The following is a 60,948-nucleotide window of genomic DNA, read 5'->3' as shown; positions in this document are numbered from 1 at the left end:
AAGAGTCTAAAGAGAGCCACGGTGCCTTTTGCTCTGTTTTCCTCCTCCTCATCAGAGGGTGATCTCTAGTGATGAGCAGTGTCCAGTAAATAAAAGCCAGGGTTCAGCACTCTGCAATAAGTTTCTCCTCTCTGGAGTTGCCACAGCATTCTCCTTGCAAATATTCTGTCACTTTAACAGGATCCTGTACTTCTTTAGGAGTGAACTTCCACTGTAGCAGAGAATTTCCACAAAACCTGGCCCGTTTTCTCCCATGCTATGCATGTCTATTCACCCTTGGGGCAGATCTCTGAATGACCTCCCTAGAAATCTCTGTCCTGACTCTCAGCATGGTGGGGAGCCCACTGAGTAGACCTGGCAGACTTAGAACAGGCTTTCCTTAACATACAAAGGGAATTCAAAACTCTCAGAAGCTGTTGTAACAGGCCTGAGGGAGGAAAAAAGGGTGAAAACCTGGGGAAAATCATCCTTCCCTATTCTCCCTGGATAGCAACACTGAATACTCATTTAGTGACCCTCATTGCCCTTGATGTTATGTCGTAAACTGGCATCCCACAATACAGCAACAAAGCAATCCTGATTGCTCTCTCTGCTGTGAAAAAACTCCCCAGGAGGAGCATCTATGGCAATACACGTAGTTAGGCACCACACCCACATGGACAGACCAAGCAACATTGTGACAGAATACAGAAAATGCTTGGATCAAACCTGTTTCCAACCTGCTCTGGGTAGATCTGTTGTTATCTCACCCCTTTGTGCTCCATATTGGGGCTGAATTAAAGCTCTCCTTGTTTAGGGATGGTATTCCTCAGTTTAGTGTTCCCACTCAAGCTCCAAACCAGGCTGCCAATCATTTGCTCTCTCTTCCTCTCTCCCTCTTTTCTGGGATGGAGAGGAGAACTGGAAATAAGAACAATTTACTGGAAATAGCAATGAGACAAGAAAAGGAACTGTAATAGCAACCATATAAAATATCAAAAAGGATACAAGAAACGGCTTCAGATGCAAAAATGTTTACCATGGAGCACAACCCCCCCCCCACTGCCACCCCAACCCTGCCTTTCCTGGATGCTACAAAAATTCACCCTGTCCTGGCTGTAACAGGACAATACTTCAAATATATCACCACAAATTGAGTGTAATAAAGAATCACAATAAACACAAAATAGCTTTTTAGCAATTTTTATTACACTTTTGGCTAATTGTAGTACATAGATTATAGCAGGTTTTTGTACCAAGAACAAGTAATTTTTTTCTATCAACTATAAAGTCCTGCAAATTCAAAAGTATTTTTAATCCTAAAATAAAAACCGTCACAATAGAGTAACAGAAAAAGAACTGTGGCCAGTTCAGCAAGCCACCAAACAGAATCTACCTTTTGTCCCCAAGCCTTTCTGCTACTCATATCTTCCTTTTACCAGCAGCTTTTCTGAGAAAAGTAGTCTTGCTTTTCATGCCTTAGCATAAAACCATCCATTTCAAGACCATCCCAAGAAAAGTGAGGGGGAAATAGACCCTCAGAGACATCAGGCACACTATGAACAATTGTCCCAGAGGCTTGGGAAGAAGCAGCAATTAATTACCTGTCTTGAGTATTGCAGCTAAAATGGCCAGTGCCATAAACTTGGTTTTTCCCATTAAATACCAAAATAACATATAAAAATATTTCTCCTGCAGAATTTTTTGATCAATGATTTTTTCTTAAGAATCACATGAAATGCTTTATCCTGATCAAATATTTTAATAGATATGTAAATATTCCAAAGAATCACACATTGCCTGAAATAATTTCACAGATGGTGACCAAACAGCACTAAACAAATGGACAATCTGCTCTTTTTCCCATGCTAAAAATACAGGAAAAAAAAAAAACCTATCAGCCCAATATACACAGTGTGTATAGAGTAACAAGAACAAACAGGCCCCTGTGCAGACATTTTACATTTCACAGTTTTTCTTCAAGTACAGGCTCATGGTATTAGAAATAAATAAGGTGTTGTGGAGTGCTGTCTGACAGTGCTGCTTCATCACTTTGGTCCTACACTTTCTTTTGAAAAAGCAACTCAAGAATTTAGAAACACACATTTTTCCATTCAAGCTTTATATGTAGAGATGGGATTTAACTCTTCTGTGCATACAAAAAGGTTCCCATATTCACTTTTGTCAAGGTTAGGGAAGGTCAAATGAGTCGTGTCAAACTTTGGTAGTAAATACTTCTGAGAAGAGAGCTCGAGCTCCTCAGCAAAGGCTACAATGCAGGGTTTTACTTCACATTTTTAGAAAGATTCAAACATAAAACAGTAGTTTCAGGCAGGTAAAAATTTCAGTTGATTAACAGGTTTATATTTAATCTAGCCACTGAAGTACCACTGGAATGATACATTAGCTGTAGAAATTCTATTATTTTTTTCAAAGAAACATTAACAAAATAATAAAAGTCACAGCTGCACCTGAGCTCAAAGAGCCAAAAGAAGCTGCAATTCTGTTTATTAGCTGCTCAGATAAGGATGTTTTGTGATAGCTCAGATAAAGAAATCTGATTGCTGACTTGATGAGGAGCAGCAGACAACCCAGGGTGTGGCACTGCTTGGCCTGTCAGCCACCAGTTGTGTGCTCTATTGATTATTTGCTGCAAACAGCACACGAGGCATGATCTGCAGCACAAGTCCAGCCAAGTTCAAAACAATCTCTTTTGCTACCAGGATTAAGAAAGTTTTTTATTAGTGGCCTAATAAAAAAACCAGAGTCACTCCTGAAGTAATACTGCTGACTCCATCCTGGAGCAAGAACTTCAAAGACAGTTTGTATTGCTCCTGTCAGGAACAGGTCACTTTTAAAAAGAGAAGTGTGCTAATATATATTTTTACTACATGTAAGAGTTTGCAATGCCCTAAAACCAGTATGAAAATACTTATTAAGGATTTCTTATCCTTTGGATATAGGAAATACCTATGCATAGAAAACTACTCTTTAGAGTTTACCTCATTCAGCAAAATCAGCCTTATTCAAGTTTATTTGGCTACAATAATGCCAGAAAATAGCAGGAGTAATTTGTGATGGCCTACAAGAAACCATTCAAAATTAGCTGCAATAGAGTAAGAGATTTTAGGATAATAATAACCCTCAAGGTTAAATCTAAAAGAAATAATGCTTGTCATATAACATACAGTGTGCCTCTCACAGAGGCATTTCCTCTTCTTTCTTTTGCTATGACACAAGGCATGCTTGAATTTTCATTTGATATTTTGCAGAGGCCAAGGAAATCCTCTGGCCTGAGCAGAGACAGAGAAAGGGCTGCTGGTGTCTCACACACATGTAAACACTGCAATATTTATAAAATTAACCTTGCAGGCATGCAACCTTAGTGAGGTGACTGTTACCTGGCACTGAACAAGGTACCACTGACAGCTGTTTATTTCTAAAAGGAATACAAAGTTAAAAGCAGGGAGCTAACAAGGTATATAAAAAAAAATTATTGTCTAACACTTATCAGGCTAGAAAACTTTCAATGACTATTTTGTATCTCTAATAGGAAATTTAAAATTACCTCAAGATAAGAAGGACTAAAGAAAACAAAAGTCAAATGTGTATAATATACAAAAAAACCAGCTGATTACATGTTATGAAATACATCTCACAAGATGTTACCACAAAACAGTCTCACATTAAACTCTACAGCAAGCTCCAGATCACATGGAAGCAAGAGGCATCCTTTCTGCCTCCACCACTGCAATCCAGCTCCAGAAGTCTCCTGTGAGTCAGGGGATAAAATTATCTGAAAACAAGGCAGGAAAATACCATTTCAGATATGAAAGAACTGCACACATTTTATAAGTCACAAGGAAACAATGAGTTCATCATGAGATTAAGAAACCTGTTTAAACTATTTCAAAGACTTCTTCTATAATCCTTACCAGTATATATTGCATTGATTTTCTGGAAAATTTTCATACACACACACACACACTGTTTAGTTTGACTCCAAGCCATTTAACTTTGCAAGCAGCAGTTAATCTTTATAAATTAAAGACTGAAACCTATGGGAACCCATCTTGTTGACATTTTTCCAAAACTCCTTAATACCAAGCAAATTAGAGCACAGCTGAAGGAGAAGCCCTTTAAGTGGTTATTTGAGCATCTTACCCAAGACTTTACACGTGGTGCCCATGAACTGCACTGCTGTCAGCTTCTCCACTTTGCATCTGCATCTGCATCTGTGCCTGCATCCTTGCAATCATCTCCTGCATGCGACGGAGCTGGAAAAGCAGCACAGGAGAATTCTGTAGCCCAATGGCACCTCAGAATAGAATTCTTCACTGTCACCATTCTAATACTTGTTTTTATTAAAGAGGGATCACATGTCTGCATTTTCTTTATCTGACAGGTAATGATCTCAGGTTATGGCATCTTCTTTTATTGCTTTTCATCACTGAAGAGGCTGGCATTTACTGACTGAAATAAATAGGCTTTATTATTGTACTGTGGGATGGGATTTTTAAGCATCCCTAAATGGAAGTCTCTGACACTAAATGTATAAAAATTATGGTTCTGAAGTACTGAACAAGCATTTACACTTACTGAAGTTTATCAGAAAAAAAAAAAACCAAACCTGGTTATGTCCCTCCAAACTACTCCTGTCTCTGTCATCAAAAAATAAAATTGTCAGGATTATTCCCCAACTCCCTTGCTAGGGATGACTAGGTAGAAGCAAGTACTAAAGGCAAATCATCCAGTGAGAGACAAGCATAATTAAACTTGGTCAATGCTCAGTTTCAGAGTATTGCATTTAAACATATTAAACATTTGAGCACAAGAAAAGTATGTCAATCACCTAAGAAGATTAACTGAACCATACTGCACATACATTACTTAAATCCTTTTATTGCACCCAACTCTCACAGGTGCCAAATCAGCTTCACTATGGAAATAATTTTGGGTGCCTTTGTGCACTTATACTGTAAGCCCAAAATAAACTGTTAAGATTAACAATAAAGTTCAACCTGTAGAATGTTGACACTACACTTGTTTTTCATATTACTTGTAACAACAACCCTTTTCCTTTTCCCTTGGTTACATTTTGGGACTTGGGTCCTCACTAAGATGACCAGTAAAAATCTGAGCATCTGCTTGTGCTGGGGCAGGCTAAGGAGTTCATCTAACTCAGCCCCCTCCCCAGTACAAGCTCTTAGGGAGTGCATGGAAGAGCCTCACAGCTAGGTGTCCACTCCCAGTACTTATCCACAGTGCTCAAAATCTAGAATCTGTCCCTTTGGAGCCTGCCAAACCAAACAATTATACCTTTGCATTTAGCAAGCACGTTCATGGAGAAAGTAAACTCTCCCATCTCAGCATTTTTGAGCTCACCTGCTCAAAAATACCTTGCTATGTACAAATTTCATGCTAATGAACACCACAATTTACAGACTATGTTAGAAGTGTATTTTTAAATTGAAACCAGCCATGCTTGTGTAGTAGATTCTCATTCATCCTGCCATCTGTGATCATGTTAGTCCCTTTCCCTTCTGCCATCTACTTCTCAACAAGGCTATTTAACCTCATCTACCCTAGCACAGGACCTGCTTCAGGTCCCCACTTCAGCCTTTCTGCCCACATTTTGCTTTCCATTGCACTTTTTCTACTCTTGCCTATCTATAACCTTTATAGGTTAGAGGAACAAGAAAAGCAGCATTAGAGCTATGCATTATGAATTTGTCATAGTGGCAGAATGAGAATTTCTGTTTCATTTCTTATTTCATTCCCTCTTTTGCTGCAGAGCTGAACTGACTTTGTCCCAACCTGCAGTTGTTAACTGTAGAACCTTTACTCCCATGAGGATGGTTCTCCTTGCCCACATGGTGTGTGTTACATCCATTGCTGATCACTACAGTGGAATCATGTTTTACCAGATCCCACTTGTTCTATAAAAACCCCTGAGTCTCCTCTCACCTCTTCTCATTCTGTTTTCTTAATGAACCTTAAATAATTTTAGATTGGCATATAACTGTTTTTCCTTTACGAATTACCAAGATCATATAAATGTTTGCTCTAAAGTGGAAACAAAAGAACAAAAATTCTCCCATTACAAGAATATAAAGTTCTGTCATCTTACTTCTGCTTCCTTCTCAAGCAGAATCTGGTCTTTATTAACTTCTTCATCTTCTATTTTCCTAAAACAATATTAATATTATGTTAGAAACATAAAATCATGAAGGTTGGGAAAACGTTCTAAGATTGCTGAGCCCAAGCATTAACCCAGCATTTTGTTCACCACTAAACCATGTCCCCCAGTGCCACATCCACAAGCAGTTTCAACACTTCCAAGGATGGCAGCTCCACCACTGCCCTTGGGCAGCCTGTGCCAGGGCCCAAACACCCTTTCTGTGAAGAAATTTCTCCTAATATTGAATCTAAACCTCCCTGGTGCAGCTTGAGGCCATTTCCTGTTATCAGGTCACTTGTTATGTGGGAGAAGTGACTGCCTCCCACCTGGCTTTATTCAAGATTTCCTACCACTTTGCTAATAGCTTTCTCCTACTCCATGTCACAACAGGGAAGATCTACTAATGGATCTAATCAAGCAAGTGCCATCAAATATGTAAAGCAAACAAACTGGTGTTTGTTAAAAAGTTAACAGAGAAATACATTGTAAAAAAATCCACTGTGCCCCAAAACCTCTGAGATCATTAATGAGTACAGTCAAAAAGTACCCATTGTCAAGCACTCCTGGTAGCAGAAGTGCAAGCCTGAAACAAATTCACATGAAATCTAACCTTATAGTAACCATAACTACATTTTAGTACCCTTTCAGAAATGTGAAAGAAAAGGTATATGGGCCACTTAACTAGAAAAGATACAAAAACATGTCTTAGTTCCACATACTCAAAAGCAACTTGAAATACTCTAAAGATTGGATGGCCTTAAGTCACGTTACTTCTAAGGCCGTTGTACAACAACATTTTGTTGGATAAGAGGTGCCAGAACTTGGGAACTTTGGAGACTTTTACCTTGAATTTCAGAAAGCAGGATTTAAAGTCAGAGGAGAAGAGCATTTTATCTTGCCTGTAGGCCAATGCTACAGGCAGGAAACTGTAAAAGGAAAACTCCTTTTACTGAAAACTGACCGGACATGTGACAAAATCTCTGTCAACAGCAGGATGGGGAAACTTTTGTAAAATGCCCCAAAGCCCCCAGAATGTGCAATTCGGAACCCTCTAGTGGCTACAAGAAGAGACGCAGGTGAAACACCTAAACCAGGAAACACGCAGTTCCCCCGAAGAACTCACCAACTCATCTTCACAGCCCCTGCTGCTGTACTTAAACATGGGGTGTTTTCCCCTGTTCTCTTTCCAGGAAAGCTGTGCCCTACCCAATTCAGCTGCAAGCAGGGCTAACAGCCATTACCCTGTGACTGCTACTGTTTATGTATGTCATATTTAATAAAGCATTGCAAAAAAATTCGATCATCTCTTTTTAAAGGCCCAATCCAAATATCCCGGTTGTTAATTCTGAAAAAAAATCCCCACACTCTTTTTAAGTTATCAGCTCTGATCTAATCTGCAGATTTTTTATGACAACATTTGTCATAGACATCTGTCCTACTTAGTACCTTCAGCATTCCAATCCAACTGTGTTTAAGCCTCAGACCAAAGGCACAGATCTATTCCCACAATTCCATAACTCCACAAGTGTCACTTCAGATTTACTAAATATTTTTAATACACTCTTTGTAAGCTGGTCAATAGAACCTGATGCTGACTGGAGTTACAGAGCTGCCCTTGGTCTACCAAATCCTAGCAATGCAATGGTAGGTGAGACACAGAGAGAGCAAAATAGAAATTCAGAGGATGAATGAGCAGCATGTAACCATGAGATGACAACCTGCTGCCTCGTTTGAGCCTCTCAGAGCGGAAATTCTCATAGTGAAGATCCTGGGTCACCTCCTGAAGGTCTTGCATGTGGGTGCTGGAGGAAGAAAAGTAATTAAAAGATAAAACATCCTTGTGTGACATCAGTTTGTTTAAGCAACTCTCACATTCAGCACTGTCTTGGATCAATGTGCTCAGTATGCACGCCCACTTAGCATGCTAATTTAAAAGCTAATTTCAGTTAAATTGGTGCAATAAAGGACACAGAGATCACCTCAGCCCTGGACTGCCCTGACAGAGCTGTACTCCTGGGTGAGGCCTTTGATGAACCTGAGCAGGTGAAACAGAGTAGCAAAGATCAGAAAAAAAAACAAAAACAAACCAACAAAAACCAAACCGACTAGTGGGCTTTTAAAGTCTGCTCCCTTGCAAGTGTATCTACTTGTAGATACATTGTAATAAGCACAATTCGTTTCAAGTTCCAGGAATCTGAGTAGCAATTCCACAAAAGAATCAGACAAATCATTATTTTCACAGAATCACCAAGTAATTCACATCAGAGACAACCTATGGGTCCTGTGTGCTCCAGCTCCTGACTAGGCCTAGCTCAGCTAAGTCAAGGCTGCTCATGGCCTTCCCCACACAAATTCTGAATGTGTCCAGGGATTACACACTGCTGCAAACCCCCCGTGCAGTGCTTGATTGTCTTGATGATTGTTTCCTAAACTACTATTTAATTGGAATTTTCTAACTTACATTAACATGGTCCTCAGCTTCAGGAAGTCATTATGCTCTGGATTCTCCACTTCAACTACACCCCATGGGTAGAGCCGACCTCTAACTTTTTTACCTTTTGCTTCAATGAGTTGATTGGACCCCACCACACAAAATGGAATGCTGGCCTGAAAGTCAAAAGTGCAAAAGCTACTTTTAATGAACCAGGACAAACAACTCCAAGAACAACTCTTGTTCTGCTCAGTACTGCATATTATGGTAGTAAGTTCATAATCCTTTTAAATTAAAGGTGTAAAATAAATAAAAGTAACTGCTGCCACCATCTTCCAAGCTAGGGAAGCCTGGGTAGAGACACGGTGACTCACTCCAGGTTGCACTGCAGGTCTTGTTCTAAAGCCACCTGAGCAGTCTGGAAAAACACAATATATTATCCATGTATATAACCTATTAAACCAGTCCCACCTTCAGGAGTCTGGTCTGCTCTTTAAAATCTTCATCCTCATCTGATTCAGCATCAGGTAGGTGATAAATCTTGATGCCATGCTCTTCTATTTCATCCAGAATCTGAGATATGCAATAGAAGAAATCGATACAATGTACATGCAGAATCAGTAAAATCTTAAAATCTTTTAAATCTTAACATAAAATTACTTAATACACAATCCTTTAAGAAATCTGGATTTATCTTACTGATCCAAATTGTTCATCAAGGATTTGGTTTTAAATACAATATTTCTTCATGATATTCAACAACCACTTTCCACAGACTTTTCAGAAAAACAACAGTGTTTACAAAAACACTGTCCTTTGTGGAATCTGTGTTTTGTTAAACCTTTGTAATTTTTTTATAGTAATAAAAGCATTGACTTAGAAGTCATATTTGCTTTCTATAGCTTAATACCCTTGCTCTTACCTCTGAATTACTGCTTGAGGTAGAAGTGTTTGAAAAACTGAGATATAGACACAACAAATACTTTTTTTATTCATGGCTGCCAGCAATTGTATCTGCAGCAGGAATCCATTTGTCACAGACCCCAAATTTTGCTCTTTAAAAAAGAATAATCTTTATTTCTGCAGAATTCTAGCACTCTAAACCTACCTACTAGAGTATACTATATATAAAGTCTCTATTTTTATTCCAGATTGGGTAAGAAAGCTATAAGGATTTTCAGAATAACTGACAAAAATCCTGAAGTTTTCAATGCAAGAGCTATTGCCTTTGCAATAGAGCATGCCTTTGATAAGTTAATTCTAACACTTCTTTTTAAGCTTCATAGCTGTTATTAGCTCATGATGGTTGGTTGAATCCCACCTCTTCCCAGCAAATACAGCAGCAAATCCTGCATGACTTAATGTGTTAAGAAGTCTTGCCTCTGGAAGACAGGACTGGAATGCTTTAAAAGAATTGGCATAGGGGAAGAAAAACAACCTCAAAATGAGAAACATCTCTGAAAATCCCATTTTTTAACCATCACAATTCTAACTGGGTAAAAAAACCAAAAAATATACATATGCACATTCTGTATGCAGACACTATCTCTGCTTTGGGACTGATCAAACAGGCAACAGAGCAATTACCATCAGTAAATGTATTTAAATATTTTTCCAAAGCTTCAAAATTCACTTATAATCTAACTTAAATGTAGCCAGACTGCCATTATGCAAACAGCATTCTAAGGACAGTTTCTCAGTCAAATACATAATAAAATCATTTACAAGATATCAAACTACATATTAAGTGATGCTACACTGTGCATGAGATTATTTTTTTCCTCAGCTAGGACAGAATAAGTTGAATGAGAATGGCCCTCTCTTCAGCCACTGTATTGCTACAACCAAAGCACAACACATTTCTGCAAGCCAGAAAAATACTCACCCTTTTCTTTAGTCTCTCTCTTTCTTTCAGGGAAAGTGTATCAGCTTTTGCAATCACTGGTACAATATTTACTTTATTGTGTATGGCCTTCATAAACTCAACATCCAGAGGCTTAAGGCTAAAATTAAAATACGGAAAATTTTAATTTATTTTTTACTCTAAATTAACAGATTTTTTTTCACTCCAACATAAATATCTCTCTTTACACAGAGAGAAAGAACACAGTCAATTAATGTCAGCAGTTATAGCAGTTGCTTAAGTAATGGGAACCTGATTCTGAAAATTTAAGTCAACAGGCACATACCAACTCTCTAAAACAAAATAATGTGAAAAACAAACAGACAGAGAAACACCTACCCATGTCCAAATGGTGAAATGAAATAGAAACAGCAATGAACTCGATTATCTATGATATGCCTTCTGTTCAATCCACTCTCATCATGCAGGTATCGCTCAAACTGCTCATCAATGTAAGAGATTATGGTCTTAAAACTGCAAAACAAACATGGATTTGAGGAATCACCAAATGGTCCACAATTTTAGGGATCTCAAAGGTAATATTAAACCACTAAAATATCCTGTTGAGGAACTAATCTTCTGATGGACGAAAATTCATTTAGCAATTTTATAGAACAGGGAAAATAGAAGAGCACATAAAATTTTAATTGAATTCTAGAATAGCAAGCTAGTATATATACACATATAAATAAAATATGCATAGTAGCTTGGTTTTTATATATATATATATAAAGATAAAATATGCATAACCCTACCTTTGTTCTACAACAAATTTCTCTTGGGTTAGTGTTTATATCTTGAGTAACATTAACCACACATTTTCAAGACATTCTAAGGTTCTTGTTCCAACTGATTTAAAATCATAAATGGTTTTGGAGGGACCTTTAAAGATCACCTATTTTCAAGCTACTGTCATGGGCAGGGACACCTTCCATTAGTCCAAGGTGCTCTAAGCCTCATGCAGCCTGGCCTTGGACACTTTCAGGGATGGGGCAGCCACAGCTTTTCTGGGCAACTTGTGCCAGGGGCCTCAACACCATCACTGCAGAAAAGTCTCTTCTACATCCAACCTAAATCTACTCTCAGTTTCAAGCCATTGCCCCTTGCTCTATTACTACAGGCCCTGCTATTAAGTCTCCTTCCATGTTTCCTGTGAGCCCCTTTGATATATTTCAAGGCCTCAGCAGGTCTCCCTGGCGTCTTCTCTTTTCTTTTTCAGATGGAATCCCAACTCTTCCAGCCTTTCTTTTCTTCTAGCCCTTGGGTCATTTTCATGGTCCTCCTCTGAACTGCTCCAATAGGTCCATGTCTGTCATGTGCTGGAGCCCCAGAGCTGGATGCAGGTCTCACAGGAGTGGGGCAGAACTCCCTCCCTCAACCTGCTGGCCACACTGCTTTTGCTGCAGTGATAATACAGGATACTAATGGCTTTCAGGGACTGCCTGCTCATATCCAACTTTTTGTCCACTGGTGTGCTGGTTCTGGCCCAGATCAATAGGAGGGGGCAACTCCAGAGGGGAGCAACTTATTGCAGCATGCTAAGCCCTGGCTTTTATTTGCTGGACACTGCTCATAACTAGAGAGCACGCTCAGGCAAGGAGGAGGAAAGCAGAGCAACAGGCACCATGGCCATTCCAACTGCAGCTGAACCACTGCCACAACTGTGCCACAAACAGCTGCCTCTGCACAGCAGAAATCCAGGACCAAATCAATTTGCTTAGTGGAGGATGAAGAGGAAGCAGGGCGCTCACAGGAGGAGGAAGATGCAGAGCCAGAGATAAATCACCCAATCACCCTCTGTGAGCTGCAAGATATGTGAAAATATTTCAGCTGCCATTTGGGGGAGACCCTGGCAAACTGGCTGCTCTGATACCAGGATATTGCAGCCCAGATGGAACCAGATTGTAGGGAAGCCAAGCAACAGGGATCCCTGTCCTGGGATGTGGGCATTGACAAGGGGATTGGGAAGAGGACAGAAACTCTCAGCTCTGCTGGTGACTTCTGTCAAGCCTGAGGGAAAGGTATTCTCTCAAGGATAATCTAATGGTGTGACCAGGCAGGTGGAAGGCCATGGAGGAGGGTATCCAGTACCTGAGAGAATTGTGCTGGAGGCAATCTATAGGGGTCCAAATAACCATCAGTCCCCTGTAGATCCAGAGGAGGTCCACTGTACACAATCCATGTGGCAGAAGTTTGTACAGAGCACACCACTGTTGTACATCAACTCTTAGGCATTGTTCTCAATGAAGGAAGGAGAGCAAACAGTGCTTCAGGTGACCAGCTCTGGCAACATGAATATAATTTTTTGTCTTCCCTACCAACCTGCACCTCAGCTGTGGAAAGACTGTCCAAGATTAGGAACAGATTTGATAAACTCGAGCAAACTTGAGAGGAAATGTTCCATACTCCATCAGGATGGGCCAGTCTCTGCTATTGGAACAAACACCCCCATCCTCAAGAGGCAGGATAAGGTAATCTGTGTTTTTACCTGCATGACCACAGAAAAGACAGGAGGAAGTAGGATGGAAAACCCACCACTGCCTCAGCAGCGTGGGTGCAGGAGTTGAGAGGAAGTACAACCACCACAGGAAATTCTTCAAGCATAAACACAGCTCCAGTTTCCAGTGGGCACATCCTCAGACAGAATAGAAGGGCTGATGTTATTTCTGAAGTGTAAGGCTTCATTGATGGCATCATTGTGTGGGGACACACAACAGAGGAAGTTTTTGAGCAAGGGGAGAAGATAATCCAGATCTTCCTGAAGGCTGGTTTTGCCATAGAGCAAAGTAAGGTCAAGGGACCTGCCCAGGAAATCCAGTTTTTAGGAGTAAAATGGCAAAATAGGCAAAGTCAGACTCCAATGGAAGTGGTGAACAAAACAGCAGTTCTGTCCCCAGTGACCAGCAGGAATGAAGCTCAGGCTCTCCCAGGTGCTGTGGGTTTTTGTAAGGTGAATATTCCAGAGTACAGTCAGATTGTAAAGCCTCTCTATCAGGTGATGCAGAAGAAGAACGATTTCAAGTGGAGTCCTGAACAACAACCACAAGCTTTTGAACAAATGAAACAGGAGATTGTTCATGCAGTAGTCCTTGGGCTCACCAGGGCAGGACATGTGGTCTTGAACCTGAATTTCATTTTATTGGGAAATTTAATTTCCAAAATTATGGGGAAAGCTAGAGGTTACCTTGAGGGTCAGGGGTTTGAGAGATGTGGGAAAAGGTATTACCGCTGAAAACTGATTGCTATTGATCTCAAGATTACTTCTCAGTATTTACTATCACGTAAATTCGTAAAAAAACTCAAAAACAACAAAACAACCAACCAAACAAAATCTAAGATGATGAAAAGCACTTAAAAATCAGCCACAGAATCTGACAATGCTCAAGTGAATGTGGACAAGATCTAGGGGTGGATTTTTTCTTGGATTGAAGAGTATTATTGAGAGTCAAGGTCACTGTTCACTCAAAGCTCTTTCAAGCAAAATTTATTTCAAGTTGTGTCGAAGTTATGGACACCTCTTCACTTGTATCAGAATTAATTCATACCACTGAAATGAAGCTTCCTCAGAATTAGAAAACAAACAAAAAAATCCCACCTCAAATTCAGCATTTCGCAGACACACACCACACTTCCCCCCACCAGGACAGCTAAGAAATGTGTGTCAGTCTCCACAGAGAGATGAAGAGAGATTCTCTGTGCACGTACCAGTCTCGACAGTTGATGGCATCCCCATAGCCCGGTGTGTCCACGACCGTCAGCCTCAGTTTCACGCCCCTCTCTTCAATTTCAACTGTGGAGGCTTCAATCTGCACAGTGCGTTCAATCTTATCTGGAACACAACAAACTCCATCTTTCACAATCCAGTTTGTAAGAGCAGGTCATTCTGAGATAAGCTCCAAAGATTAATTGACAGATAAAACAGCAGAAATACCATTCTATCAATTGCATTCTAAGGCCTGATAACAAAACGACTCAAAATTCTGCAGATAAAGAAATAAATTCTTCAGATGTTATTAGAGGACTGTATGATATTTCATGCTTTTCTTAAAAATAATGTAGAAATTAAGGCAAAAGGGACTGAGACAAAACCATAGATAATTGGAGAACATTACAAAATGATATCTAATGGATATTTTTTTCCTGAGACTGAAAGTTATAAGTAATCATAAAACCATTGAAGCAAGTCATTCAACAGGTAGCAAAGAGAGAAAAGTTGCATCTTTTATTTTATTACAATATTCTCTTTTGTTGCATTATTGCATGCCTTGATTAACAGAATAAAAATAGGACAAGGAAATAATGAAGAACAGGAAGTGAAGTTCTCATTCACTAAATATCAATCTAAAGCAAATGAATTAAGGTGCAAGCAGGTATAAATAATTCATGTTTACAATTGCAACAGATTAAAAATTAAATAAATTCTCTGATTGTTTCAGTTGATTATTTATCTTACTGTGACACAATGACTGTTTTTAAGCAAAAGAAGGGATCAAATTTCTAGGTGTTAATACAAATACACCCAAGGACTGAAAAACAAAGACCTGACAGATATCCTGGGTGCAGAGGAAAATGATTTTATCAAACAGCTCTAGTGTCAGGAAATGCATTAGAAACTATTACAGCTAGAAATCACTGCTGGTTGTTACCAAAATTCCAAGATAAAAGCATTCAACTCCAAAAATCATTGAGCAAAGATGTATTTACCAGCAGCTCCTGGGATTATCCTCTCTGGGTAGAGATCTGTCAGGAAGAGGCTGTTTATTAATGTAGATTTTCCTAATCCAGATTCACCTGTGATTCAATATAAAGATAAATTCAACATATGTACATAAATAATTTCAAGAGTATCTGACAATATTATCTGACTATAGATTTTTTCATATTTCTTACAAATTAAAAATTTACAACTTCTAATTTTGGATTAGCCAAGTTTGCACAAAAAGGTTGAAAAACAATTTTTACATCTTGGCTTTATAATGATTTGTAATTAATGCTGCTAGTCAAATGGAGCTGTGACCCATTTAGACTCAAGATTTCCCATTTCATGTCTCCTGATTTTTTAAGACAGGTTTTCTATTATCACTCCAGAATGTGAAATATCATACCCAGTGAGAAGCTACATCCTATCAAGGCTTTATCACCAATTTAAACAATGCAAAATGCATTGCTGACCTTCTATACAGCCAAGCATCATAAAGTGGATTTTATTTCTGGGTTTTATGCCAATATGGCAAACAAGAACTCAAAGCAAGAGGAATATGGCCACTGAGCAATTTTTTTATACTGATGAACTTGGGGATTACCAGAGTACCATAAATATATTTTTGTTCTAGAGATACTGACAGCCATGAGGAAAATTCAGAGGGCAACTAATCAGTTAAAGATCAAGATTTTAATCAGAACAAATGTTCATAACATAAAAAAGCAGTAACTTGAAATGTTCAGTATTTGAGTTCACTGAAGAGATCTTTTTCTAGAATTTTAGTTTTATTTCAGGTGTTGATAGGATTAAATTTCAAAATTAGATGTTAAAAAATGATGGCCCACAGAATCTCTGAGTAACACAGGCTATCGTGCAACATGAATCCGACAAAAACATCTGAACAAAAGAAAAAGGAAGGATGGAAATTGTTTTAAAATGAAGATTTGAGTAGGAGCTGCCAGTTTTAAATGCCTTATAGAATGCAGCTTTCAGGATCAGATTGTCACCAGTGAAGGTGACACACACTCAGAGTAACTCAAGTCACACGGAAACATTTCAGCAAAATCATAAAAAGTATGATTTCATCCAATGCCACGTTCCAGTTTCAGTATGGGTAAATATTACACATAAACCAAATCAGTTTTCATAGTTACTGTCAATGATTATATTGGCTACAGTAGTTTAGTGACTCTTTAGTGAAATAATTATTTAGATGAAGTCACAGCTTAATAATGACTATAAAAATAAATACAAGTGACTGAGATTTCTTTGGGAGCAACAGAGCCAAGCAGCCAAATTCTTATAAAGTCCAGCTCATATTTTCACCTATCACAGTAAACACTAGCAGGAAAAGAAAACAACCAAAAGCTGTGTGAAAAAGCAAAATCATTGATTAGGATTCTGTCAGCACAGGCAGCTTTGAAGTATTATACTGCTCAGAAATGAAGGATGGCAACTTCATGAAGAATGATAGTTCAAAAGAGGCACTGTATAGCCCACAAGAGAACATACTTAAACTCCATGCATATTTGAAGAGAAGGAATTCACATTCCAAACTGCTGAAATAATCAACAATTTAAAGTACAGTTTATTTTAGCTTACATCAGCTGCCTCCCTCTGCGAGTGTATCTTAAAATACCACTCCAAATTTTCAATGAAATTATTTTTTTCCAAGTCTTCTTCCTGTAGTTTTCATTTATCCCTTAAAATACTGGAAGGCAACAAGTGTAAAGTTTTACTCCAACATGGGTGGAATAATTGCCTTTCTGTTACTCTTACAACATATAATTTCCCCTCTACTTCTGTTTTACAAGAGGCTAGAAACAACTGTTGGTCTGTATAATTTTACATTGCTTTCTTCCAGAAGTGTTTAACGTGGCACTATTTGCAATTAGAATTCAAATAAAGCTGGAAGTTAAGTTTAGCTACAGTAGAGAAAGCACATCTTTTCTTTCTCAAAACTGTTCACACTTTTAGGATCACTGAACAATAAATTCTGAAGAGTTACAGTAGACAGCATGATTTGAAGCAGCTACTTAAAGTTTGGTTTTACTCTTGGATTTTATGAGATATCCTTTATGGTATCATCCAAATCAAATCCAATGAAAGATAGAGTAAAAAACTATGATAAAATTCTAGGAAGACAAGGATAAGGGAAAACTTTGTACAACACTGAAGAACAAAATACAGAAGTAGGACAAAAGCAGTGCTAGGGCTGTCATTTGGCAAAACTAATGAAAGGTTTGAGGATAGACTCTCCCTGTAACTACTGAAATCCAAAATAATTAAGAAGTTAAACACCTCCTATCATGCACTATCTCACCTCTCCTGCTCATTCCCACTGTGATCTCTTAGGCAAATCTAGCACACAAATGGGATTTATTTCTTGTGGTGCCAGGTAATGAAAAGCCTAATTCTATTAGGGTACTTTTTGTGAAAGCCTATTTAAAAGCAAGAATTACAGTGTTCAAACAGCAAAACTCACAAGTTATGGCTCACAAACAGAGAGACAGAGAAGACACCCAAGCCTGATTTGGGAGTCTATTTAATTTTCAAGAACAACAACCAACTTCTGAAAGGATTGAGGTACTTCTGCAGACACCAGATTTTTCTTTCTATTCCAGATACCAACACAGACTCCCAATGAATTATCCAATAGAATAACACTTTAGATTACAACTGCTAACATAAAATCACCATCAAAGTAAAAAGTAACAGCTCACATCAAAACCAACTCGTCCAATTCTCAGTTTTTCTCACTCTTTTATAAGAGTCTTTGGAAGGGTTGAAAAGACTAAAGTTAGATTCTTTTGAACTAAAGAAGCATAAACAACATTTTAAATAGAATGGTCCCTTAATACTAGTCTCTTAAGCAAAACATACAAATGAACTTAGACTGTATTCAAATGCAAAACCAGTTTTAAATTACATTTTAAATGCAGTGCTGGAATCCTGTAAGACAGGGGAGAAGGAAGGAAGGAATGACTGCTGGAGTGCACAATAAAATTTCTTCATCCACAAACTTATTAATGTGTTCCAGCATGGTTTGTAATGTGGTAAACAACTGCTGTAAAAATCAATAAAATATAAAAGGAAGCTAAATGCAACAGTATAGGATAGTTACTGATGGAAGCTGAAGCCTTAGCATAGTGCAACTAACATTAGTTTTAACTAAAAATTCCCTGTGACTAATTGTGAGAAAAACTATAAAATGCTTCCTTACCAACCACCATAAGAGTAAATTCAAACCCCTTTTTCACAGACTTTCGGTGAACCTGATTGGGAAGGTTTGCAAATCCAACATAGCCTGGAGTTTCTGGGTTGGTAAATTGAGCAGGCTGTTGCTAAAAATGAAATTTAAAAAAAATAAAAAGACAATAATAAGCAACCACTCAAGACTTATTAGTTTGTATAACTGCTTTGCTCACTTATCTCAAAAGGTTTAAAGCTATGTGACAGAGAGGAAACTATTCAGAAGTTCCTACTACTCAACAGTTTCACAAGGAAGTGCAGAACAACTACATTGACCTAGGGTTTAAAAAACAAAGTTTCACTTGTTCAGCTATCCAGCCAACATCATCTTAAGTAAAATAGAAACAAAATCCCAAATAACTATTTATCAAAGTATGAATTGTGGGCACGAATCACTTTTTGAACAGTCTTCACACACAATTAAAATAAAACAGTTTTCTACGGACTTGAATAAAAAGATGACCATTTATGATCCATTTTTAGCACATCCAAAGGATGCAACAGAGAAATCTTTACATCTTTAGTTCCCTCTTCTAACACATTACTCAAGCACCCTTTAGCATTCATTTCACTCCAATAAGCCAACATGAAAGTTTTACTCATGATATCAAATGCTGGGGTCCAAGAATTAGATGTATCCCAGCACAACAATAATATTTTAGGTTACAATATCTTAAATGAAGGATTTTATTGGAAAAACCTTTGGTTCTATTAGTAATGAAAGAAATTAAATCTAAACCACCATTTTCTTAAATGATGCCTGCTCAAAACAAAATTGCAGAAAGGAAGTTTCAATGAAGATGCACCAAGGAGCTTTTATACAGCTCTGACCAAAATTAAATCCTTCCAAGAGTATTAGTTAACTGCAGAGATTTATACTTGCATGAAACTACTTTAATCTATGTTTTACATTGCTCATCTTTCAATATTATGTGTCCTATGGACAGTAAATTTACAACACCCTTCACCATCAAACAGATGCAGGTTGCACAATTTGTCATTGAAGATTAATATTTAAAAACAAAAAATATGTTTCACATTGTTACATTGGAAGAGAGAAATGTTATTCTTACCTTGGACATTTTTAGGGAAGGACAGGAAAAAATCTGAAAAAATAATAATGCTTTTCAGCTTATTAAAAATTGTATGAGGAAAAAACTCACCCACAAACCAGTGTAATACTTGCTGTTGCACACTAAATTGAAAAAGGAGCATCTCTGATTGGATGCCAGATTCAGAAACAGTGTCAACATCTTCACAGAGCACAAGTATTTGACTCTTCTGTACTAACAAGGGGCAGAATTTTTAGCTACTGTTGCTCCTATAAACAGTCAGACAACAAATTCAAGCAACATGAATGTGGGGTACTGAAGGCACCAGATGTGTGACAAACAATTCTGAAGCTTTGAAAGCCCACATCCTTTCTGGAAACCAAGCAAACCAAATACCTTGCTAAAAGACACCTTGCTCTTCGGAGGAAAGTTTCTTCAAAGCCAAAAAAACTCTCCTAATTCATGTATTATTTTTCTTTTCAAGCCTCTTTCTCCTCAACATTTCCATCCATGTTCGAGTGTTTTGTAAAGAGCTAACAGCTTCAAAATGAAACTTATTCTCTTCCTCTTTCATCTAGATGCTTGCAAACTCAGTCATTCTACCTTCTGTTTACCAATATAAAATTTTTGTATGTGAAATATAAAACAGGCACAATTTTTTTTTAAAGATTTATCTAAAACTTCTATGCAAAATAGTCTTTTAACAAAGACTTGCCAACCACTAACTTGCATGATATCAAGAGAATATCATAAAAATATCAGCATATGCTGTATCTGCAATTCCTCTTTCTAGTCCCTCCCCTGGCTCACTCTCTTACCACAAGGTATCTGTTCCCACTTCCAAAGCCCTCAGTCACCTCTTACCCAGCTCACTCACACTTTAATTCTATGGATTGGAAAATTATTGCTACCTGATTCTTTCCATCTTCCAAGCAGATTTTATCAGCAAGTTCAGCTTCATGTGAAATTTCACCAAACTGCTTTAGTTTGCAGCACCCTTCAGTCTGCTCCTCCCAGCAGAGACATCTTGGAATCAAACTGCCCAGTGTTAGCAGAAGCCAAACTTTTTGTGTCAGGCAAAAGGCAAAGTTGTTTCAATGTGAGGATGATTTTTTTCTCAAAGCTACTGTATAGGTGTAGGGTTACACAATTTTAACCTCATTTGGCTTTGGTGGGAGTTAAAGACTGAAGATGTTAAACACTGAAGCAATTTGGTGTCCTTTCTCATGAAGCCAAATTTGCTGAGGAAAATCTAGCACCCTGGTTACTGACACAAAATTAAAATTGGAAAGCATGGTTCTCAACTGAAATTGCAAGATAAAAATAAAATCTAGTATCTGCAACATCTGTGTGTCAGTCCATGAGAGTCTACGACCTATGATGTGTTTAGCTAGTGAAGAACTTATCCGTGAGCCTTTTATCATGTAAGATTGCTCTGATAGCAACTCTTCCTTACAAGAGTGTTTCCTCCACAGTGATGTCATTGATTCCTGCTTAAGCATTCTCCATGAGAGGTTTTCAATGCCAAACAAAACTAGATCGTGCTGGAACACAGAGGAACATTCTTTTAATTTGTGAGACTTGTCTGTCACCCAATTGTTCCTCAGATGAGGGCTAAGAGCAGGGGAAAGTTTCTCACAGCTACTGAGAAGCGAAGCAGCGAGCAGAGCAATGCAGACGGCTACAGCTACATTATATTTTAACACACGGAACCAAGCACAGAAATCTTTCAGGAATGATCTTCCCCACAGCGTTCCCGTCGGGTCTGAGCGCTCCCACACGGGCAGGAGCTCACCCGAACCCAAAGGCCAAGGCCCCGTCCGACCGCAACCCGAGCCCAGGGCGTCCCACGGGGGGCTTAGGGCTGCGCTCGGGGTTAGGGTTCGGCTGCCTCGAAGCATCCCAGATTTTCCTCGGGAGTTGTCGGTCATGTTCCTCACCCTGCGGTTTCAACAGCGCGGCTGAAGCTCTCTACGAGAGCGCGTTCAGAGGCGCCTGCCTTACACGCTGTGGGAGGGCCCCCGCCCGGGGGTCCCATGGCGGCCCACACGAGCATCCGGTCCCGCGCTGGGCGGGCGGGCGGCCAGGGCACCTCGCTGCCCGGCACCGCCCGCAGCAGCGCCCACCGACCCGCTCCCTCTTCACCAGCATCGCCCAAAACTCAACCAAACCCCTCAGCTTCGGGGGTCCGTCTGCGCGGCTGAAAAGGACAGACCCTTTCCCAGCGCTCCTGCCCGCCGCCTCCCCTCATCCGCGGTGCCTTTACCGCCGGGCACAGGGACCCCGCGCTCCCCCGGGGCAGGGCAGGGCCCCTCACTCACCGCAGCGCCGCTCGGTTCGCGCCTCCCTCAGCCGCCAGCTCCGGGCTCCGCTCCCGCGCGCGCACGGCCGGGGGAGGGGAGGGGGCGGAGCCGCCCCGCCCCAGGCCCCGCCCCCGGGCGGTGCGGGGCCCCGCGCGCACGCGCGCGCCCCATCCCCATAGCAACCCGCTGGGACGGGGCGGGGCCGCCCGCATGTTGTAGGTCACGCACATCCCCTCTGCTGCACCAAGATGGCGGCCGGGCCGTCGGCCTCGTACCCAGCATAGGCTTCGCTGCGGGCCGACTAGAGGTAATGCCGGGCCCGGCGCGGGAAGGCGGGGACGGGAGCGCCTCCGGTGAGCGGGAGGAAGGCGCGGGCCCGGCGCGGCGGCCGAGCGCGTTCCGTCGCCTGCAGCAAGATGGCGGCAGCGGCGAGAGGGGCAGCGGGCGGGATGTGCAGCGAGTGCCCGGCCCCGCTCTATGGTCGCGGCCGCTGCCATTGGCGCAGCGCGGCCCACGTGCCGCCGGCGAACCCCGCACCGAGCCGGGCGCGGGAGCCGCCCCAGGGCCCCGCTCCGCCGCCCCGGGGAGCGCTCCGGGGCCAGCCAGGAGCGCACAAAAGCCATGAGTCATGTCCCCCTTCATTCCCCTAGGGCTGGGCCCGCGCCGCCGCTGAGGGGATGCGACTGAGGAAGAGGTCACATTCCTCTCTCCTTTGGGTGGTGGTGGGTCCTACCCCGTGCCCCGGGCCCGGATTGCTGCGGGCTCTCGAAGTGCACACTAGTCCCTATTCCCATTGCTCCTGGTCCCCAAAGCTGAGGCTGCGCCATGGGCCGCGGTGGGGGAGGGTTTTGGCCTCACCTGTGACACTGCAGGTAGCGTCAGCGCCTCTGTGCATGATACGAGGGGAAATTCAGCGTCTGCTGATCCGCTCTCTATGCCTGCAGTGTGGCTTTCTTTTCGGGTTATTTATAGACCAGGATGATCCAGCAATCCAGCAGCCCTGAAGAGGGTTAAGCACGGAGTGCTGATGGTTCTTGAGCTGTAGCTGAAATGGCACATGATAAGTAGCATTTCCCGTGATGGTTTTCCCCAAACATTAGGGGAGGTTTTGTAACCGGCAAGAGTAATTTCTTCAACTGAAAGACAAGAAGCAAGAGAGAAGATTGTGCTGGGAATATTGATAATATAGAAATCAGTTAACTTGTAAGATGAGGCAAGGGCCTTGAATTCATTATGTTTAGAATGTGAAACAATGTCGGTTTTGTACCTGTGAAGTTAAAATTAGTGACATTCAGCCCCAAGGTGTTTGAAAGAGGGTTTTTTTTGTCTTATCCTGTTGTGTAATGACAGAGAAAAATCTGCACACTCATATGTGCTGCATTGCTTTATCACATGTTTTCTGCTTAGTAAGATGAGTGAAGTATCTGCTTGGTGATTTAGTCTCCATTTTTCCTACTCATTCTATTCCAACAACTGTCTTCAGTTAGAAGACAACAGATAGTAGCATAGTTTGTGGGTTTGGTTTTTTCTCCCCCCGAACCTGACTTGGAAGTGGTGTTTCATGCATTGTTTCATATGTGGGTTGGCTATCCCTCACCGTGGTAAAGGAACATATATTAGAGGTGAAGCAGAAAAGGAAGCAGTAACCCAATGTGTGTCTGCTGAAGCTCTGTCTCTCTAACCCTTTGCCTGTTTAGATTCAAGCTGTTGAAAAAAAAAACAGTCTTCCTGTTTGTACAGGGATTTTCATAAAGCACGGCTCAAATCATAGGCAGAGCCATCCACAACAAAAACACTCAGTCTTTTTCATAAAGGTCCACAGCATAGTTTTACAGGAATCAGAAGATCAGGAAGAGCTCTCATTAGATATGAAAATAACAGTAACTGGTGGTATGTGATGGCAGGGTAACCAGCCAGCCTGAGCTTTGCCACTGCTGCAGATAAGTCCAGATCATTCCAAAGGACAGTTTTCCAAGCAGCTTCTGTAAGAAACAGTTGAAGATTTCTCCATGTTTGGTCTATGTGTGGTACACACTCCTGTCTTCTCCTTCGTTGCAAGTTAAGCTGATTTTTTTTTCTATTTGCTTCTTTTTCACCCCTTTCCCAGTTTTGCCTGATAGGGTGAAAAAATGACATATCTTCTTTTGATTTTGAAGGTTATTATGGTCCCTAGTTTTTTATTAGTCTCTCTTATCTAGGTTGGGATGATAAGGAGGATTTCCCCTTGAATTAGAATTGGATCATAATGTTGTTGGTGGTTGTTGCACAGCATAATGCTAACAATTGTAACTTTATTTTGGTAGGTTAAGGGCAGTTATTCTTAGTCAAGTAGCTGGTTTGTTTTTTGTTTTCCCATTTAACATGAAGCTGCCTCTGAAGATATTATGGTCTGTTAGAAAAGAGCTTTGTAACCCTAGGCTTTCCATAGCTGTCATATGAGTGGGAGCCATCCCAGACAAGGCAAACTGTGCAGTTTGTACCTTTTTGAAGAAAATTGGGATGTTTCACAGTATTTTGGGTGGTACTGCCTTTTCCAAAGTGTATTATTCTCTTTGTATATGGAAGCTTGTTAAGCTGGTACAAATGCACTTAGGATTGTGCTGCTGTGAAAATTTGGGTAATCCATCCAATCACTACAGGTCAGAGCAGTCAGCAGTGACACTGGGACCAGTCCAGAACGTTCAAACTGAATGCAAGTTGTGTGGTTAAAATCATAGGATCATTTAGGATGGAAAATACCTACAACATCATCCAGTCCAAGCATTCACCCAGCACCATGTGTTAACCACTGAGCCATTCCCCAGGTGCTGTGTCCATACATCAGGGATGGTGACTGATGAGTAGCCTGTGCTGCTTCCCAATATCCACTCTAAACCTCTCCTTATGAATGAATGGTTCACTTACCATAGCTGGAAGGGTTTTGACAACTTGAATGGTGGCTTTCTGTAGAGTATATTTATGTGAAAATGTTTCTCTTTTGAAAAAAACTCACTCAACAATGGTTCGACTTTGTTTTGTATTGAAGAATTCCACAGAAGGAAATCCTCAGGCTTATATTGTGCAGAGTTTATAAAATAAACCTCAGAGTGAAATAACGAGACTGGCAAGTGTTCCCATGGGTGTTTTGAACCCTTATGGGAATGTTGTTACAGTCTTGACAAAGATATACAGAGCAGTGATGGCTTCCCCACCCCTGGAAATGTTTAAGGCCAGGTTGGATGTGACTTGGAGCAACCTGGCCTAGTGGAAGATTTCCACTCATGACAGGGTGTGGAATTGGATGGTGGTTAAGGTCCCTTCCAACCCAAACCAGTCTGGGATTCTGTGCACCACTGATGAAGTTGCAACAGGGTTTTAAAGCAGACTGAGAAAGGTGTGTTCATCCAGGAGGTAACAAGTCTGACTCGTCCAGGAGCACATTACTGAGAGGCCCAGAGCCTGTACAACTTCTGCAGCATGTGTCTGTGCAAGAATTAAGTAGGTGTTATTGTATCAAAGTATGAAAACTGATAAAGAAGAGATAGGAAAATAAAACCCAGCTGCTGGATTAGGCCTCTGTTCCTCTTCCTAATTATCCTACCTTTGAAAGCAGGATGCTGCTGTGTAGTCTGTTGGGCTTTGCTCATGGTTTTTTTGTTTTTCTTATTGTTTTTTCTAGGCCTTTGGTCTAGAAGCTATTCCTGCAGAGTCTGTAGTGTTGATTGTGGCCTGTGAGACTGCATTTGGAATGGAAAAAAGAGTCCTGGTCAGTAGGGCCTTTTGGGGAAAGGATTGCAGGGGACTCAGGACACCTGGAGCTGGTCTCTGGCCTCCAGGTGTTCATGCTAGGCTGGTCATTAAGTCGAGAATCTAGTATTGTGTCAAGAATCTAGAGCTGGTTTCAAGAGCTCTTTCCATTTTAGAAAAATTCCTGGGTTCAGAAGAATTTTGGGTTACTAGCTTATCCTGGATGTGGAATTACACCCGAGAGATTTGTATTTATATTTGTGTTTATCTGTCCTTTAGCTTTAAAATAAAGCAAATTTTTAGGATATAAACAGTCTATTAAAGTCTTGTGATTTGCATTCCCATCTTAAATGGATAAGTCCTGAATGCCTAATAACTCTAGTGATCTTTATCCTCATCTTCTTTCTATGGACTCATGTTGCCCCTTAGCTCTCATGGTGTGACTTCAGTGGAAAGAAATCAGAAAGTCAGGTTGGAAAAAGATGTATCAATAAGTGAGGAGGAAAAGTACCAGCTGAAGCAAGGGAAAAAACTTGAGTTGTTAGAGGATTTATGTGTTTAAGGTTTTAATTGCAACAAGGAGAAGTAATCAGGCTGTAATTTGTGTTCTGAGTTTGTTTCATAAAAAAGGTGTGTTAAAGCTGAAATAGTTAATTTTTCCTTCATTTAGGTGATCTTTGGTGTTTCTACCTACACAAGCAAGTGCTGATATTTTCCCAGCAGTCTTGCAGAAGTATAGGAATGATTTCTGGCAGCTGCCATATAATTCAGCTACTTTTCTTTGATCCTGCTGGTAGACCTCACTTATCTCTCACGACAAGTTGTTGAATCTTGCTTCTGGTAGATCATTCGAGCCTCAAAGATACTTACAAATATTTTTCAAATTATTGCTAGATATATTAACGTGTAGATAGGTAAAGTACACATAAGCACTGCTGTGGGTGCAGAGCTGACCTTGGCCACAGCTGCCTGGCCTGTGGGAGCTGGCTGTGTTGCTGAGGCACCGAGGGAAGCATGTCACTCTTTTGTCAGGAGCAGGGGTTGGAGCAAGGAGTTATGTCCAGCTAGAGGCACAAAAGAGGCACTTGCAAAGCAGCAAGCAGAAAAAAATCAGGGAGAAACTTGAGAGAAAAGATGGACCACAAAAAGCTCATCAAGATGAAGTTGTAACGAGTTTAACTTCAGTGGAAAAACAGCATTAGAAGAAGGGAAGGGATTGGTTCAGTAGCTGCAAGACACAAAGAAATGGTGACTCACAGGAAAAGTTTTGAGGATTGAATGGCATGGTCATATTTATGTGGTCTCCCTTAAATGATGTTATTTAATTTAATTGCAAAATAAAATTGATTTACTTGTTGATGCAGAATGGAAGTAGTACCAGATTCTCTTGCACTCCACAGCACAGTGTCTGGAACTGTTTTCCAGCAACAGTTTTGCTGTTTTACTGATGAATTTTCAGTGATGAGAAAACGGCTTGGGAGAAGTTTATGGATGGAATAGATAGATTTATTTAGCTTTAATGAAAGAGACACACCCGTCCCTCCCCCCTGAAAAAAACACCCCAACAACAAAACAAACTCACATGAAAACAAGGAAACAAAGCAAAACCAAGAAACAGAATTCTATAAGGAACTTGCTTGTAAATGTATGTCAGTGTGATTCTGGTAAAAGTATCTATATATATAATTTGTGTGTATGCCCCATCTTTTACCTGCATGAGAAATATCTGTGAAGAAGAGTTTCTGGGAGTCCTCATACCATGATAATTGATACTTTTGTGCTGTAGCTATAAATTCAGCAACATCCCAGCAAATAACTAGATTTTAAGGAGGAAAGGCTGGGAGCCCTGTTGTGTTTTGACTATTACAATCCTGTTTGGTGGAGGCAGGACACAGCTTTCTGTCTGTGTTATTGAATTAATTGAGATTTCTCCACAAGTCCATAAAGTGCTGTCTGACCCCAAGTCACATGTCAGGATTCTGGTTTTAAAGGAACTTTACTGGTGCCATATCTCTCAGTAAATACCACGAGGCAGGTATAGCTGTCACAAAGGTAATTTATGGCATATTTTTCATCAGGGATTGGAGAACTGGAATAATCTTCTTATTCAAATTTCAGGCTTGGTTCCAGGTATTGGCACACAGCATGGGCATCACTCCCCCTGTCCCTTGTCCCCACCCATGTTAGTTTTGGTTGGCTGGTATTTCAAAGGTTTTACAGCAAGTTGCTGAAAAATCTGCAGAGCCTTTTATTTCTGAGGAACACTGCTTTGATGGCCACTGCTCAATTCAGGTGGCACCACCTGCTGTAAGCATCACTTGCTGGTTCTCTTCTGCTTTTTTGTAGTCTCATGTTTTTATCTATCCCTGTATTTCTGGCACTGGGAATTGAACTGGATATTTCACAAAATGAGCTGGATATTTGCCAAAGATGAGTGACAAACAAAGCCATGGGCAGCCTGTGTGGCCAGAACAGAGCCCTTGGGCATGGGATGGGCACATAGGACGTGTTAGGAAAAAGGAAGAGAGTAAGGGACAGAGTTAAGATTTCCCCACTGGCAGGGACAAAGACAAAGCTCGGGAAAGCCACAGTGGGGCAGGAAGCCAGGAGTGATTGCAGTGGACTTATTGCTGCTTGCCCCAGAAGTTGGGGGGCATTTTTGTGTGTCCAGTGGGCACTGGAGATGATGTGGATTGCCTGACTTCTGCCTTTGTGAAAGAGGAGAGCAGGGTTCTGCTGTTTGTTCACCAGGCCCCAGCTGTTTCCATTGCTCAGGAGAAAGTAAGTTTGCTGTTATCTCTGTGCCAGCGATAAAGTAGAATGTAAACCTGTGCTGGAGCAGTTGAAAGGAAAGCTGAAAAGAACAACTCCCAGAGCAGGCAGGGTGAGAGTGGGAATGGGAATATATTATGGTTGACCTGCTAGTGCATATGCCTTTGTTTTCAAGTGAATACTTCAGCAGTTGGTGCATTGTGCTGGGATTTAGGTGTTTGGTCTTATAGGGACCCTTGGAATGTCTGGAGAATAGCAGGTTGTAGGTATATGATTATTGCTTAAAAGTAGAGCTGATTATGTAGCGTTGAAGAAGCTTAAAAGTGAATTTTTACTCTTGCTCTTCAAAATAGTTTCATGAAATTAAGATCCTGAGTAGATTGCTCTGTTGCTTGCAGCATTAGCTTGGGTAAAATGAGAGCAAGCAGTGAGTATTTACAGAAAGTTAGAAGTTCTTGCAAACTTAAGAAACATTACCCCTCTATTTTATTTAAAAACTCTTCTTGCTCAGGACACCATTCTATTAATCCAAAAGACAATAACCAAATGGGTGGAGGACTGAGCAGCATGAGGTATCAAAACAAAAAGATTGTACCCAAAATGGTTCATGTCCTGTTCCAGTTCAGCCCAAAGATGACCAGGGTAGAACTGGGAATGATTCAGTTATGAAAAGGGGTTTTAAGCGTGAAATAATATTATTTGTAACAATTAGGGAGAATAGTTTTACTCTGAGTTCTCCCTATCTCTCTTTCTCTCCTTTCATAGCAGGCTTAGAATGGCCTTGCAAATTTGGAAGGGAAGACTGTCTGGGTTTTTCACTGTCAGTTTAGATCACCGTGATGTAATTCTGTCTAACACATGAAGAGCCTTTTGCTTGGCCTAGTAGAGATTAGGAATTAGTGCTTGTCTGTGGATATGCTGAGCCCCTGTTGCATGTGCTATGAATAGGACAAAGGGAAGGCAGTGCTCAAATAGTGAGGGTCCAAGCATTGCTTTTTCAAAGTGGCAATTGGAATCAGATATTTACTTTAATGCTTTTTCAGAGGAATTGTTTCCAAACTGAAGGTGGGTTTTTTTCATTTTTAAATAGTTCTGTCCTGCTCCAAACAAAGCACAAGCCTCCCTGCAAGTTTCAGGCTTTTAATCTTTCAAGCGTTTTGTTTGTCACAATAATGCTGACTTTTCTGCTTATTGCAACTGAAAGATAAAAATAAAGAAATATAAAATTTACAGAATTAGAGGGTCTCGTGAAGCCATGTACCTTGGGAAACTGGAATTCAGAGCAAAACATACCAGAGCACATAGAAGTTTATAAAAATGGAGCTCTGGCATTCTTATGAGTCTTCGTTATCCAATAAACATTATGAACTGAGGAATCTAAAATCTTTCAAGGAGCCTTGAACGACTTTGCTGAGGTTTTTTTTATATAATACGTCAAATAAAAGTAGCTAAGCAAGATTAAAAAGAACTGTAACACAAACAAAATGGACAAAACCAAATGTCTGTTTACATTTTTGCTTAAGTTGCAATTTTTCTGCTCCTCCCCTGAAAAGTGGCATTGGGGAGGTCTCATTTAGTTTGCCACTGTTTTTTTTTTTTTCTTCATTTTCTATATATATTTATCTAATCTATGTGAAAAGAAGTGGTTGTTGTCATCTTTATAAACGGCTGTAAGCAAGTACTTAAATTCTGCCCTGCAAAACATCAGCTTAAGAATACCTGGAGGAGGCTCTTAGTGGATCTGGTGACAATTTGAGCTGAGGGACGCAGTTGACTTTACATTTCCTCAGTATATGACGACAGTTAATGTGGAAAAAGGTAAGTTTAGGGCTTGCAAATCCCTTGCCTTTTCAAGCTAGGTGATGTATAGTGCATGAGAGCTGCTGGCAGCATTTCTTTAAAAAAATTGCCACGTGTTCATTTTACATTGCAGTGGCCAATGGAGAGAGAACAGGAGATTCTGAAAGGTAAACAAAAGGACTTCAACCCAGTAAGCCAAAGGACAGCAAAGTGAAAGTTTCCATTTGAAGCACAGAAAGAAAATAGTGCATGTTTTGTCCTGCAGTTTCTCCAAAATCCTCATTTCTTGGGTAACTGGGATATTAGCAAGCTGTGGGAAGTGCCTCTTAGCTCGGTAATTGTGGAAGATTTTTGTTGTTCTGTAGTGTAGAATGACAAGCAGTGCTGCAGAACTACTGTGAAAGCACCTGGGAGTGATAAGCACACAGTGTGGTGGTAATTTAAACTGAAAAGCAAGTTCAGATCAACATAAAGAGTCAACATTGAAATTTGAACTTTAAACTGGAAGTAAGGAACCTTTCTTCACTGTAAGGATAGTGAGGTATTGGAATAGGTATTGCCCAGAAAGTTTGTGCAGTTCTGAAGGTTTTCAAGACCTGAGTGAGGAAAGCCCTGAATGCCCTGGTCTGACCCTGCTTTGAGCAGGCCCCAGAGACTGTGACCTCCATGTGTTGCCACATATTCTGAATTTCTGTGATTTCTGTGCTGTTCCCACTTTCCTAGCAATGTATTTGGAATCTTTGTTTTCTGAATCATTTTTTCCATTCTTGAGTCAAACCAGTGTTTTGCTTTACTGTGAAACTGGAAGATACTGTATTTTACTTTATCCCTCATATTTATTCCTTGTGAAAATGTTTATTGAGTCCCCAAGGCCAGGAACCTGAAATTTGCTTCTACTCCTTAAAAATTCTACTCTTTTGCAACTTCTTGAAAGCCAAGTTTATGTTAAATCAGATTTCTCTCACAGTGCACGTGGAAGGGCAGACTCAGACTGGTTCTCTGTGGCTTCCTTCTGCTTTGCTTTTGAATTGATTTTATTAAACTGTCCATTGATTTTTTTTTTTTTTTTTTATCCTCATCTCTGAAAAGGCTTTTTTTTTTTTTGTCACACCACCTGACATCCAAGGATCACAGCATTCTGAACAACTTGAAATGAAATAACGAGTCCATAAAGAAAATCAAGATGCTGTGTGTGCACAGCCAGGGCAACCAAGAGTATTTTGCTGGTCAATTCACCAAATCTGCAGCAAATCTAAGAGTACAGCTTGAGTCTGTTTACTGGGTTATTTTTTTTTTTTCCATTTAATCTCCTCAGTGACCTTGTGTAAAACCAGCAGCTTTTCCTCCCTCTGCAGTCAGAAGGCCTGATGCTCCTTGTTCACACTAGAACTCTGTCCACACCAGTAAGTTGCTCCTGTTCTTCCTACCTATTCTGCATGCCCCTTGTGATAGCCTAGGAAGGGCAGTATATATATTCTTTGCTAGCTGATGGTTGCATAATTTTATTGTCAGAGTGCCCAGGAAATAAGTCTTTTAAACACTCACATTTGCCTCGGAGTCCTGCTGAGGTCTGTCATTTTCCTTCAGTATCAAGTCAGCTCTTCTCTTCCTGCAAGAGCATTGCCCTCAATAAGCAATGTAGGTTACCAGGAGAAAGGTGAGTGGTGTTGCACCCACTTGGGACCCTATATTTTATACCACCCAGACCCTGCCTGTGACAAGCACACATAGACACTCATCTTCCTTCCACCACCCTCCCTTCTTCACAACATCACTAAGTGGTTGGAGCTGGGGATTAGTGTCTAGGCTTGGGTAGACTTTTCTCTTTCTACCTATAATTCTCGAATTGGGTATTTACAGTGGGCCTCTGAAGATGGTGGGGCTGCATTAAGTACAGCCAAGGGGCAGAATTTAGCCTACAGAATCATTTCTTCCCAGCACTGGTGTGTGAATGGAAGATAGGTGTCTTAATTTGCACATCCCTGGAACTTTTCTTCATCATGGCAAATAAGTAAAAACTAGTCTCAAAGTCACAGAGATATAAGCAATGTGGACTCATGTTCAGTCATTTTCTGTGATGAAACTTTTTTTTTTATTTTCTTAGCAGACTCCTAACTTCAATTTACCGGAGATTTTCTGTAGAAATGCAAATGTTCTGTTGGAAGATTCCCTGGCGAGGCACAGCGATAGCTGTAGAGCTGAGACACGTATCCTGCTTTGGCTTAGAACTCAGTACTCTGGCATTAAAGTATCCTGCATCCTGAATCCTCTTTTGCTTGCTTTTTCTAGTGTGATGCAAAGTATACCCCCCAGCCCTTTTCTCTTAATGCCACTGGCAAGGGATGTACTGAAATGGATGCTTTCAAGGGGTAGCTCTTTTGTGGTGTTCTCTGACTTGAGTGTGTGGGATAAGCACCCAGAGTACAAAAAGGGTGCTTATTTGTACAGTTTTAGAAATCTGGAGTTATATTTAACAGGAAATAAAATCACAGCACACACTCCTTGGAACATACTTGGGTTGCTTTCCAAATAAGGCTTTTGGTTTCTGGCTGGAAAAATAGGACTCTCTTATAACAACAGAAAATACGAATAGGCTAGAAGAAATACTTTGCAAAATCCCAGCTCAGCCGAGGTTAGATGTGCCAGGAAACACCAACCTTTTTGCTGCAGTAGTTTAAGGTGCAGTTTTCTTTCTCTTCCCCAAGAGCTCTGGGGTGAAGTGATCATGGAAAGCTTCTTAACTCCTCAACCTTGCCTTCACACGGGTGAACACATTCCAAAAAAATCAAGCCCCAAACCATTTCAATGTTAGTTTTCTCTCTGTGCATGTTTGATGTTTTTGCTGGTCCCATTTCTGTGTCCTCCCTCGCACTGGTGATATGAGTTGCCAGCCTGATAAGCCATGGAAACTATGCACTGCCCAATCCTTTACCCTTTCTGCCACCCTTTGGTGCTGTCTTTGGGAGGCTTCTTTTTCAGTTGTTCTAACAAGTTAGGAAATATGGGCATGTTTTAATACTGCCAAAATATGGGTTGCTTGAGAGAGAGTGGTAAGTTAGTGTTTGTCAAAGGGTTAGGTAACTTCTTCTGTCTCCATTCCCCTCAGCTACCAAAAGTTCCTGCACCTGGCTTACAGAGGAGCCATTTTACACACATCTCCATGACAATTGTATTTTAAAAATATTTTCTAATGCGAGATTGCATTTTTTGGCAAGTAACTAGACAGAGCAGGTCTGAAGCAATCTGTGGAAACCCCTCTCTGCCCATACTCCATAGCCTCATTGAAGAAAAGGTATGGGATGAAGCAGAGATGGTTGGTGTGCTGGTGGGAGCAGGAAGTTGAAATAAGCCTCCTGGCACCTTCTAAATGTGCTTTTGTCCATGCACAGGACACTTATGTACTTACTGAATGTGGGGAGAAAAGTGAGCTTTTCCCCTCATACACACACCTCTGTCCCTGTGGAAGATCTTCCTCTAAGGAGAGCAGCCTGTGACAAGTTTCCTTCAGCAGAAATCATTTGAGGATGGCACACAATGAAGTGCTCTAGGCCTTCCAGTAGCTTCTGGGACTGGGCAAGCTTCCCTCCCACCACTTGCAACTGCAAATAAAGGAAGAGCAACAGGCAGAGGAAGATTTGCCTCTTAAGCAGACCTGGAGTGGAAGCTGTGATAGAAGCCAGAAATCCATAATGATCTGGCAAGCCGTGGCTGCAGCAGCACAATACAGAGAAAGCAGGAGAGGGCCATGCTGTTACCCCAGAGGCACGAGGTGGCATGTCCCCACAAAGGGCCCCTGCTAAACCATATAATGAGGTGGAGATGAGGGAGAACCATGTTGGTGCCTTGGTAAGATGCTGTAGGCTGGAGGTTGTGATGCTTCTCTGGTTCCCTGGCACAGGGGATCGTGATATTTACTCATGTTAGAGTTAATTGGAAGTTAGAGTGTTGAGAGGAGCCTGCCTGCTTTGCACTGGGGAGATAAACACGAGGGAACAAAAGCACCTGAAAAGCATCATACACCTTAAGGAATATTCTGAGTCCCAGATTACACCTTGCACTGCAGCTGCTGCCCAAAGTCTGGAGGTGCTGAGGTTTGCCCAGGTCCCTGGAGCTCTGCTTTTGCAAGAGCCACCGAATGCTTGGTAGGCACCAGCCTGCTTGTGGGCCTTACAGATGTTCATGGCATCCACAGCCCGGGTGGTTTGTGCCAGAGCCAGCTCCTGGAGCAGATATGACGTGGCAGCAGTGATGGCTGCCTTTCTGTGGAGAAAACCATGCTTGGAGTGGTATTCCTGCATCCTCACAGAGATTACAGGATTTCTGAGGAGATAGATCAGATCACAGAGGTGCCTGGCCGTAGTGTCAGGTCTTGACAACTTTTTTCCTCTGTTTAGCAGTCTTCCTGATTTCACCCACAAGTGTATCTTTATTTAGAGTTATAAATTGTTCATGTCAAAAAATTCAAGTGCTTTGATTATGTTCTCCCAGCCATAAGATAAAAAGAGGAGAAATCTACTCTTGTTTATTAATAAATAATAATTTTACTAAAGGCTAAATACCATCCATGTTTCCATAAATATAGTGCATGAAATCTCTAAAATTTAATGCATGTAATTAAAAGCAGTTATCCCAAAGACCTCAGATTTTTGTGGTCAGAGCTCCACAGAGCAGCTTCTTTCGTTTTGTTTGATAGGATATGGGAGTGCTTTCTTTCAAGGTAGGAATGAGAAAATCAGTCACTAATAAGTTATGAATTATGAGAGATTAATTATGTGTAGAAAAATGAGCTAATGCAACAATCAGTTCAAATTCTATGTATTTTTGCAGCAATGGGACAGAGTTTTTTCCTTGGTTCCCTGAGATTGCAGAGTTTAATAATTAAAAACATCTATATTGCACAAAGTAATAAACGTCCTCTATGCAGGAAAGGGGGATATTGTGCTTGCCGGCTTGCCTTTCCTCTCCCTCACTCTTCCCCATTTCCAAATTAGAAATTGGAATAAGAAGAGGGCTTTTTTTTTTCTCTCTCTTCTGGGGGATATAGGGTGTGTTGTGGTTTTGGGGGTTTTCTGTGGTTTTGTTGGTTTGTTTGTTTTTTTCCCCCTACTCTTGCTCTTACCTTGCCCCTTCTGCCTGCCTGCAGCTTCACTTGGGGTAGCTGCTGCTCTGACACAAGCCGTGCAGGAGGAGGCGGATCAAGGGGCCACCAGGGGCTGGGGCCTCGCCGTCCCTCTCCACCCGGGGGACCGGGCAGGAGCCCCAGGTGTTCGCTCTCTTCTCTCAGCTGTGGTTTTCAGGCTGAGCAGAGCCCTGATGAGCCACTGCTAACTATCCCTGCGTGAAACCGCTTGAGCGAAGTGGGTAATCCTGAGCTCTGGGGCCGTTGCGGGGTTAGGTAAGGGCCCGCGGGCGGTTCGGTGCTACAGCAGCCCCAGCCCCCCGTGCCGCTGGCCTGCGGTCGGGAGGCGCGTTCCGGGCTGAATCCGCAGGGAAGGTGGAAAGGGCCTGCAGCGCGGCTATCAGCGGTGCGGACCCGAGGGCGCAGAGCGGGCGTAGCCACCCGCGCCTCGCTCCCCTCGCCCCGCGGGCCGGGCCGGCCGGCGGGAGCGGGGCCGCCAGCACAGCCGCAGGCTCCCAGGCCGCGGGGCGTCCCCGGCAGCGCAGGGCACGCGTGGCGGGCTGGCCCCGCCGGGAAGGGGCATGTCCCGCTGACGTGCGGCCCGGGGATTGGCAGCGGCCCGGCCTATATAGGCCGCGGGGCGGGCGCCGCGCCGTTCTCCCAGGAGCGCTCCGTTTCTCCAGAAGGGCGGGCGAGCGGGCACCGGCCGGAGTGAGTCACGGGGGACGGGGGGCGGCCCCTCCGCCGCGGCCGCGGCGCCGACGTGGAGGCTGGCGGGGCGGCCTGGCCCGAGGCGGCCTCGCATCCTCCTCAAGGCACCGACGTGTCGGTACTGCCTGGAAAGTCGGTGCTAACTTCCCGCCGGCCGGGCCGGGCAGGGCGAAGTCCGGCAAGGGAGGGCAACGGGCGGCCGGAGGTGGGGAAAAGTCTGGCCCCGCGGCGCGGCCTCGGACGGCGGTGGCATGGCTGTGCCGGCCGGCAGCAGCTGCCGCGTCTCGCCGGCGTGTGGGGCCGGGCCGGTGGGGAGGCCGGGCCCCGCGGCTGCATAGGGAGGGGGCGGCCGGGCCGAGGCGCGGAGTGGTTCCCGTCCTCGGTGGGAGAGGGTTAGCGGCGCGGGCCGAGGCGGCTCCGCGCTGTTCCTGGCGGTCTTAGGGTTTGATTCCGATAGGAGCCAAAGCGGCCGGCGGTGACCGTTCGTCCAGTGTTGGTCAGCCCGAGGAGGCCGGCGGCGGGCAGCCCAGGCTGTCCCGGGCCGCGGGGCCGAGCGCTCCACTCCTGCCGTGGCTATAGAAGGACGAGCACCCTGGTCACCGCCGGCGGAGGGAGGTGCCACCGCCGGGTCCAGAGCTGGCCGTGCCCTCCGCGCTACCGGCAGCGTTCCGGCGGCTGCGGAACCGCGCTCGAGGCTGTCACTGGGCCCGGCGAGAGCGCCTGTTCCCCGCTCGCCTGATGCGGCCGCCCCCGGCCTGCAACCCACAGGGCCGCGGCGGGTTGGGGCTGCCGGAGCTAGGGCTGCAGCTGCCCCGTGGCACTGGCCGCGCCCCGGCCCCGTCCCCGCACAGTCCTGGTGCGCTGGGCGCGCCCCCGCCGCCCCCTCCCGCTCGGCCCCGCCGGGGGCGCGGTGACAGCGGGGCCCGCCGGGCCCTTTAAGGGCGCCGCCCCGCCCCGCCGCCCCGCCCCCGGTGCCGCCAGTGCTGAGGTGGCGCTGGCTGCGCCGCCCGCCCGGCCGGGCCCGCGGGGCCTGGCGGCTCCCCCGCCCCTCGGCCGGGCACCGCGGGGCCAAGCGGAGGGGCGACCCCGCGCCGCTGCCCCGGGGGTCACGGTGGCGATGCGGGCTGGGTGGGCTCCGGGCGCAGATAGCCCCGCGCGGGAGGCTCCCCGCGGTCCATGCCCCGCCGGGGAAGCCCTCTCCCAGCCCCGCTGAGAGGCACTGTGTCTGCCTGCCCCACCGGGCCGGCCAGCAGGACGCGGCCGGGTGCACGTCCTCGGTGGCGGGGCCGCCACAGGGCTCCTCCTGTCCGGGGCCAGACGTGGTGGCGGGGCCGGCGCTAGTGGAAGAGTAAACATGGGGGATGGGTCAGGGCTGCCCGCGGCCAGGGCTGCGGTCGTGTTGCACTCTGTGATGCACTGAGTCGGGAATCGCTGCGAAGAGAGACTGCATTCTGCCACACAGCAGCTGTCTGTCAGCGTGATTCCCCCAAAACTAGGGGGCCTGGGCCTCCAACCTCTGAGGGAGCCCGTCGGTTTTCAGAAAGCAAGTATTTTCATCAGTGTCCACTCATCAACCAAGAGATTGCCGTGTCCTGTGGGAAAGCTTTACACAGAACGGTTCCTACCGCAGCCAGCCCAGCCCTGTTGCTGTGTGTGGTTCTCACTGCATGGGATTAACAAAGTGATAATGGTTTTATTAAATATGCTTTTAAATAACATGTAACTGACATTTCCGTCTACAAGAACTGATTGTATTGGCAGTGTAACTCATGACTTTGCTTTTATTTCTCTTCATACCAATGCTGCCCCTGTGATTATGTCTGGCCCTTGCTGGAGGTTATTTTTATGATGATTTCACTCTCTTTATTGAAGTGTGCTCTAGACTTCTGTAACTTCTTTTGGTGCACAAGGCCAGCACTACAGGCAGTGTATCAACCAGGCAGTTTGAAACCTGTTGACCCAGTCAGCTACATGCTGGCATGACGTAGCTGTAACCTTAGTTTGAAAACCTAAGTGGGAAGCCAAGGAGGTGTAAGATCCAAATGTACTGCTTAAACTGCTGGTTTTGATGTTGCATTTAAAATACCATTCTAATGGTTGCCTCTAATTTTGGCCAGAGATGAATCCCTGAGGCCTACAAAATACCAGTTGCTGGAGATGAGGAGTATTTGTTCTTAGCTTCTTGTATGGGTGACGAAGCAGAAATTCATATGGATAAACACTGCCCTTTGATTTTGCATTGAATGTCTGGCTGCTCTCTGAGGTGGAGGCTGCAAGGAAGATCTCTGCAGCTGGTGTGTACACACTGAAACCAGCAGCTGTGCCTTGAGGTTGTGTTTTTCAAGTAGGTGCTATATTGGGTGTTGTTCACTGGTTTCTTATCCTCATCCTCCTCCTCTAAGGAGGAAAACACATGTGAGATCAGCCAGATGGTGTTTTCTGGAGAAATTAGAGTTCCAAGCACATCTGTGCCTTTAGCAAGGCTCTGACCAGAGCTTGACAGCTGTTTGTGATGTCTAGGATGCCTCCTCCTCCTGCCCTCATTTGGAGCTTGCCATGAGGTGGTGGCACCCTTGTTAGTGACCCAACAGGCTGGAGGAGCTGCCATGGAGTCTGCAGGCCTTGCTGAGATAGTCTGGAACAGGTGCCATGGCAGTAATTTGCTTTCCTTGGAATCTGCAGCAGCTTGAGCAGTGCAGGCATGTGTCATGGACACATAACCAGTCTTAGGCTGTGGCGTAACCCTGGACAGCAAGGAGATTTCTCCAAGATCAGGTTACTAGCCACCCTTTCTGTACACAGCAAATGCCTTGCAGAGATCTGCATTGCTGCAGCAGCTGCACTTCAGCAGCATGACTGGCTGTCCCAGTACCTGCTGCCTCATTCCAGGATTAATTGCAGCATTAGCTCTATTGCTCTGACAGCACAGTTCGTGCTGCCTTCTGTCTGTTAAAGGCGTGTTGAAGTAGGGGAAGACAATGGCCTTGGCTGAGGTGCAGATCAGGTCTGTATGACTATTGCATCACTGCTCTCCCTGTTCTTCTCTCCTTTCCTTCTGCCACCATCAGCCTCCCTTACTGCATTACAGCTCTAGTATAATGTGAGACACCCCCTCAGCAACTCTGCGTTTTTAGGAGTGACACTGGGTTTGGGAGCCTTTTCTAACATATTGGAAGGTCAGAGATGCCAGCTGTCACTTTCCTGAAAAGCAGTCAAGCTTGCTGTACAGAAGGTGGTCCAATCAGCACTGCAGGGTGTGTGTGGGAGAGAGGCCTCTTGTCCCATGAGCAGGCAGAGGCACTGGGTTTTAGGAGAGCTCTGCAGAAGCTCACAGAACAGCTCTGGGGGTCTCTGAGTACGACTGACAGTGCGTGTACTGTACTGGCTTTTACATTTTCACTTGTATTCCTAAGCACTTTTTCAGTAAATCTGCAGATCCAGATCCAGCAGATGGAAATCCCTTCCCAGCAGTGTGTTTTTCTTCCTGGGTCTGCCTTGTGTACACGTTTAAAATAGTCCCTGTAAACCAGTGTAAATTTTCTTCTTCCAACTTTCAGATTTAGGCCTGGAGACAGAATTTAGTGCCTGGTGCATGATCTTTTGCAATAAAAACTGCAGAGCTGGATTGCCCAGCAGCTGAGTGTAGAGAGCCCTGAGTGTTTGCCTTAGTTTGTGAGGATATCTGTGTTGATTCACCCAAGCTCCACTGAACTACATTCCTAACTTGTGACTGATGGCAATGTTGTTGGCAGATTTTCAGGTTGTTATTCTTTTCTGACTAGAGAAGGTCTTGCTTGCAACCCTGAAATTTCATGTCTTGAACATCTGTTATTAATTGAGTATATTTTTGCGTGATACTGGATGGCTACTCTTGTAGCCAGTGTGATGAAAGAGTAACTACTCCAGACTTCCTGCTGTGAAGTTTGAGTAGATCCTGGTGCTGCCTGCAGAGCTAGTAAAGCATGACAGGTGTCATGTGTGGGGAGATGCAACTGGGTATGAGAGTGTTTTGGATAAGGTGCAACTTGGAAAGGTACAGGCTCTGTTGGAAGTTGCAGTTACAGGGATGTCATGGTTTTCTGTTGTCTTGGACCTAATTTTTTTTTTTTTTTCTTTCTAAAGCAAAAGCTGGCAGGCTGACAAACAGGCAGCTTACAGGACGGACTCTCTGGCTACTGACCATTTAGCTGGTAAGTTCTTATCTTGGGAGAGCCAAAGATCTTGCTCTTCCTGAGCTTGCCAGTCAGAGTGACTTTCTGAGTGTCTCCCCAAGTCAGTCACCTAAATAAATTTCTCATGAAGAGGCAGCTTCCTGGGTCCTTATCTCTAGGGGTACACGATGGTTTTGGCCTGGCTATCCAGACATTCACATACTCATGTAAAAATTGCACACCATTATTAATTAATGGATTAATGAAACTGTACTTTAGATTAATTAGGGTATGCTTTAAAAAATTGTTGTGTCCCCCTTTCTAGTGGCCTTCTTAGGTTCCACATCCTCTGCTTTCTTAGGGAGCAGTTCTGGTTTTGGTGACCACTGTGTAGGGAGGAAATATGCCCTCTAAATTCCTGTCTGTTTAAACAAGGAAATGGGGCAGCTGATGGGCCCTGTGGGTGCTTTTCAAGAGAATGACTGGAAGAGTGCTCAGTAACATATACTTTGTCTTCCCGGACTAGCTTTTACATCCTGAGTGCTATTGGTAATACTGTTGCCACTTCATCTCTTGCAGTGGCATACCCGGATTGTGTGTGGGTGGGAAGTCGACAATGAGCTCTGTGGCAGTTTTGACCCAGGAGAGCTTTGCTGAACACCGCAGCGGCCTGGCTCAGCAGCAAGTGAAAGGTGAGTTCCTGTGATGTGCTTTTAGATCCAGACTGCACAGACCTCTTACTCAAGCTCACTCCATGTGTCTGATTCCCCAAAAGTGAGCATTTTTCTTTCCTAAATTAGTGTTTTGGTAGACTCTAGCTTTCCACCCCCAGCAGCACAGTGGTGGTGCTGCACAATGCAGGGCTGTGAGGAGATGGGCCTGAACACTTCAGAGAGTTCTGGCTGGCAGTGCTGGGATGGGGCACTGAGCTACACGAGAGCCCCACGATCAATGTGCTGGACTATCATTTCCACCCTTTTCTCAGCCAAGTGCTGGGGGTGGTCAGTAACATATGAACTGACTCAGAGGTGGGTTTTGGCATCCATTCCCAGCCATGAACTGCCCCATTTGATACGGCCCAGTGCACAAGTGAGTCCCACATAGTGTACAGGCATACAGGCTTTCCCTAGACTTTGCCCTAATAGTCCTTCTCTGCCTATTTCCTGGGCTTATGTTTGTCTTATCCCTTTCTGACCAGCACTATTGCTCCTTTCACTTCTTCCTGCTCTGCTCATTTTCCCCTAATTGACCCCCCGTTGACAAAATTGGCAATAAGGTGCTGCTTGCTGCCACCATTCACTTGTGTGTTCACTCCCTGCACCCCCTGTGCCAGCTCAGACAAGGCTGGTGGTTTGTGGCATCCACTGCAGTCTGTGCAATGCTGATGTCAGTCATGCTCCAGACTTGGCAGCCCCATAGGCATAGTTGTAATAGGATTAATAGCAGGGCACAAGCCATTTGCTCTCCCTTGTTAGTGGTGCCTAATTACAATTGCACTGCCTGTGAACAGGGGCATTTCTTCAGGGAAAGTGACTCATTTGCCCTATTTGCTTTACTCCAGTTACAGCTTTAAACTCTGAAGAAGAGAATGATCCTCCAACCTACAAGGAAGCCTTCCCTCCACTCCCTGAGAAAGCACCATGTTTGGAAGCTGCCCAGGAACCTGCTGGTCCCTGGAGCAAAATTCGACCAATAAAGGCTTCTGTCATCACTCAGGTTGGTGGGAGTGGATGTCTTATCTCCTGTCTTTCCCCCATTTCCAGAAGTAGGTAAGTAGGTGAAGTGAAGCATTCCCTGGAGTATGAAATCCTTGGTATGTCAGTCTCTTTGTGTTTTACCCTGCTATTGCAGCTGAGAGCTAGGATTGCTCTGGAGGGGAGGGGTGTGTTGGAAAACTGTCCAGAAGTAGCTCTGCATCCCTGTTCCACTAATAGCTGAAGCAGACCTGAAGGGAGGATTGCATCATTCCTGTAGTGTGTGCTAATCCCCCTTTAGGAAGAGTCCTGGTGTGGGGCAGACTGGCTGCTGCAGTGCTCCTGCACTTCCCTGGGCACAGCTGTTTGATGTGCTGCACAAACCTGGCTGGTCAGCTTGCCACTAAAGTCCTGTATGGCCATGAAAGAGAGAGGAACTGTCAGGCAAAAGCACACTGACAGCTTGCTGTGCTCTTTTGTGTGTCTGTGGCTGTGCAGGTGTTTCATGTGCCGCTGGAGGAGAGGAAATACAAGGACATGAATCAGTTTGGAGAAGGCGAGCAGGCCAAGATCTGCCTTGACATCATGCAGAAGACAGGAGCTCACCTGGAGCTGTCTCTGGCAAAGGACCAGGGCCTTTCCATCATGGTCTCTGGCAAGCTGGAAGCAGTCATGAAGGCTCGGAAGGAAATTGTTGCTCGACTGCAGACTCAGGTGAGAGCAGCTAACTGTTTCTCACTTGATCATTGTTCTTGCCCAAGACTCCTGAATGCTTTGAGACCCTTGGGTGTGTGTGCTTTTAAGCCAAAGAGGTGTTATTAGATGACTAATTCAGCTTTGCCATATATTTTCAAAGCATACAATTGGCAATCTGGAATGGAAATGAATCTTAAAATAGGGTTCAAAGCTAATTACAGGCCATGGTGTTGCATGAAGGGTGGAGTCTTCAATCTGTGACTTTGTGCTGAGATGCTGGTGCTGGCAGGGTACAGGCCCCTCACACAAATTCATAGTGTGTGAGAATGGAATGGTGCTTTCTCCAAAGTCCTTCAGAGAAGTATGTGAAGGGATGGGAGAAAGAAAAGTAGTGTAGAGGGAGTTCTGCCAAATGCTGGAAGCTTCAGGTCGGGGTTCTGAGTTGTGTAACTTGAGCCCCATTGGTAGGTAATTGAAGACTTCTTGTTTCAGTTGCTTCTCATTTCAGTCCTCTGCATTTTGATTTCTTACCTTCAGGTTCTTGAGTTCATTATCAAAATGGTATTTCTCGTTAAGATCCATCACAGCCAGCTGTCATGGTGTGTCTTAAAGTGCCATGTCCAAGGTAGTTAATGCAGTAGTTAATACCATGTCTGCTCAGTTCTGTGCAGCCTGTGTGTCATACCCTGCCAGAGGGACCAAAAAGGGACAAACACTACCTAATGTGCATCTGGAAAAATAGTTTAGGTTGTACTACCACAGATCCATGCCCCACTGTCCTCAAATATCCCTCCTGCTTGGCCCCAGGTCTGAAAGGTGTGTCTGCATTGCAGCTTCTCCTAAGCTTGGCTGTATGTGGACAGGAAGTTGAAGAGTCACACCAAATGATCTGTTTTTGATTTATTTCTTTTTCCATTGTAGCTTGAATTGTAAGTGCCTAGGTAGTTAGTAGTTACATATTCACTGGGATCAGGAGCATAGTAAGCTATGCTAACCTAAGCTGTCAGGCCAGTAAAAACTCTTCGAGAAGGGAAGAAGTCAGAAATCCCTGTTACAAGCCAGCGCTTTAATGTTAGATTGAGAAAAGTTGTGGAGACTCCTCTTTCAAGAGGAGCCATCTAGAAGCAGTCCCTGAAGCAGCATGTGCTGCTTTGAAGACACCTTAGCACTCAGTAATGGTAAGCATAGTTGAGCTCTCTGCCTGCTGGTATAAGTTTCTGGTGTTGAATTTCAGTTTCCTAGTAGTCAGACTGTGTCTTCTCCTCTGTAGCCTTGGCAGCAGATATCAGAGTTCAGATAAACTCTACCCCAGAGCCATCGTCCCAGTTGCTCTCTGGTGCTGAGAGACTGATACAGTGGAACATAGACATCTCCTCATCTGTGACTGAAGGCCTTTGCTTATTCAGAGTACTGCTCCTGAGAAAACAGAAGGCTTTATAGGGAATAGTGGGGTTTAGACTCCTGGAATATAGGCACCTTAGACCAACTCTTCTGGCATAGTATCAGTCTTGTGCTAGATGGATGTGCTGGAAGGATTGTGTTTACTCCTCAGTTGTAGCACTAAGCAGCATCTGAAAAGCTTTCCCTGTACAGGCAAGGGCTCTCATAGAAGCTTGGCCTTTGTATTGCAGGCTTCAGCGACAGTTGCCATCCCCAAGGAGCACCACCGTTTTGTGATTGGAAAGAATGGTGAGAAGCTGCAGGACCTGGAGCTCAAAACTGCAACCAAGATCCAGATCCCCCGCCCAGATGACCCCAGCAACCAGATCAAGATCACTGGCACTAAGGAAGGGATTGAAAAGGCCCGACACGAGATCCTGCTTATCTCTGCTGAGCAGGTACTTCAGTCCTGTGATCTCTGCTATGTCATTGTCTGAACGGCCATTTTGGTTCTCTATGGTGTATCAGATGTTTGTAGCCACTCTGGCTGCAGCTAATGGTAACGCTGTTAGTGTGAGCAGAGATGTGTGCCATTCCACTGGCTGAGCACTACTTCCAGGTTCTGCACCTTCTGGTTCTCCCTTTTGTCCATGTCTAAAGTCAGATAAGCACTTTCCATATTTTGAAGTGAACCACATTAGATGCCAGCTGAGATAAGACAGGAGATTAGAGGTGAACATCATAAATAATTGGGAGCAGCAGTATTTGTAGATGGAAAGGGATGGAGCCTGCAAACTGGAAAGGGTGCTTGGGCGAGAGTGTCAAGCAAGACAGTGCTGGGAATTGACCTGCATGTGGCAGAGATGGTAATATCACCAGCAGTTTCCACTGAGGACTGTTGTGGATTCTTGCAGGATAAGCGTGCTGTGGAGCGGCTGGACGTGGAGAAAGTGTACCATCCCTTCATTGCTGGCCCTTACAACAAGCTGGTGAGTGAGCTCATGCAGGAGACAGGGACACGCATCAACATTCCTCCACCCAGCGTTAACAAGACAGAGATAGTCTTCACAGGGGAAAAGGAACAGCTGGCCCAGGCTGTGGCTCGTGTTAAGAAGATCTATGAAGAGAAGGTATGGATGGTCCCTAGAGCTTCCCATCTTCCCCTACCTGCTCAGAGCCTCTCTTCCCTTCTTGTTCTACTTTTGTGCATCCCTCAGTTGCATACTCCTCTTGTCAGCTCTTGCTCAGCAGCCCTTGCAGTACATGGACACGGGTCTTACCATTTCCTTGCTCAGCAGAGTGGGGCTTGGGGTGATTCTGCCAGGGATGTGACAGATCTCCTCCTTTTTTGTCTAATGGAAATTAGCAGACCACAAACAGCTCTCAGGGTGCGTGTTTTCACAAGTGCTGCAAAGGAAGGAGGGAAGTGTGGAGGCTACAGTGTGGCCAACTGACAGTATCAAAATTGTTACATGAGTTGAAGTTGCTGAAAAGTAAATTTCACTTCAGTTTATTTTCCATTGCTCATGTCACTGTGAATATCCTTGTTGTGGGTTGTTGGTCTGTTTTTCCTCATCTGAAATTTGTACCAGTCTGAGTTTCAACACAGGTAATCAGCTTATAGCGTGGTGTTGCATTACAGCACTGCCTGGGGACAGCTGGGCATTGTGCAAGGGCAGGGGTGTGTATATGATCTCTTCCATGTAGTGTCCCAGGGAGCTTAAACAGAATTTTTGTACTTCACCTGTAAATTTTTGAGAATAGGCCTTTCTGTAGGCAGGTCCCAAAGATGATAGGGTACTGCAGAAACTCCTGTGCTCACCTTTGCTCTCATCTTTCCTGGGTGCTGAGCTTCACTGCATCTTGTGTCTCTTCCTTTCACTTTTATCGTTCCCTGCTCCCTTGTGATTGATGCTCCAGTGCCTCTGCTCCTACAGAAAAAGAAGACTACTACCATCGCTGTGGAGGTGAAGAAGTCCCAGCACAAGTATGTCATCGGCCCCAAGGGTAATTCCCTGCAGGAGATCTTGGAGAAAACTGGAGTCTCTGTCGAGATCCCACCCACTGACAGTAGCTCGGAGACGGTGATACTGCGAGGCGAGCCTGAAAAGCTTGGGCAAGCATTGACTGAAGTCTATGCAAAGGTATTGACTGGATGGGCCAGGCCTCCTTTGAAAGCCCCACAAATACATCCCTGGGCACTGACAGGTGGAGGGGGGTGGTCTCTGTCAGGGTGTTAGAGATGCAGCTTAGAACTCAATAACGAGGGTGCATCATGGGAATTGGAAGTGAATTTTTGTGAAGGCCTCTTGCAGTCTGTCCATCTAACAGCTTCTCTGTCTCTCAGGCCAACAGTTTTACCGTCTCCTCGGTCTCAGCCCCCTCTTGGCTTCATCGTTTCATCATTGGAAAGAAAGGACAAAACCTGGCCAAAATAACTCAGCAGATGCCAAAGGTATGGATGAACTATTATCTTAGCACAAGTTGAAGTAGGCTTAATCCAGTTCACTCTCTATAGAGAGAAAAATGTATTCTAGCATGGATAAAACCAGGAAGAAAATGATACAGATCTTGTAATATTCGGGGGAGCTACCAAATTCTCCTGTCTTGAACACTTCCCATCCTATGTTGCTTTCAAGCATTGAGTCCTTCAAAGGAAGCTTTGTGTGTTAGTATTTGGAGAATTGATGTAGCAGGAAACCTGAGCTCAATGTAGCAGGAAATGCTGAGCTCAATAAGGCTTCTCCCTTTTGAGTTAGATGGTATCTGGAGAAAGGCTTGGTGAGGAACTTCTCTAAAGCCCTTGCAGATTCCAAGACAGCACCAAAACCTTATGACACTGATATGGCCAAAATTCTAGGTTGCCTACTTCTGAAATCATGTAGGGATTGATGGTGCAAGCCTGACTGACAGCGTTGAACCTGGCTTGTGTCTTAGAAAATTCTTACTGGTTTCCTTGCCTTGTGTCTCAAGGTTCACATCGAATTCACTGAAGGAGAAGACAAAATCACTTTGGAAGGACCTACAGAAGATGTGAATGTGGCTCAGGAACAGATTGAAGTCATGGTCAAGGATCTGGTAAGTTTGTGGTACTAGTTCTGGTATATAAGAAGAAAGTGGGGAAAGGTGGGGCAACAGAGATGAAGTGTAGCTCACATTTGTGGGTATCTTCACAGGCTTAACAGAACTTGCAGAAGGCAAGTTGTGTAGCAGGTGAACAAAAACCTTGGTTATGCTTTTCTTAAAAAATCACAAGCACATCTTTAGTCTTTTGATGCAGAGAAGGAGAGATTCTCTTTCAGGTACAGCTGGAGAGGCATTTTAAGTGCTTTTCAATGTTTCACAAGCATGGTGCTCTCAGCTCAAAGCAGAGGAGTGTTCTGCTCTGCTCACTGGCAGGAGGAGTGCTTGTAGCTGGCAGCTGGAGTCAGTGCCTGCACTGGCAGTGGGCACAGGCAGCAGCAGAGAGGCCCTGCCCTGCCTAGCCCTGTACAATTCTTTGTAGATCAACCGGATGGATTATGCAGAAATCAATGTTGACCACAAATTCCACCGACACCTCATTGGCAAGAACGGAGCTAACAGTAAGTGGGGTGCCTTTCTTACCCTTCTGTGCTCAGACTCTCTGTGATTAGTCCATCAGATCGTTGCTCTCCAGCTCAACCAGGGTGCTGCCTCCATTCCATTGCCTCTGCCCTTCTGGAGTGAAGTTGGCACAAGAGGATAAATGGGCAGTGGGGCTTTGGGATGGCTTTAATGTCTTGGAAAGTTGAGCAGATAACTTTGCTATGTCTTGGCAGAATTTTTGTGTTTTGGGGAGGTTGGAGAGTTGTCTTTTTTTTTTTTTTTTCCAAGCATGTGAATTTAATTTTAGAACTCAGTTGGGGGAGTAAAAATCTGCATAGTGAGTTTCTCTCCAAAAAAGAATTTGGGATTAGAAATTAATGAGTATCTTCTAGTCTAAATATGGTGCTGTCTGGTTAAGAAACAGATGCCCCACTCTGACAAGTGAACTATTGCTTCTAGATGCCTAGTATTTAATTATACAGCTTCCAGGGCAGCTCAGATCTTGCTGAGCCCCAGGGTGAAGAGGCACTTTCCCCTGATTCAGCTCCACCCCTCTGGCCTTTCCTCAGAGGGTGATGTACTTCTTAAACAGTCTCTAGTCAAGGTATCTTTGCTTCCAAACCTTGCCCTAGCAGAGTGTGTCACCACAGCCCTTGCCTTGCAGTTAACAGGATTAAGGACCTCTACAAGGTGTCTGTGCGCATTCCCCCGGACAATGAGAAGAGCAACCTGATCAGAATTGAAGGAGACCCACAGGGGGTCCAACAGGCCAAGAAAGAGCTGCTGGAACTCGCTTCCCGTATGGTTAGTGGGATGTGGTGCCCTGGAGGCCACAGGGTTTGAGTTCTTGTGTTCCCTAGTAACCTTCTGGTAGAGGTGTGTGCCCCTTGCCCGCTGAGCACTTGGATATCCTGACAAGTGCAAGTTCCTCTATTCCCTTGGAGATCCCCTCCTCTGTCAACCTAGAGTGAATTATATCTGGAGGAAAAACATTGATGACAAGTAAGCTGGCAGGCAGCAAACTGGTAATTACAATTATGTGGCTCTCCTGCTGAACACTCCATGTAAATTCTGTTCTCCACAGGAAAATGAACGCACCAAGGACCTAATCATTGAGCAGAAATTCCACCGGACCATCATTGGGCAGAAGGGCGAGCGGATCCGGGAAATCCGGGAGAAATTCCCAGAGGTAAGGCCTTCTAGGAGATGAGGGCTTCAGAGGGCATATTTCCTACATTGGTAACAGACACATGGCCAGTAAAGTCATAAATGTAGTGTCTGTGAGTATGAGAAATATCTAACTGATCTGTGTCTGCTCTTACATCTAATACGTGTGAGAAGATGGTTCTTCTGGCCAGACACAGCTGACATGGTTACCTGCTTCCAAATGGGAAAGGAGATGTGCAGGATCCCCCCAACCTTTGCACATGTCTGACATGACAATTCTTGTATTTGTTTGAGTTGACCCTAAGTGACTGTTTCCTGCAGGTTATCATCAACTTCCCAGACCCTGCACACAAGAGTGACATTGTCCAACTCAGGGGTCCCAAAAACGAGGTGGAGAAGTGCACCAAGTACATGCAAAAGATGGTGGCAGACCTGGTAAGGGAGGCTTCTATCTGATGTTCTCTCTTCCCTGTCTGGATAACCCTGGAATAGAGCAGAGCTGTAGTGGCTTGGCTAGGGCTGACACACCTCAAGATGAGGGAATTGTGGACATAGTTCTGTGTGTTTGGGGGCAGGCAAGTAATACCTGTTATTGAAGGGCTATAGGAGAGGGTTCATGCCTGTGCTTATTCTTGGAAGTGTCCCATATGGAGAATTCCTTGGGTCTAAGCCTGTTGTCAGAAGCTTGTTTATCAAGTTCCTGGGATGGTGCCTCACTTGCCAGGATGGTGTAATCTTCAATTCTCCCTTCCTTTGTCTCTTAGGTTGAAAACAGCTTTTCTATTTCTGTTCCCATCTTCAAACAATTCCACAAGAACATCATAGGGAAAGGAGGTGCCAACATCAAGAAGGTGAGATATCTGTCCTGTCTTCACTGCTCATTATGGTGACTGCCTGCAGCAAAATCTAATTCACTGGCCTCTCCTGCTCATTGATAATGTAAAATAAAACCTCCAAAGCCTTTTTTTTCTGACATGGGACACCTCTCAAATTATTTTGCTGGGATTTTTTTTTTTTTTTGTGGCAGATCCGTGAAGAAAGCAACACCAAAATAGATCTCCCAGCTGAGAACAGCAATTCAGAGACAATTGTTATCACAGGCAAAAGAGCAAACTGTGAGGCTGCTCGCCATAGAATTTTGGCTATCCAAAAGGAACTGGTAAGTGAAACAACTGGCCTGTGGCAGGTTAGGGACTTGAAAACATAAATATAGGAGTTACAGGACATTTAAATATAGAAGTGCTTGTAGTGGGGTGCAGCAGGGGTGAGACACATATGGATGTCAGTCTGTTCTTGACTCTTCAGCTGAAGTTTGTGGCTGCTCGTATGTTAGGAGTGGCCAGTCCCAATTCCCTCTGGTCATGCATTTCTCACACAGCTCTGCAAAGCTCCTGGCAATGTAGGAGTTAGAGGTCAAGCAAAGTCTGTGCAAAAACATTGCTATAGCTTGACTAACACCCCATACTGTCCTGCCTAGGCCAACATCACAGAGGTGGAGGTCTCGATTCCTTCCAAACTCCACAATTCCCTCATTGGCGCCAAAGGCCGCTTCATCCGCTCCATCATGGAGGAATGTGGTGGAGTCCACATCCACTTCCCCACAGAGGGCTCTGGCAGTGACACTGTGACCATCAGGGGCCCAGCCCAGGATGTGGAGAAAGCCAAGAAACAGCTGCTGCATCTGGCAGAGGAGAAGGTGAGCCTTGCCTTACAGGGGAAGAAGCAGATTGGTTTGATTAGCTGTTTCTTTTTGGAGGTTGAAGTGGTTCCCTCTGTCTGCATGGAAGCCTTTGGCATCAACTGAACAAATCCTCTTTTGAGGGATTTGAGTACAGTTTGGATGATTAAAAGAAAACTTTACTTCTATTCTTGTGACAATGAGTTCTCTCATGGGTAGAACTGTCTGTAATGCATCTCTGGCCACACTGATGATATACTCAGAGTTAAGGCTCCCTGCTTCTGTGGTTTGAATCTTTTTGGGTATCAGCACTTCTCTGAAACAGTATACTCTATAGGTCTTCACTTCTTTCTTGATCTTTGCATCTCAGCTCCAGTTCTTCCATTTCACTGCATATATTCAGAGTTGAGAGCTTTTGACTACAAGACCTTGCTCTGAGTTGTGACTGACTGGTCATTTTAATAGCAAGCTTTCTAGGGTCAGCATGTGAACATGTTCTCCTTGGGAATTGGTTGGTTGCCTCTGGGAGCCTGGCTTGCAGCTGTTGGTTAGCAAATTATTTCATTGCCTTTTGTATCTGTCAGATCCTCCTAGGGAAGTCTGCTCATATTCTCATTGGTCATGCTGAGTGTACAGTTAGGTTTTTGGCCCTGAGAACATTTTTGGGTAGTGTTTTTAATCTAAGACATTGTATACCTTTTTTACTTTCAACTGTGCACTGCATTTACCTTGCCTTTGCAGCACTCTGTATGTGGGTGCAGATAACATATCTAAATGCTGACTGTTGGTGCTGATGGACATTTTCTATATATTAACATGTTCCATGGGTCTCTGTCTCCTTTCAGCAAACAAAGAGTTATACTGTGGACCTCCGTGCAAAGCCAGAGTACCACAAATTCCTTATTGGCAAGGGTGGTGGCAACATCCGTAAGGTGCGAGACAACACAGGGGCCCGCATCATCTTCCCCACCTCTGAGGACAAAGATCAGGAACTGATTACTATCATGGGAACAGAGGAAGCTGTCAAAGAGGCACAGAAGGAGCTGGAGGCCCTCATCAAGAACTTGGTATGAACTTTTTCTGCTTTCTTGTCTCCCACTGTGGCAAAGTGTAATGAGTCAGCATGAAGGGCCTGCTTGTCTTAAACCATTTTTTGCTTTTTGTGGGAGCTCAGGAAGATTCTTCCTTACCTTGGAGTGAGGTTGTAAGCTGACTGCTGTTGAGTGTAGCCAGCTCATGCCTATCACCAGGACGGGTGGGGTTGACTGGCTGTTGTGTGTTGGCAGGATAACGTGGTTGAAGACTCCATGGTGGTTGACCCCAAGCACCACCGCCACTTTGTCATCCGTCGAGGACAAGTTCTCCGTGAGATTGCAGATGAATATGGTGGTGTGATGGTCAGCTTCCCGCGCTCTGGCACCCAGAGCGATAAAGTCACCCTCAAGGGAGCCAAGGATTGTGTGGAGGCAGCCAAGAAACGCATCCAGGAGATCATTGAGGATCTGGTATGTTGTAGAAAAACTGTTTCTTCTGTACTCTGTTCCTTCAGCAGTGTCTTACTTGAACCTGCTGTATGACCAAGCTTTATGTGAACAAGTCCCCTGATAGTTCTTAGATTTGAACCTTTGCTGTCAACGTACAGAGTCTGCAGACTTTAGATCCTGGCCTGGGGGTAGCAGCTGGCTCCAAAATGGCAATGCTGTATGAATGAATTTCCTCCTCTGACAATCTTCTTGGTTTTGAGGGGTGGAAGTAGGAGACCACTCCTTGATATACATCTAGACCTTAAAAGATTGGAGCCTTCTTGCACCTCTCCATGTCTGGCCTTTGGCAGTGGTTGCTTTCAGGGGTTTTCTGCACTGTTAGTATTGGCATTTGGAAGCAGTCAAGTGTCAGACCTGTTCTCTTCTATCCTTATTTTTTTCCATTTCTTCTAATGCTTCCTCCTCTTCAGGGTATTATAGAGTTTGAGCTTTGTTCTCTGAAGCCTTTAATGTCCTGAGTTAAAGGCAACCTTCTTTAAATCCTCTGCTCTTGTCAGAGAGGAACGATTCTAGGAAATGTTCAGTTCTTTCCCTGCCAGCCATTATCTTTTCTGACTCCTCTCCGTGTCTATTTTGGATTTCACCATGCACAAGCATCATGTTTTCTGGTGTGAAAGAGGCTGCATTGCAATAGAGCAACTCTGCTTTCCCACAGGAAGCTCAAGTGACAATCGAATGCACCATTCCACAAAAGTTCCACCGCTCCATTATGGGCCCCAAAGGATCCCGGATCCAGCAGATCACCCGGGACTACGGCGTCCAGATCAAATTCCCTGACAGGGAGGAAAACCCAGGTATACCTGTGGATGCATGTTTGGATGGTAGTTGGGATGATCAAATAAATATAGTGTAGCCTACATGCTATACCAGTGAGCATGTTCTACTTAAAATTTATGGAGAGAACTGATCCCTGGTGCTCCTGCAGTGTACTTGAATCTGTGCTTAGCATGAACCTTGTCCTCTTAGGAAGGGGACGGTTTCAGGAGGTCAAACTGCAGACCTGGGTATTGTGAACATGTCACTGCAGAGTACAGAGAGGACAAGGACTTACCCTGACAAAAAAGGCTCTTTGGGCTTAGTGAGGTCTCTCTGAGCTCTCACTGGTGGCTGAGCCTTAGGATCTGGAGGAGGAAGATGATGAGCAAGGAGGGGGCTCTGTGCATTGAACACGAAGCTTTCCATGTTTTCAGCCCCTGTTGTGGAGCCAGCTGTGCAGGAGAATGGTGAGGAAGGTGGGGAAGGCAAGGAAGGGAAGGACACAGATCCCAGCTCTCCGAAGAAGTGCGATATCATCATCATCTCTGGCCGCAGGGAGAAGTGTGAGGCAGCAAAGGAGGCGCTGCAGGTGTGTGGCTCTCTCAGCCCCTTACTCTGTTAAGGTGGTGATGCTTGGATTTAATTTTTGGTGGTGGGAGTAGAAACTACTCAGTCCAGGTGCAATGGAAGTGGTCAGTGATGCTGGCTGTAGAGGGAGTCTGCACTGCTCAACGGAAGCCCCTCTGCTCTGTGACTTAGCCTGGCAGCTCGAACCATAGTGCCTGACTTTGTAATTAGTAGTACTTGTAAGCAACCCCAACAGCCCTAAAAGCATGGCATGATTGTTTTATGGAGCACAGCTGGGAAGAGGAGGAGCTGGTTGAGACTGAGTCATTCCAGGTTCAGCAGACCTTGCCATGCTTCTGTAGTGATGTTTTTCAAGTATCTGCTAGACTGAAGCCAAGGATATGAAAACAAACCTGTCCCACAGGTGGGGTTTCAGATGGCTTGTTTCAAAAACGTGCAACAGGTCATTTTGGTGTTCTCAGCTGTCCTCTCTTTCTGTCAAATTTGTATCCTGACTACAAGGGAATGTACTTCTGTTCAGCAACATGTTCTTTTGGGCAAGTATATGGCAAGCTAGAAGACAGGAGAAGTTCTTCCATTGGTAATCTGTGTTCCATCCCTTGCAGGCTCTGGTTCCTGTCACCATTGAGGTGGAAGTTCCCTTTGATCTTCACCGTTACATCATCGGCCAGAAAGGAAGTGGGATCCGCAAAATGATGGATGAGTTTGAAGTAAGTTGTTGCCCTTCTTCTGTCTCCTCTGTCCTGGAGAATCTGTAAGTGACCACGTTGGGGGTTTGGACACTTACAACATACTCTGGTCTCCTGTGGAATCCAAGGTTCCATAATAGGAAAATGATCCCTGTATGTTTTGGACCGTGGATCCAGGGCTTGGTAGGTTTTGTGCTGAAGCTGTACGATCAGTATTGATGTTGTGAGTGTTGCATGACTTGTTTGGTGTCTGCAGGGATTCCTCATCAGTGTGAGAGTTGTTTTCCTCCTGGGCCCTGGGAAACAGCTCTGCTGTGCCTACCAATTCAGGAGAATTCTCCAGAGCCTCTGGGGCTGATGCAGGTTGACTGCAGTCAGTGTTGTTGAACATATATTTGTTTCCTGGCCTCTCTAGGCCAGCGCAGGGGCTGAAGAATTAGAGTTCTATTCAAAAATCATCTAGAAATGGTCCCAGGCAACTGACTCTAGTTGGCCCAGCTTGACCTTCCAGAGGTCTTTTACAACCTCAGCCATTCTGTGGTTTTTAGGCTGCCTGGGTGGGAGCTGGTCTTGGTGTCAGGGGAGACCAGGGAGCTGCCAGCTTGCAGTCCGAGGCATCACAAGTGATACAAATGAGCAGGGATACAAAATAATAGTTGCTGTTTGTTACTCAGGTGAACATCCAGGTGCCTGCTCCTGAGCTGCAGTCAGATATCATCACAATCACTGGGCTGGCTACCAACCTGGATCGTGCCAAGCTCGGGCTCCTGGACAGAGTGAAGGAGCTGCAAGCTGAACAGGAAGATCGGGTAAGGCTTGTGCCTGTCCTTCCTTCCAGACAAACATGGCTTCAGCCTCTGGGTGCAGACTCCTGGAACACCTCATCTTTTAGGGGCACCCTTAGCTGCTCTGTGGGTGTGGAATGGTCATAAATGGGTTACTCAAAGGCAGCTCATTTACCGTGACCTCACAGGAGAGTTTGGGAATGCAGCTTTGGACTGCCCACATCTGTCTCACACCTTCACATACTTTTGAGACACTGGTGGATGGGAATCTCCCTGTGCTGCCAGTTTCTCTACCTATCCTCTCTGAATCCTTATCACAGCTCTAAATAATAGGTTAGGGATGATTTAGGTGGTTGTTTGCTGTTTGCAGTTTCCCCCTGAACTTGGCAAAAGCACAAGGCTCCAGTGGATGGATGGCTTGGGTGCTCGAGCATGGCTCTGCAAAATCTGTTCCATGGATCTCAGAAGCCAGAAGGAAATGTTGTGACTTTAGTGGACATGACTGAAACAGCCGTGGTGTGTTCCCTGTTCTCACTCTGCTTCTCCTGTTGCAGGCCTTGCGAAGCTTCAAACTGACAGTCACTGTAGATCCCAAGTATCACCCTAAAATCATTGGGCGGAAGGGAGCAGTGATCACCCAGATACGCACAGAGCATGAGGTCAACATCCAGTTCCCTGACAAGGATGATGAAAGCCAGGTGAGAGATCAGACAAGAGTACAAGGATGGCTAGTGGTTGTGTCTGAGCATCTTCTCGAGAGCTCTGAACTCTGTCTACTGCCTTTGGATAACGTGGATGGTAAAGGTCATTAGCAGGGAGAAAGCTTGCTTATAATCTTGGTCTCTCACACATCTCTGTGCCCCAGGCCCAAGACCAGATCACCATTACTGGCTATGAGAAGAATGCTGAGGCTGCCCGGGATGCCATCATGAAGATTGTTGGTGAGCTGGAGCAGATGGTTTCTGAGGATGTGACCCTGGACCATCGTGTTCACGCACGCATCATTGGTGCACGTGGAAAAGCCATCCGCAAAATCATGGATGAGTTCAAGGTGAGCAGTGGGGCAATGGCACACGGGTCAGGCTGGGCTGGGCAGCCACGCTGTCCTGTGTAAAGAGCTCAGTGCTGAATGAGGCTCACATCTTGTGGTTTTTGTGTCTTGTGCCTGTTCAGCATCTTCAGCTAGAACAGACATGAAAGAAAAGGCAGTGCTGCCCTGCCCACCTTCAATTCCACCAGGATATGAGCAGCATCCCTGGCCCAGGGTACCCTGCTATGCCCAGGGTACCTGGGCTATCTGGGCACCATAGCTAGACACCAGCTGAAGCATCCCCACACCACCTCAGCTATGAGTCATGTTTTCTCTGGAACTCAGGCAGAAATGGAACCGGGGAATGCTTCCTTGGTGCTCTGGACTAGCCCTGCAAGAAGCACTGAGTTCTGTCCCTCTCTGGAGCCCTTTTGCTGGGTTTCTTGCAGACAGGGTCCCAGCTGATCTTGAGAGAGAGGAGGAGGTGTGGTATATCAGCTGCTCTGATTACTGGAAGTAGGCAGCCAGGCCTCTTGCTGGGAGGCTTTGTGAGGAGGCTGTCTCCAGACCCCCCAGCTACTTGAGCTTAACTAGGGAATTCCTCTAGGCCACCGTGGATCTCCTTGACTTTGGGAATCATGGCATATTCTCAGGGCTGTGGATGTGGCAAAGTCAGCTGACTCTGGGAAGGTCAGGGACCTCTGCCCTTTTAGCATATGGCATCAGCAGCAGGCTTTACTGCAGGGACAGCAGGGAATGTGAGTACTGAGGGATGGGATTTTGGAGACTGGCATTTTGACTAGGCTCAGTTATTGAAACAAACTGGTTCCCAAATGAGCAGCCTTTGGGTTTGGTCCTGTCTTGTTTAGATTTCTGGCACCCATCTGGAAGGCAGGGTGTGAGAGAACACAGTGCTTGTGCATAGGGTGCACTAGGCCAGCTCTCTAAAGCAATTGTCAGCCAGGATTATTCTGTGGCAAACACAGAAAGCTCGTTGTGCTTTGTGGTGGTGGCTCAGTGGTAGAAATGCTTGCAGCAGTGTGAGGGCACTGTCTGGAAATGCAGCCCCTCTGCTGCAGGAGCTGCCCAGAAAACAGTGAGCTTCTGGGAGTGAGAGCAGCAGGGGCTGCTGGAAATTGGGTCCTTACTGCAGACTGCTCTGCTTTCCTCCACAGGAAAATGGGCAAGCTTTGGGGCCGCTGTGTATGTACCTGTTCACCCCTCAGTGTCTGAGCTGTGGAGGTCTGAAACAGACTTGTGGCTGTGAACAGACAGTAATTAGGGCATCAGTGACAGTGATCTGTGATTCCATTCCAGGGGTCATGGGGAGCCTCTGGCATTTCAGATGTGCAGGTATAATTCTTGTGCTGTTATTGTGTTACAGGTGGATATTCGCTTTCCCCAGAGTGGAGCTCCTGACCCCAACTGTGTGACTGTGACAGGACTCCCTGAGAACGTGGAAGAAGCTATTGATCACATCCTGAACTTGGAGGAGGAATATGTAAGTGTTCAGCAAATCTGTGATGGGGCTTAGCAAGAGCTTCCCCTGCCACAGAGCTGGATGTCTGAGCTGTGTCCATGTGGTGTTTTCTTCCACTGCATCGGAGAAATTGAGCCCTGTGCAGCCTCCACCGCAGCTGTCCCTCAAACCAGCTGGATTTATCCCCTCTGTCCAGGAGAGGACAATGAATGAGAATGCTGGGACACCCCAGGATGTGCATGTTCTTGCCTTGTAGCAGCTTGCACCAGTTAAAAGTCTGCACTCAGGCTAGTGCTGACACATCATTTTTGGTCATTGTAGAACAGGCTGGTGAGCTTGAACAGTTTGCAGTGTGGTGAGATGGAGGAGGTGGGCATTTTATTTCAGTTTGAGGAGCTGTCCAGATCCCCCCCTCATTGGTTGTGTTACTGCAGCTTGCAGATGTGGTGGACAACGAGGCAATGCAGGTGTACATGAAGCCCTCCTCACATGAAGAGTCCAAGGCCCCATCCAAGGGCTTTGTGGTGAGAGATGCCCCTTGGGCCACTGTCAACAACGAGAAGGTGAGTGCTGTGCTGCAGGTGGGGGGCACAGGGTGTGGGGACACTTCTCTCTATGCTGGGGACACAGAGCACTCTCTCGGTGACAGAGAAAGCAGCTTTTTGCTGCTCTTTGTGGCTTGAGCACATGTCTTGTCCACTCTGGCTGTACCACTGTGGAGCTGTTGGGGAATGGGGGATCCTTAGCAGAAAGTGTTCTGTCAGGTTGTATTATTTTTAGGGGTAGGGGTAGGGGTAGGGATAGGGCCTAGGGATTGAGACTCTTGCTGCAGCACAGAACTGGCTCAGTGTTTGCAGCTCTGAGTTGAGACAAGTGGCAGCTCATCCTCAGCTGTCCCAGTGCTGCTCCAGTGTCCCAGTTACTGAGCTGGGACCCCTGGAGCCCTTTGCACTTATCTGCACCCTCCTCAATGTCACCTCGGGTCCTGGGGCCACAATGATCTTTTTTTGTCTCTTCCCCATTTCCTCTCCTCCTGGGATATCAACGATGCTGCTTAGCTCAGGGCCTCACCGTGTAAGTTTGCAGCAGGGCAGGAGCTTAACTTGTTCCCTTTTTGTTTGCTCTAGGCCCCTGATATGAGCAGTTCTGAAGACTTCCCCAGCTTTGGGGCTCAAGTGGCCCCCAAGACTCTTCCCTGGGGACCCAAACGATAATGACCTGGAAGCAGAAACTCCTCCAGCCCGCTGACCTGACACTAACCTGCCACAAATACTTCCTGTCTGAAATCTGACCCAGCGGCTGGAGCACAAATCAATTGTCCCAAGAGGTCTCCTAATGGTGTCTGGAGTGCTAGACCCTATCCTGCTCCCCTCAGCTATCACCGTGTCTAGGACCCACCCTCCTCTCTTGATGGATATTCTTTCCTCCTTTGGAACAAGACTTCCACTCAGATTCAAACACTAAATGTGTGTGTTTTTGTTAGAAACTTCATAATTGACTCCAAGTGGCTAAGATTTGCAGCTTCCCAAGCGCTAGCAGAGCAATCTGCTCTCTTGAGCATGTCTGACTAGGCATTCTCGCCTTCATTAGGAGACCTCCTTTACTGTGGCTAGGAATCTACTTCCTGTCTCATGACCTCAGGAAATAAATTTCCTTGACTTTCTAAAGCCAAAACGTTTGCCCTCTTTCCTTTGTGTTTATCCCAGGCCTTACCTTACCTTTGTAGAGTGCAATCAACTTTTTTTCCTTTTAACTGCCAAAAATTCATTTAATGCTGATAGCTGACTGTGGGGAGAGCTTAAAATAATATATAAGGTCAGAAATCTGCTTTTTAAAGAAACAAAACCTTCAATAGGCTGTAGAGACAGCAGAGATGGAAGGGGCCAGAACAACGTATGGCTACCCTGGTCAGGAAAACACCCGTGAGCGCAGCGAGCGCGCGTCCCTGCGCCGCACCAAGCACAGCCCCAGCCTGCACACTTGACCAGTCTTCCAGTGCTTGATGACAGCCCCCACTCCTTGTTCCCCCTTCCCAGCAGTGTGAGCAGGCAGGAGAGCCAGCACATGGCAGCGTGGCTGGATGAGACAGGTTTGGCTGGGCCGAGGTCGCTGCAGTGACGCGGCTCAGGAGCAGCTGGTGGGACGCACAGGCTGGAGGAGCTGCAGCCTGCTCTTAGTGCTGGAGCAGCTCTGTGTGAACAGCAGTCACACCGTTCCTGTTGCCTTCTTTCTACCTCACACATCAGTATGATGGGGTCGTGGGTTAGCAGCTACTCCAGCTGTCTCCTGGGCAGCCATAACAGAAGCGTGGAGGAGAAGCAAGAGGAGCCTTGTGTCTGCACAGCTGTGAGAGCTGCTCCAGAGGGAAGCAGAGCATAATGGTGCTGAGGCAAGCTGTGAATTTGTAGAACTGCATGCTGAGCTAGCACAGGGCTTGGCCCCAGGGCCATGGGTGCAGCTGTGCCCTAGCCCTGGGCTGCAGAGGTTGTGTGAGCCAGGCTTCTGCTCCAACAGCATTGGAGGTTGATGTGTGTGCTGAGCCCTCCTGAGACCTCCATCATGTGGTAGAGGGTGATCCGTGATCTGTACTCGGGGCCACTTGCACCTGGGCCCTGCCACAGCTTGCTCAAAGAGTGTCGTTTGTCTGAGCTCCTCCAGCAAGTAAGAGAAAAACCACATCTTTATGGGGGAGGCGTTGTAGTGTGGGGTTTTTGTGTGCCCCCACTTCCCTGCATCAGTCCTACGGAGCTTGTAGTCTGAGCCGTTCCTCTGTCCCAGCTGCTTCAGCTCTTGGACAAGCAGGAGTTCCTAGCCTCTCTTGTCTAGTGCTACTGACAGAGCACAACTGTGGCAGGCTGAGCTCAGCTGCCTTGCCTTTCCCTCCTTGGGACAGGCCAAACATGCCGATGCTTTTCCTTCCTGCGCCAGCTCTTCTTGGCAGAGACTGCTATGCAGAAATCAAACCAAAACCTCACAGTGCTCTCCTTTAGTCTGAGAACCAAGTGAAACGGACCATGGCCCGTTTGGGGTGCCTGGTTGTCCCTGAAGGACAGGGTGGCCTTGCCTCCAGCACGGGAGAAGGGGAACTAGGGTGGTACGTTCCCATCTGCATCTGTCAGAAAATGGTTGATACCCTGTAGCTTAGGTCTGCCCTGCATCACCAAACCTGTCACCCCCTCCTCCTCCTCTTAATGCCTCCGTGCCCTCACCAGTTGCACAGCAAGGCTTGAGTTACATCCAGGGCACTCACTGCCTTGGGCTCATGCCTCACAGCCCAACCTTCCACTATAAAGAAGGTCATGAAGTGATTGTACCTAGTACTGTCCCCCCACCACCCTCCTTCTGCAGCAGACTGTGGCATGTGTCCATTTCTTCTCTTTGACGTCTTCCATATTGTTTGTTTCCATAGCAATGATCCCTTGGCCTTAACTTTGGAATTTGGAGACTATATGCAAACATGTAAAAAGGCTCATGAGTATGGATGACACTGGAATTTTATAAATTCTAAAATAAAACCTGAAACAGCTTGGAGTGTGGTGGATATTATTTCTGCTGGTGGGGTGAGATCCAAGACAGCCCATGCTGGGCTGGGCTTAGCCAGGGATTCAAGGACTTGATGTTTGCACATCTGAGCCTTTGCTGTGGCCATGCCCTTGAAGGGGTGGGGCTAACATGGCAAGAGGTGGGTCCAGGGAAGGGGGTGAGAGCAGGAAAGGGGCAGGGACTGTGCCCTCCTCCTAGGGAAACACGAACCTGCTTGCCTCCAGGCAGCTGGTGCCAGGGATGCTGCTGGTGTAAGGGGAGGCATCAGC

At 44.9% G+C, this 60,948-nt stretch overlaps 2 protein-coding genes across 4 annotated transcripts; one reads left to right on the top strand and one right to left on the bottom strand.

The window, feature by feature from the left end:
- Positions 1–1,166: 1,166 nt before the first annotated feature.
- Positions 1,167–22,680, bottom strand: SEPTIN2 (septin 2). 2 transcript variants are annotated; one of them, XM_088170598.1, is made up of 13 exons: positions 22,662–22,680; positions 19,522–19,554; positions 18,420–18,540; positions 15,199–15,285; positions 14,200–14,323; positions 10,834–10,968; positions 10,477–10,594; positions 9,063–9,164; positions 8,622–8,767; positions 7,879–7,962; positions 6,110–6,167; positions 4,144–4,256; positions 1,167–3,775 (listed from the first exon to the last, which is right to left on the bottom strand). In XM_088170598.1, the coding sequence occupies exons 2-12, from the start codon at positions 19,528–19,530 to the stop codon at positions 4,152–4,154; spliced, it is 1,089 nt and encodes a 362-aa protein (XP_088026724.1). In that variant the 5' UTR covers positions 19,531–19,554; positions 22,662–22,680; the 3' UTR covers positions 1,167–3,775; positions 4,144–4,151. The 2 variants fall into 2 exon arrangements, with proteins under 2 accessions (XP_088026724.1, XP_014725860.1); XM_014870374.2 differs by lacking the exon at positions 22,662–22,680 and adding an exon at positions 21,822–21,918.
- On the top strand, positions 21,979–58,810 carry HDLBP (high density lipoprotein binding protein). 2 transcript variants are annotated; one of them, XM_014870371.2, is made up of 28 exons: positions 21,979–22,110; positions 40,054–40,121; positions 40,662–40,774; positions 41,644–41,798; positions 42,275–42,490; positions 44,104–44,310; positions 44,767–44,982; positions 45,790–45,996; positions 46,200–46,307; positions 46,826–46,930; positions 47,358–47,436; positions 48,084–48,223; positions 48,504–48,608; positions 48,908–49,021; positions 49,351–49,437; positions 49,614–49,745; positions 50,064–50,282; positions 51,110–51,331; positions 51,551–51,769; positions 52,464–52,602; positions 52,999–53,153; positions 53,758–53,862; positions 54,516–54,650; positions 55,181–55,324; positions 55,492–55,677; positions 57,041–57,157; positions 57,571–57,699; positions 58,264–58,810. In XM_014870371.2, exons 3-28 carry the CDS (start codon positions 40,699–40,701, stop codon positions 58,348–58,350), a joined length of 3,804 nt encoding a protein of 1,267 aa, XP_014725857.1. In that variant the 5' UTR covers positions 21,979–22,110; positions 40,054–40,121; positions 40,662–40,698; the 3' UTR covers positions 58,351–58,810. The 2 variants fall into 2 exon arrangements, with proteins under 2 accessions (XP_014725857.1, XP_014725859.1); XM_014870373.2 differs by lacking the exon at positions 21,979–22,110 and adding an exon at positions 35,848–35,931.
- Positions 58,811–60,948: the final 2,138 nt, after the last annotated feature.

This window comes from Sturnus vulgaris, chromosome 10 (genome assembly GCF_052056855.1).
Source record: "Sturnus vulgaris isolate bStuVul1 chromosome 10, bStuVul1.hap1, whole genome shotgun sequence".
NCBI lineage: Eukaryota > Metazoa > Chordata > Aves > Passeriformes > Sturnidae > Sturnus > Sturnus vulgaris.
This window is presented reverse-complemented; position numbering and strand designations above follow the sequence as displayed.

What these genes read in the sequence shown, in the direction of transcription:
- SEPTIN2 (XM_088170598.1), bottom strand. An exon ending in GATAATCCCAGGAGCTGCTG is followed by an intron (nt 14,324 to 15,198) that starts GTAAATACATCT and finishes GTTGTGTTCCAG; the next exon opens with ATAAGATTGAACGCACTGTG. An exon ending in ATTTCACCATTTGGACATGG is followed by an intron (nt 10,595 to 10,833) that starts GTAGGTGTTTCT and finishes TTTTAATTTTAG; the next exon opens with CCTTAAGCCTCTGGATGTTG.
- HDLBP (XM_014870371.2), top strand. Translation starts at nt 40,699, where the DNA reads ATGAGCTCTGTGGCAGTTTTGACCCAGGAGAGCTTTGCTGAACACCGC. An exon ending in ACAAGGATGATGAAAGCCAG is followed by an intron (nt 55,325 to 55,491) that starts GTGAGAGATCAG and finishes TCTGTGCCCCAG; the next exon opens with GCCCAAGACCAGATCACCAT. An exon ending in TGAACTTGGAGGAGGAATAT is followed by an intron (nt 57,158 to 57,570) that starts GTAAGTGTTCAG and finishes GTGTTACTGCAG; the next exon opens with CTTGCAGATGTGGTGGACAA.